This window comes from Callionymus lyra, chromosome 12, assembly GCF_982586985.1.
Source record: "Callionymus lyra chromosome 12, fCalLyr1.hap1.1, whole genome shotgun sequence".
Classification (NCBI taxonomy): Eukaryota; Metazoa; Chordata; class Actinopteri; order Syngnathiformes; family Callionymidae; genus Callionymus; species Callionymus lyra.
In genome coordinates, this window is record NC_141829.1 from 6,029,952 (window position 1) to 6,102,040 (window position 72,089).

The 72,089-nt window shown below is 37.4% G+C and overlaps 1 protein-coding gene across 4 annotated transcripts; it reads left to right on the plus strand.

Annotated features, from left to right (window-relative positions):
• The first annotated feature begins 2,643 nt into the window (after window positions 1-2,643).
• LOC148068079 (poly(rC)-binding protein 3) lies at window positions 2,644-58,077 on the plus strand. 4 transcript variants are annotated; one of them, XM_087803937.1, is made up of 17 exons: window positions 2,644-2,926; window positions 30,686-30,728; window positions 30,813-30,859; window positions 31,099-31,196; window positions 31,277-31,405; window positions 40,374-40,518; window positions 41,041-41,064; window positions 41,138-41,170; window positions 41,400-41,516; window positions 42,324-42,455; window positions 44,137-44,265; window positions 46,961-47,035; window positions 49,541-49,582; window positions 50,274-50,349; window positions 52,669-52,721; window positions 53,787-53,956; window positions 57,032-58,077. In XM_087803937.1, the coding sequence occupies exons 6-17, from the start codon at window positions 40,444-40,446 to the stop codon at window positions 57,066-57,068; spliced, it is 963 nt and encodes a 320-aa protein (XP_087660063.1). In that variant the 5' UTR covers window positions 2,644-2,926; window positions 30,686-30,728; window positions 30,813-30,859; window positions 31,099-31,196; window positions 31,277-31,405; window positions 40,374-40,443; the 3' UTR covers window positions 57,069-58,077. The 4 variants fall into 4 exon arrangements, with proteins under 4 accessions (XP_087660063.1, XP_087660062.1, XP_087660060.1 ...); XM_087803936.1 differs by having other exon boundaries at window positions 50,271-50,349; window positions 57,032-58,075; XM_087803934.1 differs by lacking the exon at window positions 57,032-58,077 and adding an exon at window positions 54,400-56,166 and having other exon boundaries at window positions 50,271-50,349.
• The last annotated feature ends 14,012 nt before the right edge of the window (window positions 58,078-72,089 follow it).

Genomic DNA, 72,089 nt, shown 5'->3' on the forward strand with positions numbered 1-72,089 from the left:
ACTTGTTACTATACTATCACAACACCAGAGTCAAGTACTGGACAATGCTTTACATATATCCTTGTTACTACACTATCACAACACCAGAGTCAAGTACTGGACAATACTACACATATATACTTGTTACTATACTATCACAACACCAGAGTCAAGTTCTCGACAATACTACACATATATACTTGTTACTACACTATCACAACACCAGAGTCAAGTACTGGACAATACTACACATATATACTTGTTACTACACTATCACAACACCAGAGTCAAGTACTGGACAATACTACACATATATACTTGTTACTACACTATCACAACACCAGAGTCAAGTACTGGACAATACTACACATATATCCTTGTTACTATACTATCACAACACCAGAGTCAAGTACTGGACAATACTACACATATATACTTGTTACTACACTATCACAACACCAGAGTCAAGTACTGGACAATACTACATATATATACTTGTTACTACACTATCACTATATTGAAATATATCGTATTGTTGACAATGTATCATGAGGTGTCTGTGACTTTGCTTCTCTTGTTGCCATTTTCACAACCGTCTCAAGATTTGGTGACACAAAAACACGTCAGATGTTCAGGATCATTCATTTATGTTTTCAACACTAATTTCACAACATGGCCAAGAGAACTCTCTTTCCAGAAGTTCCCTTCTGGAGCATGTACCAGCTACACCTTCATTGTTGCTCCATCAACTGAAAATGATAATAAAGTAATGAAAAGCGTATCATTCCTAATGTAATACGATCAATTAACCTTTTTTCTGACCGTAACAACACACAGACTTTTTGATTCACATCCCTTGCATTTTACTGTCTATTTATCTTTTAAATAAAATGCAGATTAACGGAAAATGACCTGTGTAGCTACATAATTACGACAAGACGATACAAAAATTCAGGGAGTTTATCCTCCAAAATACTTTTTTTTTTCCACTTGGTTGCTACAAGCTTGCTATATAATTTGGAAATAAAATGGCGTAAAAAAGTTATGAACCCTATAATTTCTTTCAAAAATATCTATGGTCTTATAAGTAGTATGAGCCGACCATTATTTGTTATGAGTTGTTTTTGAAGGTAAGGTAAGGTAAGGTAAGGTAAAACTTTATTGATCCCTCAGGAGGTCTCCTTCGGGAAATTGTTTTTCACCAATAGCCAGCAATTTTTCATAAACAATCATAAACAATAAAAATAATACATAAAAATTTAAATAAGAAGAAGAACATAAAGAGGAAGAACAAGATGACACAATCCAAGTCTAAAGATAAAGATAAAGAACATAGATCAAAGAAAAACAACAAAGATACAAAGACTAACATAGAACAGAACATCCAGATACTTTCACTCCACTCCTGCCCCCGAACTCAGAATTGTACAATTTAATAGCCCGAGGGATGAATGAGTCCCTGAGTCTATTTGTTTTGCACCTGGGTAGGAGCATTCGTGCACTCATTCTAGACTCATTGAAGTCTTGAAGCAAAAAATATCGCAAATTCTTCAGTTATATTTAAAAAACACTATTTTTAAATACCCTACCCTGCAAATCGACATTTTCTGTTTTTGTTTTTATTATTTATGTTTGTGTTTTCACCTTTTAGGATCATTATAAGTGACACCTTCTACAATGACCCACATTCTGAAAGCATCCCGTGGTGTGTGTTTCTTCTGGATGCCAAACATATCGAGTCGGGGGTGAATTGAAAAGCTACGTCTGGTGTTTTTAACGAAGAGCTCTCGGCCTCTCAGAGCTCACGGGCGCGTCCTCTTCTACCGCGAGGTCTTGAACTAAAGATGATCCTGAACTACATCTGAAGGAGTTCGACTTCAAAACCTCCTCGTCATCTGCCTTCACGTCTCATCTGCTGACGGACCCACCGAGCTCTCCTCGGTCCGGGTCGTAACGATACCTTCCGGTGTTTTGGTCCACTCGCCTGTGGAGACTTCGGGGGGCGGGGGGGGGGGTTCCTGATGTGCTTCTCGTTTCTCAAACCTGACAGCTTCTCATCGATCAGTCATCAAGCTGGGTGCCTCGCCACAGCCATCGATCCAGTGGGTGGAAATAAAATCCGACTCCTGGAGGCAGAAGGTGGTAAACGGGGAGCTTTTTGTAAAACGTACAGATGGTCGGACGTCACTACGTACGCCGACGATGTGACGATGTCGGCCTTTGGCTTCCGGTTCCTACACGAGTAACTGTCGAAATCCAGCTTGTCTGTAGCTTCCATGCAGAGGGAAAAAAGCTGCCAGGTCTGCAGGAAGAAGAAGCCGGACGGAATCTAATCACTCTAATGTCTGATGTCGCCCTAAATCACCGGGGCCTGGACTCCTCAGCCCGTCCTTTCAGGAGGCGAGAGGGTTGGGGGGACGGTGGGGAGGAGGGGAGAGGCTTCTCATGACTCCTTCCATATTGTCATTATTCCAACTGGATATGAGCTATTGCACTTACCGGCTCCGGCCACAGCGCCGTCTGCTCCCGCCCGTCATTGGTTGCCGGGACACCTCCTGCGCCGGCTCCCATTGGACGCCCCGGAGGTGGGTGGGCGGGGGAAACTCTCCCCATCCTCCCTCTGGCGGAGCGAGTAAATGTAAAGTCTCTTTTTCTCGGCTTATTATCCCAGCGACTCCGGGTTTTGGCGTCTGCCTGCGAGAGCGAGTGTGTGTGTGTATGTGGACATTTGTTGGAGGATAAAAAAGAGAGGGAGGAGAGAAGAGAAGCATTTCTTCTTCCCCCCCATATCCCTGCTCCTCGCCACTCCATCCTTCCTCCCCTTTTTTTCTCGGAGCCCGGACGGACCCCCCCCCCCATCGTCCCCCTTTACCCCCCTCAAGCCACCTGGACCATCCCCGGGACCCTTAAACTCTCCTCACTTCTGTCCCACTATCATCCAAAGAAGGTAAGACTTCTTTTTTTTTTTTTGCCACGTGTTTTCTCCCAAGAACTTGTACCTCCGTTCTCTCGCCTGGACTTTCCTCCGCCTCGGGCTCAGAAGTGAATCAAAGAGAACCATCCCCTTCTGCGAGGTCAACCCCATCATCTACTTCCTGTGATTGCTCTGATAACTTATCTCTCCATCCGTGCATCTGGTGTTTTTCTATCTCTGGAGCCGCCGGGCGTTAGTTGACAAAAGAGCTGTTGTTCCTCCTTCGCGACCAGAACCGTTTCTAAAATTGATCTTATCCACTGTTTACGTTTTTTTTTTTTCTTAGCCTCCTTTTCTATTTATAGACGCCGTCGGAGCCGGAGGCACGTGCTCTCGCTGTAGGCCACTGATAAACGCCGGACCCGGTCGGAGAGAACACATGACGGTGCACAAAAGTCTAATGGCTTTTTACAAGGCATTGACTCGCTTGATTGAATCACGCCACTTTTACCTATTTAGCTCGTGAAGCATTTACTGGCAACGGGGCGAGAGGAGAGAGAAAGAAAAACTGCTTAGTCCTCCGGTCGACATCCTGTACGAGCACCAGGAAGGGGAGTGTTGTGTTGTGCGATATTCCTGAGAGAGTTTGGACTTAAGTGCTCAAGACGTCAATACTGTTCAACAACCCTTTTTTTTTTTTTTTTTTTAAAGCTCTCCACAAACACCGGTTTTATACGTCACTAAAGAACTTTCAAACGTCAGGTAAAAACACTATTGAGAACAAGGAAATTGGAGAGATTTTTGAAGCCGTTATCCTGATATAATTTTTTGAAAATCTGCCTTACTCAGTATGGATTACATTTCATCGAAATTTTGTCATTTTTTTTAATCTTCATTGGGGACGCAATTCACTTATTGATCGTTTTTTTGGAGGTTTTTCAGCTCGTCGTGTGGCTTCTAACGGCCGATGCATCCAAAAATAGCGAATAAACAAACACAAAAGACTACAAATCATTTAAAAGCAATACATTCAATGTGACTTTGGTGTAAAAATTTTAGATTAAACTTGATTTTTAAGAGTTACTGAAAAAGATTTCTTAGCCATGACGACACAAGGAATGTGTTGGTTCGACACGACAGCTGATTTCAAAACTTTTACCGAAGAAAAGTTGTTTAAACATGAGGTTATGAGGTCGATCAATACTTTTTATTTTCATTCAAAAGTTTATATGATACGGTAATGTTGCCGCACAAGCAGAAAGTCCTTTGGTTTCTTAATTCTGATTCTATATAAAAACCTTTAGGTGCAATACTGGATTACATTTTTGTTTTTTTAATACATGAAATATAAAAATAAAAGGAATATCTAAAAATGAAATGATGATAATTGTCTGTACTTTATTAAAATAAGTATTCCATGAAATAAAATAAAAAATTTAAACAAGGAAAAAACAAACAATTATGTATATTAATTTAAAAAAATCATAGGATAATGAAATTTATACATTTTATGAGCATAAGTAATAAGAATGTTCAATTTAAGTTGTAGTTTAAAACATCGTATACGTGCATATCCTGAAAAAGACAGATATTTTTAAAGTTTTATACATGTAATTTTCAAGCTACCACTAGGGGCCAGTATAGTCACTAGTCAAGTTGTGATTGGTGCAGTCAGTTATCACAACAAAATGGATAACAAAATAAAATGTCAAAACTCTAAAAATTAAATTGAACCCAAAATTATTCTATAACATTCTGCTGAAACACGAAGTGCTACGAACAGGCTTTAGCATTACATTTACCTCAACAACTTATAACGTTTCTAAAAATGTAAACAAACATCCACGCATGCACGCAAGTCACACAAAGAGCAAATTATAATTTAATGAAAACAGCCACATGCTTTTAACGCACATTACATTTTTTGCATCAGTGCTCTGTGGAATATATATATGTTAAAAGCTACCATGAGTTATTCATGAGCTTTGCTTGCAGAGACTTGAAGCATAAACATGTTGAAATGATGGCAAAAATAACATTATATTTGTACTTTTTTCAGACACAATTTCCTTTTAAAATGTTTAGTACAATGAGTCACATACGTTCTTTAAAATGGTCTGGATATAATCACCAGTTAATGATAACGAGTATCTAAATTTAAACCTAAACTTATATCTTTATTCAATTTTTCATCAGGGTATTTACATACATTATCTCTTGGCATTTGTTTACTGTCAACAGCTCTGAAAAAAAGAAATGTATTATAAAAATTGATCATCTAATGGGGCAGAAAGTAGCAAATAAAAAAAACAAGTGCTTGAGCCAAAAGCAATAGCTCTTAGCCAGTCTGGCTACATGGAAACCATGTGACCCAAATAAAGAAAGAAGAAAAAAAGTTCACCGATTAAAATGTATGAGATACTTCTGTTGGAACCAAATCTATCTTCTTGTTTGGAATTAAAATAGTACAGAATCTGATTAATTTCAGGACACAATTTTTAGTTTCACTAAAAATGAACCCACAAACTATAGCTATATATATATATATATATATATATATATATATATATATGTCACAGTACAGATTGAAATCCAGTAGGATCTGCAATCCTTACTGGAAACTGAACTGAACTACTAGTACTGAACTGTCCTGCTACTGAACTGGGATCTTAATATTTATATGGGTTAGGGTTTGATGTTTTCCGAATTCTCTCCGATTAGAATTGGAGATTGTCTTGTTTGTTCCCATTTGCCCTAGTAGAGATTGGAATTCCAATATTCGGATCCCAATACCATAGTAGGATTCCTCATCTCTCCTAGTAGAGATTGGAATTCACTAGTATAATATGGAATCCTCCTAGAACAGATTGGAATTCCAATATTCAGATCCCAGTTCAGTAGTAGAATTCCAATCTGTACTAGTAGGATTCCGGATCCTACTGGATTCCAATCTGTGCTTTGACATATATATTACAAGACACTGAGTATTTTATCTTTACCTTTAATTATCAGACGCTTGGTAAGAAATTATTCCGACCATTTCTACGTCTCGCCAAATCGTTTTCTTTTTCTTTTTTTTTACTGAAATTCTCCGATTAGTCTCATATTTCCGACATGTTCACGGAGCCGGTACCTCGAGCCAACTCTCCACAAGCAGCTGGCCTTTTGTGCCTTGAGTCCTTTCTAGCAGATCCGGATCTCACGCTGGTCTGGCGCAGCCTGCAGAGAATGCTGGGAGTTTCCCGGGTAGAGACTGGCGCAGTGTGGAAAAGGCCACTGGCTTGTCATCTTCAGTCGCCGTTGCAGAGGGATGGAGTGGAGGTGGATTGGATGGGGGGTTGACCGTGTCGGGAGGTTGGACCGAAAGCATCCCTTACAATTGACTTCTATTTCCCCCTTTAATGGTATCGGTCATAAATAATACAAATATGTTTTAATAAGTGGTTTTGTGAATCTGTATTATGAACAGGGGCTTTTACCAGGTAGTCCGTTCGGGCCCTATCAGGGGGAGTGTTAAATCAATTGTGATCATTGTGTAATCTGTATCGTTGCCAAACTAAGTCTAGAAAGAAAGAAAACCTCTGTGAGAGAATAAAAAAACGTTTATGGAAAACAACTTCGTAAAGAGATCAAGACAATATTTTCAGATCACGGAGCCGCATTCGTGGGCTAATAATAACCCGGTAACCTTTAGAGAAGGTCATAAAACACATCATTCCGTTTGATTAATATGCATTAATATGCTAAATGCCCCCAAAATATTGGTGTCTTAAGTGTTCTATCGCTGCATATTTTGTCAGAAATAGGTCAAAAGCTTTCATTTGAACCCTGAGACCAGGGTTCTTAGTTGGAAAACTAGTTGGAGAAGATTTGGCGATATTTGAGGGCGAGGGAAAGATTGTTCCTCAATCCTGGACTCCCTATATCGTTTGTCATGGTGACAAAAAAGAGCTGAGCCAAAAGGGCAAGGCTCTCAATTTACGAGGCGATATTTCTTGCTTCTTTCATCAACTTTGGGTAGTGACCGAAGAAACATGATCACAGATAAGAACGTGCAAATAAGCTTTCTCTGGACTGGACTCTCGCTTTGTGTATAAGGTGAGGATCTCAGTGAGAGACTCAGAGTAGAACCTCGGCTCCACCACAATGAGAGAGTTCAGTTGAGTTGACTCTAGGACCATCGAGAATGCCTACTGTTCGCCAGATCTTCGGAGCATGTCCAACTGGCATGAGACCATTGAAGGAAGGATGTCTTCCACTTGGCCTGAGGACACCTTGGTGTTCTCTCAGAAGACCTAGAGATTGCTAGGAATGTCTGAGATTTTTTGGTTCTACTGATACTCCATTTAGCTTAAGGAAAGGGTAACTGGATGGAACTATCGGTGTTTCTAGACGTATCTAACATGGTTTCCAATGAATGCCAGAAAAGTCAACCCCATTCCAGCCATCGTATTATGGCTGGACAGTTGTGAGGCCTTATGAAGAATCTTGTGTAATATCTCACACCGCATGTCTGACTGAAGTATCCCATGGGTGGATGAAGCTTCATGAAACAGTGTCCTAACTTTAAGAGCTCCATAGGTGGCGCCCTCATTGACGTTTCATCAAAGTACTTCAATAGATTCTAGGGGAGAGTATTAAGAGGTCAGAGAAGAATCTCATTGACAATGTGACGTTTCATCAGAATACTTCAATAGATTCTAGGGTAGAGGGGACAGTGCTAAATGGTCGGTGACGAAGCTATGATTGAAATAGTGATTGGCCAATGAAGCATCATGAAGCTTCATGAAACAGTGTCTTCAATTAAAGAGCGTCATAGGTGGTGCTCTCAGTGATGATGTGACGTTTCATCAGAATACTTCAATAGATTCTAGGGTAGAGGGGAAAGTGTTAAGAGGTCAGAGAAGAAGCTATGATTGAATGTAATGATGGGCCAATGAAGCATCTTGAAGCTTCGTGAAGCAGTGTCCTCAATTAAAGAGCGTCATAGGTAAGTAAGTAAGTAAGTCATTTTTATTTATATAGCGCTTTTCCAGACCAGGGTCACAAAGCGCTTAAACAATCAAAACAATATTCAATAAAGTACATACTTTAAAGATCAAGATAATACTGAGAACAACACAGGAGTTCCAGAAAATCAAGGAAAAGCCTGAACAAATAAAAATGTTTTAAGATGTTTCTTGAAAGAGTCAGTGGTGTTCTCGGTGATGATGTGTTGTTTCTTTCGAATACCCATTCAAAGAAAAAGTACTCCAGAGAACAAAGTGCTATACCGAGGGCTCTGAAAATAGGGATGATGTTTCATGAAGCTTTATGAACGCATTACTAGTGTCTAGTCTAAATAGTTGCTGCTACAAAAACACAACAATTACTACATGAAAAAAAATCATTTTGATAATGACTTACTGTTTCATACTACTTAAAGACCCCCCCCTTGATCCTCAAAATATGAATTTCAAGTCATTATCTGGGAAACGATACGAAAAAAGCCGGAGGAGCATAAATTACCGTGGACGGCTCAACTACACGCCTCATCTGAAGCGAAGGCCAACGACTAGTTTGTCCAGCGGGTGATGGATGGAGACGCACTCAAGGCGGGATCTTGACCGTGAGACCTGGAGGTCAACGTTAGCCCCTTTTTATTCTGAAGTGATGCTAATGTAGCAACCGAGGCGCTGACAATCCGGACGCGGACATTTTTCAGCCGAGAGCCCCGAAATGCACTTAAGGAAAATGGCACGGACTGTAACGTGCGCACCACTGGACGCTTCAACACCAACACACACTTGATTTGTAAGCAGTTCTCTGTCACCGCGCCGGGCAGTAAACTTAAAAGACAATCCACTCCGCCTCGTAATTCATAATGAAAGATGTCGGGGGGCGAAAGGGAAAGAAGGGGGGGATTGAGGAGGAGGGTGGCGTTGGGTCGCTGGAACTGAACACATTTCGAACCATTGCAGAGAATTATGATCAGCCCTTTTTTCTCTTCCCCGCAAAGCGCCTGAGCCTCTGTAATTTAAGACGGCGAAGGCGGGTCAGATCAATCAGAGAGGGCGGGTTTGGGGGCGCAAATGCCGCGGGGGCAGAAAAAAAAGGTGTAGCAGGGAACACAACGTCAACTTCCCGATGGGTGGTCACGAATAGGCAGATCCCCTCCCCGTGCTAACGCGGCTATTTTTATCCAGCGCTAATACGAGGGGGAGAGGAAAGAGCTCAAGTGGTGAGTTGATAAGAAAATGTTATTGTTGGCCCGGAGTGAAGAGCGCCGGGGCGACACCGCTCCGCATGCACGGAACATTGAAGTAGGATTTGTGGCTTTTTATCTGACAGATTAAAGTGTGAGGTGGTTATTTACGAGCACGGGGTGGAATTTCACATTCAACACGTGTCGGAACATTTTTTTTAACTACGAGTCTGTTCCAGCAACTCAAAGAGTGTCACTTGTCAATCCCCTACTGTACTACCTCGTGGTCAATATTTTCAAGAGGTTCAAAAGAGAGACATCTCAGAAGCTTCTTAGGTGGAAGGTGGAACTTTATTGAAATTGTTTTTCCAATTAGACACAGCAATACAGAACAAAGAGAAATAAAAAGAAAGAACAAGATGACACAATCTAAGTCTAAAGATAAGGAACATAAATCAAAGACAAATAAAAAAGACAAAGGATACAAAGATTGAAATAGAATAGAATTTCAAGATACCTCGCTCCACTCCTGCCCCCAAACTCAGAATTGTACAATCTAATATCCCTAGGACTGAATGAGTCCCTGAGTCTATTAGTTTTGCATGAATGAGTCCCTAAATCTATTCGTTTTTCTGTTCCATATAGAGCTCTTTACTCGATTTCACCAAAAAAGTAAATATTTTCAAGCTTCAAACTTGCTTATTTCCTGCATAAATTGATTATCTTGCTATCATATAAAAGGGGACCCCAACCTTTTTGCAATGTGCACCGGAAAATTTATTTTCACGGACCTGCGTTTAAAGCGTTAAAATGTGAAAATTAAAATTAAAACGTCAGATCTGCCAAAAAAAAAAGGTTGAGTTCATTAAGACTATATTTCAGCATAATAGTTTTTCCTGCATCAAGATTTAAGAGTTAAAGTTTTACAAAATGTTTGCTCGTTTTTCCTTTTCTTCCATCCATCCATCAATCTGTTTATCCAACATCTATCCACGCTTCCATCTATCTGTCTTTTCATCCATCCATCTGTATGTCTGTCCATCCATCTGTCAATAATTTTGATCCACCCATTCTTTTCAACCATCTAGGATCCATCCTTCCTCTTTACAGGACGTTTTTTGGTTGTTTTTTTAAAGTAAAATTTATTAAATTAAAAAAAAAATGTATGTTGTTACACACCATTTACACTTTTTCAAACCCCGATCCTTCGTTTTTTCTAACATATTAATAATGCAAGATCTCCACCCACCACTGGAAGCAAAGAGTTTTAAATAAAAAAAAAGAAAAATGAAAATAAACAAAACAAACACACTGGTTGCAAATCTCTTGAATTCAAAGTCAAAATGTAGTTTAGACTGTTTGAATATTATTTAAAATGTGAAACAACAGTGAGGTGAAATAATCGTTAGAAGTTCTTGTTATTGTTGTTTCTATAATTTAAATTAATAATAATTTAATACTTCAAATATCGTTTGATCTCCTGAAATGTATTTCGTTAATTTCTGCCTGCAAAAGCCATGGTCTCAAGTTAAGGCTAACAGGCTAACAGCTAACTCCTAGAGTTTGACGTGTAATTACAATAAACCTTAACAGCCCATAACGTATAAAAAAAAATTAAAATTGTAAATTAATTTGAAAAAAATCCTCTGACTTTCTTTGCTAGTCGATAGCAGTGCTAACTATCGTATTATTAAATGTATTAAATTACCTAAAAAGGTTCATTTTAATGGGAGTTTTTGTTGAGGGAGTGAAATCTTCTCTCATGTGTCTTTAACATAATGTCATTTAATCATAAGTGAGCAAATGTGGTATTTTCAAAAAGCCTCTTGAACCCACGATGATGAGGTGAAACGAAGGACGTCTGATCGAGGCTGAATTTTGATCTTTGCTAAGACCTCGGTGCTCTTGTATGATTTACGACCGCTTATGCAAAAGGGGGAGGGTGAGGCTTGTCGCCCCCGACCTTTACCATCACCTACATTACAGCATTTATAATTCATTTATTTACGTTCCTGCTCTCGGGTTACAATCGACGTTTATTTGAATGGTGTCGAATTTATTGTTTCTTTCACTGTGTTTTTTGAGATTAAGACGTTTGTCTTTTAATTCAAATTCATCTGCAAAACTTTTGTAGAAAGTGACAGAATTTTATATTAATTTACTTTATATTAATTTCGGAATTGATGTTGTACTGAAGCAGTCGTCAATATGTGCCTTTAGTTCAGAATAAATACGCACATATTTATTTAATTTAGTTTTAAAATAAATATAAAAGTAAAAATATTTTGGGTTTTTTCTGTTGATACTGTTTTTTAAACTAAAACATTTTGCTGACCAAGTTGAACGCTTTAAAACCTTTTCTTTAGCTGCAGTTATTCCTTTGTACAATAATAATATCAATAATAATAATAACAATAAGGCAGGAATTAGGATGTTAACAGATGCCATAGGTTTGGTAACGTACGTCAAGTGTAATTTGTTTTTAAAATATTTGTGTCCAAGACTAGTTGTAGGTTGGAATTCCACCATATTTTCTTTCCCACTAATCCCTCAAATTCTTCTTCAAACACATACAATGAACTGTTTTGTTATTTTAAAAGCAGTTTATTTCTCTGCCTTTAAACACATTTAAAACAGCCTCATGTTTGCTCATTTCTAATCTCGAAAACACATTTTCTTCAGTCTCTTATTTATTTATTTAGTCCTTTTTAAGAAGTTGCTTCACTTTGAATCCTTAGCTTTATTAAAGATGGCCTGACATGTTATCTGGTGAATAAAAAAAGGAACAACAATAAAATTACTTATACAATATATACAGTAATTCTACCAACAATTAACACAGCATACAAAATACCAGTTTTTTGGCATTAAATTAAGTGTATGTAATGTATTCAAATGAACACAAACTGTCAATTATTTGATGTCTTACTTTAGATTTTTTATGTTTTTAATTCAGGTAATATTAGACTTAGTAAATCACCCTCAATCTGTTGTGTTATCAGTTTTATCTTGACCTTTAAAGTAGATACTTTATTGAATATTGTTTTGATTGTTTAAGCGCTTTGTGACCCTGGTCTGGAAAAGCGCTATACAAATAAAAAAAATTACTTAGTCCAGCCCTCTGTGTACACTTAAAGCTAGTTAGCACATGCTAGTTAGCGAACATAAATCCGTCTTATCTCGTTGTAAAAGCTTTTTTTTCTTTTTTTTTAATATTTGCATCGAACCGAACTAAAAGTGTCTCTTGCACGACTTCCCTGGCGAGTCTAAAAGCGTGAGCGAAAGATTGGAGTCGCGCGTGGAAGTGGGTGGTATCGGCGGCGGCTCGTGTGGGCTAACAGAGCGGCGGTGTCAGGAATGTAACGGATATTCCAAAAGCTGGCACTTGCCGTTGCTTCTCGGGCGTTTGCCTCGATTAAAAAGCACACGGGAGTTTGTAAGCACGTGGTAGGTGTGAGCGAACGCCCTGACAGCTTAACATACTGATTATTCAAGCCTCTTAAGTCTAAGCCGCCGCACTCCAGTGACGAACGTCAACCGCCTCACTTTCTTTCTCTGCCTTTTTATTCCTCGTTTCCCAGAGAGGAAGGCATGTGGCAGTTAGCAGACCTGTTGTCTGGTTGCAGAGGGGGATCAGCGACACTGGCACTCAAACATTTCGGTGCCTTTATTTAGACTTAATCCGGCCAGCTGTGCTTGCAAGTTCTGACGCGGAGCCCGGCCAACGGTAGCCGCTCAGGGCCGGACTAAACCCCCAGCGACGGGGGGACCCGCCCACCTGGAGGGTCATAAGAGCAGAAATGCAAAACATTGGTTTAACAAGTTATGTCAGAAATGCAAGATAAGTTGAGTTATTTTCCGTAGACATTCCAGGGAAGACAGGAGCCGATATCAACTCGTACGCAGACGATATACTAGTGTTCCTAGCAGGACTCTTTGGGCTTGAAATGCCCGGATAAACACACTGCTCTTGAGCAAGACGATGGAAGATGCTATTTAAACTGACGCTATATAACTGCGTAAAGTCATTTTCTTGACAAACTATCTATTTTTTTTCCAAAAAAAGAATGAACGCATTGTTACCCAAATAATATTTTTAAGCTTAGTTTATAGTTCCAAAAAAACATGTTAATTAATAATTCCTTATTAAAAACAAAAGTAAAATAAATAAATCACATAAAACATAATTTATAATTTGAAAAATATCTGTAATTTGATTCCCAAAACGAAAATATATCGGTGTTTAATAATGATTCTGGTTTTGGGCAGTTAAAAATGCCCAACCCTTAATAACCCTTGCGTTATATCAGGGTCAGGGTGACCAGAAAGTCCAAAAACAAATTTTTCAGTGGTATTCCTTGTTATCTCAGGGTCAAGGTGACCCGAAGGCCCCAAAACAAATGTATTTTAGGTATCCCTTGTGTTGTCTCTGGGTCAAGGTGAACGACATCCATGGTTTTAATGAATACATATGCAGTGGTTGAGGTTTTTGACCTTAACCCAGAGATAACACAAGGGTTTAATGACATGTCATATCTTATGTCTCTTTTTTAAGTTCTTAATAATAAAATGCATAATGTATTAGAATGATCAATTATCAAATCAGTATATTAATGAAAATGTTTTTTTTAAAGGCAAAAGTTCAAGACAAAACAATGTAATTTAATATCGTTTTTTTTTGTTAATATTGTTTTTGCTTACATGCTCAAAATATGTCTTTAATTGCACTATTTTAAGAAAATAAACCCTAGAGTTTTGATGTAAAAATATAATTTCACTTTGAATATTCAGATTATGCTTGAGCCCTAAATATAGAAACATTTGCATCATTTATAAAGTGAATATTCTCGCTCTACAAAACAAAAACATATCAGGAATTCAGCCTTGAGTTTTATTTCCTCAAGCTAAAATTACAAATTAAAATTACTTCGATAAATTTCAGTTTGTGTAAATAAACTAATTTGTTTGAACTGCTGACAGTTTCACTTTTATTGAAGGAATCCAATTTAATTTCACATTATTTAGTAAAGAGTTCATTTGATTTCTAACCACGTGGAGGTCATAAATGAAACATTCAGTGAATCGATACATTCCGTCTGAAAACCTTCGTCTGGTTTCATCGTAGATCATCGGGTCATGTTTTTCCGACTCCCCTCGTCCAGCTCAGGCTGAGGTGCAGCTGAACCGACAGACTGGCCTCAGCTGGAGGCCACTTATGGAGCCCACACCATAGTATAATACACACCTAATACTGGCTAATAATATGACTGCTCGAGAGCAAACACTGGTGTCACTTGGATTTTCTAGCTCAATAAATCGGAAAAATGTTAATTTATATAGTTTTTCTTTTTAAAGATTTAGTGATTTCATAATTAAGTATTTTATTTATTTTTGTATTTTTTGTTTCAAAACAGATTTAGACAAACAACCTCAAATATTTTTATGCAGCTAAAAAACCAACATAATGTTAAATTAAGTATAGTTTAAAACAGTCTGATGATATAAATCAAATAATACCAGGATTGAAATGAACAAATTACTTCAGTCAAGGGTTGCAGACACATGAGTGAGTGTCCACTAGAGGGCGCCTTTGAGAGCAGAATAGTTTAGGGATGTAAAATTGGAGATTTTTTGTGTGAAAGTGACTATTGAAACTGCAACATCTGATTCAAGAGTTTGCAAGACCCAGGGAACGAACGAGTGCCACTTATTGTTGACTCTGTGTTTGATTGAATCTGACTCATTAAACTTCTGGTTTTTAAGTAGTTTTAATTTCACAAGTCGACCTCGAAAACCTGACCTCGGATGAGCTGCCAAAGACTGATAATGATTAATGAAGAAAAGAAAGGATGGATGGATGGATAAAATGATGCATGGAAGATGGTTGGATGGTTGAAAGCATGAGGATCGATAATGGATGGATGAATGGATGGTAGGACAGATGGATGGATTGTTTTATTGATGGATGGAAGAGCAGGCAGCTGAATATATATATATGAATGGATGGATGGATAGATGGATGAACAGATGGACAAAGGAATAGGTGGATTAATGAATAGGTGGATGGATGGACAGACCAAGAACTGCATGGATGCATAAATAGATGAATGAACGGAGGTACAGATGAATAGACTGGACAGATAAATGACAGATGGATGGGTGGATTCTTGATGGATGAAAGAATGGGTGGATCAATAAATGGACAGATGGATGGATTAAGTGTGAACAGGCAGATGGATAGATAGATGAGTGGACGGAGGGATAGATGGATGCATAGATGGACGAAGGGAAAAGGTGGATTAATGAATAGACGGATGGATGGACAGACGGATGAATGGACCGAAAACTGAATGGATGAATAGACAGATGAATGGAGACAGAGATGAAAGGAAGAATGAAAAAGTAAGATGGATGGATGGATGGATGGATGGATGGATGGATGGATGGATGGATGGATGGATGGATGGATGGATGGATGGATGGATGGATGGATGGATGGATGGATGGATGGATGGATGGATGGATGGATGGATGGTTTGATGGATGGATGGATGGATGGATGGATGGATGGATGGATGGATGGATGGATGGATGGATGGATGGATGGATGGATGGATGGATGGATGGATGGATGGATGGATGGATGGATGGATGGATGGATGGATGGATGGATGAATGGACCGAAAACTGAATGGATGAATAGACAGATGAATGGAGACAGAGATGAAAGGAAGAATGAAAAAGTAAGATGGATGGATGGATGGATGGATGGATGGATGGATGGATGGATGGATGGATGGATGGATGGATGGATGGATGGATGGATGGATGGATGGATGGATGGATGGATGGATGGATGGATGGTTTGATGGATGGATGGATGGATGGATGGATGGATGGATGGATGGATGGATGGATGGATGGATGGATGGATGGATGGATGGATGGATGGATGGATGGATGGATGGATGGATGAATGGACTGAAAACTGAATGGATGAATAGACAGATGAATGGAGACAGAGATGAAAGGAAGAATGAAAAAGTAAGATGGATGGATGGATGGTTGGATGGATGGATGGATGGATGGATGGATGGATGGATGGATGGATGGATGGATGGATGGATGGATGGATGGATGGATGGATGGATGGATGGATGGATGGATGGATGGATGGATGGATGGACTGAAAACTGAATGGATGAATAGACAGATGAATGGAGACAGAGATGAAAGGAAGAATGAAAAAGTAAGATGGATGGATGGATGGATGGATGGATGGATGGATGGATGATGGATGGATGGATGGATGGATGGATGGATGGATGGATGGATGGATGGATGGTTGGATGGATGGATGGATGGATGGATGGATGGATGGATGGATGGATGGATGGATGGATGAATGGACTGAAAACTGAATGGATGAATAGACAGATGAATGGAGACAGAGATGAAAGGAAGAATGAAAAACTAAGATGGATGGATGGATGGATGGATGGATGGATGGATGGATGGATGGATGGATGGATGGATGGATGGATGGATGGATGGATGGATGGATGGATGGATGGATGGACATTTTTCAAGTAATTTAAGTGTTTTTTAATCCTACCTTGTTTTGATGATGAAAAAACCCTGAGATAAGGTCAGATCTAACATCTTGGTCCACAGACTATGATGTTTGCTGATGACACATGGACGTGTCTTGTAGTAGCTTGAAGATGACGTCATCATTTCATCCGTAACAACCGTCTCTCTGCGACACAAATAATAAGAAGCTTTTTCCAAAAGAAAAATCATATTTGCTGACTCAGCGTTTTTCGAGTTCGTGGTCCAAACCATAAATCCAAATCAGAACCGACGTCCACGGCTCGTGTTCCAGGTGTTCTCGCAGGTGAACATGAAGCATCTGCTGCTTCTCCTCCCTCCTCCTTTTTTTTTTTAAAAACACACCTTTATTTATTTCACGGAACAAACTGCCGACTCAGCGGGAACTCTTAAGCAGATGTAGCGACAGGACTCTGACGAACCCCCGGCTCCTCTGCTGCAGGTCTAAGTAAAGACGGGCTTTAAAATCCCATCAGCCTGCACCGTGAGCGTCGTCGTCTCCCACCGTCTTCACTAATCGCTCAAGTTTCCAGAGACCCCCCCCCCACACCCCCACACACCCCCTGCTGGGACACGTTTAAGGATTCCGTCATCGGTTTCCTGGATGAGCTGGACCTGGAGTCGTTCCAAAAAAATGTCACCTCCGTGAAACAAGATACTTTCTTTCTCTCTCCACCATGTCATGAATCTTTTAGAGGGTTCATGAAAGTGAGTCAGAGTTATTGTTCCGGACGTCATGTTGTGAAACCTTCCGACTCATGCTGTCCCTCCCATCGAGCAAGCTAAGCAGCTTCTATCTGCTTCAACCCCGGTGCTGCGTCTCAAATTGCGCACTTCTTTAAGTCACTGCTTTACACTTTTACTTATGCAGTGCTCAAATGTCAACAGTGTAGTACTGTCTCAAATCAAACTACTACACACTTAAAGTGTAATACTGTCTCAAATCAAACTACTACACACTTAAAGTGTATAACTGTCTCAAATCAAACTACTACACACTTAAAGTGTATAACTGTCTCAAATCAAACTACTACACACTTAAAGTGTAATACTGTCTCAAATCAAACTACTACACACTTACAGTGTAGTACTGTCTCAAATCAAACTACTACACACTTACAGTGTAATACTGTCTCAAATCAAACGACTACACACATAAAGTGTAATACTGTCTCAAATCAAACTACTATACACTTAAAGTGTAGTTCTGTCTCAAATCAAACTACTACACACTTACAGTGTAATACTGTCTCAAATCAAACTACTACACACTTACAGTGTAATACTGTCTCAAATCAAACTACTACATACTTACAGTGTAATACTGTCTCAAATCCAACTACTACACACTTACAGTGTAGTACTGTCTCAAATCAAACTACTACACACTTAAAGTGTAATACTGTCTCAAATCAAACTACTACACACTTACAGTGTAATACTGTCTCAAATCAAACTACTACACACTTAAAGTGTAGTTCTGTCTCAAATCAAACTACTACACACTTAAAGTGTAGTTCTGTCTCAAATCAAACTACTACACACTTACAGTGTAATACTGTCTCAAATCAAACTACTACACACTTACAGTGTAATACTGTCTCAAATCTAACTACTACACACTTACAGTGTAATACTGTCTCAGATCAAACTACTACACACTTACAGTGTAGTACTGTCTCAAATCAAACTACTACACACTTAAAGTGTAATACTGTCTCAAATCAAACTACTACACACTTACAGTGTAATACTGTCCCAAATCAAACTACTACACACTTACAGTGTAGTACTGTCTCAAATCAAACTACTACACACTTACAGTGTAATACTGTCTCAAATCAAACTACTACACACTTAAAGTGTAATACTGTCTTAAATCAAACTACTACACACTTACAATGTAGTACTGTCTCAAATCAAACTTCTACACACTTAAAGTGTAATACTGTCTCAAATCAAACTACTACACACTTACAGTGTAGTACTGTCTCAAATCAAACTACTACACACTTAAAGTGTAATACTGTCTCAAATCAAACTACTACACACTTAAAGTGTAATACTGTCTCAAATCAAACTACTACACACTTACAGTGTAATACTGTCTCAAATCAAACTACTACACACTTACAGTGTAATACTGTCTCAAATCAAACTACTACACACTTACAGTGTAATACTGTCTCAAATCAAACTACTACACACTTACAGTGTAGTACTGTCTCAAATCAAACTACTACACACTTACAGTGTAATACTGTCTCAAATCAAACTACTACACACTTACAGTGTAATACTGTCTAAAATCAAACTACTACACACTTACAGTGTAGTACTGTCTCAAATCAAACTACTACACACTTACAGTGTAATACTGTCTCAAATCAAACTACTACACACTTAAAGTGTAATACTGTCTCAAATCAAACTACTACACACTTACAGTGTAATACTGTCTCAAATCAAACTACTACACACTTACAGTGTAATACTGTCTCAAATCAAACTACTACACACTTACAGTGTAATACTGTCTCAAATCAAACTACTACACACTTACAGTGTAGTACTGTCTCAAATCAAACTACTACACACTTACAGTGTAGTACTGTCTCAAATCAAACTACTACACACTTACAGTGTAATACTGTCTCAAATCAAACTACTACACACTTACAGTGTAATACTGTCTCAAATCAAACTATTACACACTTACAGTGTAATACTGTCTCAAATCAAACTATTACACACTTACAGTGTAATACTGTCTCAAATCAAACTACTACACACTTACAATGTAGTACTGTCTCAAATCAAATATCTACACACTTAAAGTGTAATACTGTCTCAAATCAAACTACTACACACTTACAGTGTAGTACTGTCTCAAATCAAACTACTACACACTTACAGTGTAATACTGTCTCAAATCAAACTACTACACACTTACAGTGTAATACTGTCTCAAATCAAACTACTACACACTTAAAGTGTAATACTGTCTCAAATCAAACTACTACACACTTACAGTGTAATACTGTCTCAAATCAAACTACTACACACTTACAGTGTAGTACTGTCTCAAATCAAACTACTACACACTTAAAGTGTAATACTGTCTCAAATCAAACTACTACACACTTACAGTGTAATACTGTCTCAAATCAAACTACTACACACTTACAGTGTAGTACTGTCTCAAATCAAACTACTACACACTTACAGTGTAATACTGTCTCAAATCAAACTATTACATACTTACAGTGTAATACTGTCTCAAATCAAACTACTACACACTTACAGTGTAATACTGTCTCAAATCAAACTACTACACACTTACAGGGTAGTACTGTCTCAAATCAAACTACTACACACTTACAGTGTAGTACTGTCTCAAATCAAACTACTTCACACTTACAGTGTAGTACTGTCTCAAATCAAACTACTACACACTTACAGTGTAGTACTGTCTCAAATCAAACTACTACACACTTAAAGTGTAATACTGTCTCAAATCAAACTACTACACACTTACAGTGTAATACTGTCTCAAATCAAACTATTACATACTTACAGTGTAATACTGTCTCAAATCAAACTACTACACACTTACAGTGTAATACCGTCTCAAATCAAACTACTACACACTTACAGGGTAGTACTGTCTCAAATCAAACTACTACACACTTACAGTGTAGTACTGTCTCAAATCAAACTACTTCACACTTACAGTGTAGTACTGTCTCAAATCAAACTACTACACACTTACAGTGTAGTACTGTCTCAAATCAAACTACTACACACTTAAAGTGTAATACTGTCTCAAATCAAACTACTACACACTTACAGTGTAATACTGTCTCAAATCAAACTACTACACACTTACAGTGTAATACTGTCTAAAATCAAACTACTACACACTTACAGTGTAGTACTGTCTCAAATCAAACTACTACACACTTACAGTGTAGTACTGTCTCAAATCAAACTACTACACACTTACAGTGTAATACTGTCTCAAATCCAACTACTACACACTTACAGTGTAGTACTGTCTCAAATCAAAATTACTACACACTTAAAGTGTAATACTGTCTCAAATCAAACTACTACACACTTAAAGTGTAATACTGTCTCAAATCAAACTACTACACACTTACAGTGTAATACTGTCTCAAATCAAACTACTACACACTTAAAGTGTAATACTGTCTCAAATCAAACTACTACACACTTAAAGTGTAGTTCTGTCTCAAATCAAACTACTACACACTTACAGTGTAGTACTGTCTCAAATCAAACTACTACACACTTACAGTGTAATACTGTCTCAAATCAAACTACTACACACTTACAGTGTAATACTGTCTCAAATCAAACTACTACACACTTACAGTGTAATACTGTCTCAAATCAAACTACTACACACTTACAGTGTAGTACTCAAACTACTACACACTTAAAGTGTAATACTGTCTCAAATCAAACTACTACACACTTACAGTGTAATACTGTCTCAAATCAAACTACTACACACTTACAGTGTAATACTGTCTCAAATCAAACTACTACACACTTACAGTGTAGTACTGTCTCAAATCAAACTACTACACACTTACAGTGTAGTACTGTCTCAAATCAAACTACTACACACTTAAAGTGTAGTTCTGTCTCAAATCAAACTACTACACACTTACAGTGTAATACTGTCTCAAATGAAACTACTACACACTTACAGTGTAGTACTGTCTCAAATCAAACTACTACACACTTACGGTGTAATACTGTCTCAAATCAAACTACTACACACTTACAGTGTAGTACTGTCTCAAATCAAACTACTACACACTTACAGTGTAGTACTGTCTCAAATCAAACTACTACACACTTAAAGTGTAGTTCTGTCTCAAATCAAACTCTGCTGCTACACACTTACAGGAAATGACTCGACAAATTCTTCTTCTACTACTTTTTAACGTTTATTGCAACCAGTCGTTGAAACACTATCACCGACACTTTACAACACTTTACTCCAATTGAAAGAAGTTATTAAGTTGTGTTTCATTGTGTTATTATTATTGTTGTTGTGTTGTTTTGTAGTAAAACAAGTGTTTTCTTGAGACATTTACGTCGGTATCTGCTCCGAAGACACGTCGTCGGTGACGTAGCTTCAGTTTAGCTTCAGTTTAGCTTCAGTTTAGCTTCAGTTTAGCTTCATCTACGTTATTAAGATGGAAGACGTTGAGGGTGGAAAGTGTCCATCGATCCACACTCAATTTTATGGCTGTCCAAGTGCACCAATTAAATGCTCATTTCGCACTACATGTTCGCACACTGCTCATCAGATCGCACAAAATATTAAGTGTAAGTGCAGAAGTGTGTGATTTGGGACATACCCCTATATTCACGTAACACCCCGTAGCCCATGTGTTTACAACTTTTTTTTGCACCATGGTCTGGTTAGTGTAAAAAAAAATAGTTTGCGAATGTGTTTTTTTTTGTGTTTTTTTGGTCAAAATAAAACTCCTCTAAGACAATAATAATATATTTATAATGAACAACAATTTAATACTCTGAAGCAAATCATGACATTTTTATGTTTTTTAAAATAAAACATTATTTTAAGAAAAGTAAAAACCATGTATTATAACGAGATCATACTGTATTACTTACATGATAGTGGATAATATTATGTTATTATTATAGTTATTATTTATGTTTGTATTTCTCATACATGTTAACGTTAAGGCTGATATTTCATGAGCCATCTTTGTAACTCTTACATGTTGTACCTATGCTTCATTCGGTTGATTGAAGTTGTTAAAGGCCCAATCAGTTGAAATTTAATTAGGGTTTCTGTCACCCCCTAGCGTCGGAATAGTGTAACTACAATCCTGTATAGTCTCAGTTTTGCCGTTGGTCATTTTTCCATGTGTTCTTTGTATCAGATATTACATATTGTTGCTTTAATATAACGAGTCTGAATGAACATTAGAAGGTCATAATGAGGCTAAACATTCAACAAAAAGATGATTTTTACTTTATTTTTACTAAAGCTACAAACCACCAGGTCTTAACACAGGAAGGAACGATAAAGTTACAACACAAGCTGCACACGAGCATCTGCCGTCAAGGGCACGAGAAAGCTGACTAAGTTACACAAAGTAAAAAAAGGTGATGCATGACACCTGCAAAAAAAAAGAAAATCCTAACATAAATAAAATGTCAGACACTGGGGCAGGAAAAAGGTTGACGGTTTAAAATATTTTGCAGCTGCAAGATAAAACCGTTTTATCAAGGAAACTTCACGTTATAAAGTTTTTATCTTGGACTCAGCAGACACTTAAGGACATCTGGTATTTCTACTTCACAAGCCAGCTCGATGACGTCCTCTTTAAATGGAAAAAAAAAAGGTTTTATCTTATATTATTGTTCTAAACGGTTAAAAGACAAATTGGAAAAATTTCCCTGACAAACCTTTAAGGATTTAATTTTATCTTTTCATTTATTAACAACAATTTATTATTTATTGATTATTATTTATTCGACATCAAGTTAAGCTAAGCGATGGATGGATGGATGGATGGATGGATGGATGGATGGATGGATGGATGGATGGATGGATGGATGGATGGACGGATGGATTTATGGATGGATGGATGGATGGACGGACGGACGGACGGATGGATGGATGGATGGATGGATTTATGGATGGATGGATGGATAGATGGATGGATGGATGGATGGATGGATGGATGGATGGATGGATGGATGGACGGACGGATGGATTTAGGGATGGATGGATGGATGGACGGACGGACGGACGGACGGATGGACGGACGGACGGACGGACGGACGGACGGACGGACGGACGGACGGATGGATGGATTTATGGATGGATGGATGGATGGATGGATGGATGGATGGATGGATGGATGGATGGATGGATGGATGGATGGATGGATGGATGGACGGACGGACGGATGGATGGATTTATGGATGGATGGATGGATGGATGGATGGATGGATGGATGGATGGATGGATGGATGGATGGATGGATGGATGGATGGATGGATTTATGGATGGATGGATGGATTTATGGATGGATGGATGGATGGATGGATGGATGGATGGATGGATGGATGGATGGATGGATGGATGGATGGATGGATGGATGGATGGATGGATGGATGGATGGATGGATTTATGGATGGATGGATGGATGGATGGATGGATGGATGGATGGATGGATGGATGGATGGATGGATGGATGGATGGATGGATGGATGGATGGATGGATGGATGGATGGATGGATGGATGGATGGATGGATGGATGGATGGATGGACGGACGGACGGACGGACGGACGGACGGATGGATGGATGGACTATATAATCTCTCTGGAGATCTCCTTTGGTTAATTGAGTTTCCAGTTCATAACAAACGATAGTTTTATAAAAACAAGAACAAAGTTCAAATAAAAGAACATAGATCAAAGGAAACAATGCGAAGAAAAGTATTCAAAGATTAACGTATATTTACATCATCGTTTCACGCTGTTCTTGACATATTTATGGAGAAAACGCTTGAGGAAATTCAATCCATCATTACAATCGCATGGATTTTTAAAGCGTTATTTGTTTTCCTGCATCAAAAATGATTCATAAGTAAGTTGAGTTTAAAACATTTAGAGAAAAAATATTTTTCATAGTCATTTTTTGGTTCTAAACGGACTTCAACATGACTGAATAATTTTTTTGCATCCAAGCTATTAGCTTGTGTCTGTTGAGTGACACATTCTCGCTGCATCTTAAGTCTGATTTTTAAACCCACTCTGCCTCTCATCAAGCGTCTTTCATCAGAGGTCACATTTCCACCTGAGCCTATCACGTAGCATCGCGCTCGCCGAGCACAATGAGCAACGGCCGACAGCTGCCGTGATGAGCGGGCGGCGGGCGAGCCACGGCGCTCATAAATATGTCCAACAAACAAGACGTACAACCTGCAATCCCATCTGCAGCTCCGCCGATTGCCTGCATCCTGTGCCGACGAAGTCGTACACACCAAAACACTCGCTCAGAAGGGGTCAGAGGAAGGATATCGGGGCTCGACGGATCTTTGTGTTGCTTTTTTGTACGGTGCACCCACAAAATCTTTAGGATGTACAAGACTTGTTGGCACTTGAATCGACACACGTTTGTGCTGAGTCTCGAGTCTTTGCTTTTCAACCGAACATATTTACCGCACTATAAGCCTTTAAATTTCTCAAAAAACGACAGTGGGCCTTATAATCCGGAGCGTCACGTAATGGCGGACATCTATGGAGTAAGATTACTGCCACCGATTTGAGCGCGTCTAATAGTGCAGAAAATACGGTACTTGGATTTTGAGTCCAACTTTCACAGGAAAGATCGGTTTGTTATTAACTAGAGATGCGTCAATGAGGTATCATGAAACAGTTTCATAGTGAAGCCACTGTGTCATGAAACAGTGTCTTACCTTTAAAAGGCCACTAGATGTCAGTATAAGTTTGAAAATGGTGCAAAGTTTCATTGACTCAGTAGATCAGGGCCAAATATTTTGACGCAGAGAGTGACATCTAGTGGCCTTTTAACATTAAGACACTGTTTCATGACACAGTGGCTTCACCTCCAAACAGTTTCATGACACCTCATCAGCCCGTCACTAATATTAAACATGTTGGCGTCGACCAGGAGGCAACCTTTTGCAAAGAGTTTGATTGTTTTTTCGCTATACTGCATTAGTTAAAATAAGCTTCATGAAGCTTCGTCACTACAACAACAGAACTTTATATAAACTTTTGTATAAAATGGAGCAGGTTCAAATAATGAATGTATTTTTGGAAGAGAGCCAAACATTTTCCACAAGTTCTCAATCCTCTGTATGTTTTTGGACTGTGGGAGGAAACCGGAGTTCCTGGAGTAAACCCACGCGACAAGGGTAGAACATACAAACTCCACACAGAAAGGTCAAATCGCTGGACAATGTAGCCTGATAAAGAAAAGTCTGAAAAGAACACAGCGATTTTATTGTCAAAACTGAAGAAATATAACTTATATATAAACTAATAGTTCACCCAAAGTTACAAAAATCACTCATTTTCTACTCACCCACATGTCAACTAAGGTTTAGCATTATTTAATATTTTCCTTTTTTTTTTTATTTATAGGCAAAAATGTATGTCCATGCTAATGTAGCGACCGTAGCTAACTTATTTTCGTCCAAAAAGACACTTAAAAAACATCAAACAATAACTGTTCGGCTGTAACATTCTTTTTGTGTTGATGCCTTGACATGAGAAGAATTGTTACAGAAAAAAATGTTTAAAAATCTATTTTTTAAGATTGTTTGTAGCAGAAGCTAACAGGCTAGCACGCTACACAGATCGCAAACCCTGGGGTTAAATATCACGCAAGCTCCCAGTGTTTATTTACACTTGAGATTTACAGACCATCAGTATTGAGGATGTTTTTAGATGTTTTTTTCTTTGGGAGGAGGACGAAGAAAAGTGTCATTTTTGTCTATAACTCTAAAAAATAAATAGATTACTCGAAGGTAATCCCAACCATTAGTCGACATGAGTAGAAATGGGTGAATTATCAGTACCTTTTTGGACATATTTTGTGTTGAATTTTGATTATTCACAAGTTAGAACAATATACTGTAACCGTCTTGTTGTCGGTATAAGTGACAGGACAAATCTTTTAAAAGTGATTTCCTCCAGAATTGAAAAGCGTTGAGTCGCTAGTTTGCTCTTATGATCGACGTTTGTTAAGAACGTGATTGCGACTCAGGATGAGCTGCAAACATGCTTTAGTAAAGACTTCCAACTCTCGCCTGAAACACTCACTCGGAGGAATTATTGTGGTTCTTCTGCTTTGAAGCTCTTTTCAAAAAAAAAAAATACACCTCTGAAGCAATAATCCCGAGAAAGCGGCGCAGAAAAGCTTTTTGCACTCTCCACTAAATATCGCGTGACTAATTCCTCGTCATAAATGATGAGTCCAAGTCATGGCGCTCACAATATCCCGGCCTCTCCCTCTCTGTAGTCTGGAGAGCTTCAAAGTGAGGAGGTTCGCTTCATCTCAGGGAGTCCGTTGATAGAATTTCACCCCCAACCTGAGAGTGAACAGACGAGCGTTTCTTTTTTTTTTTCATGCAAAAAGCTTGAGAGACAGACGGAGCCGAGTCACTCCCGGGAAGAGTCTTCTTAAGTACTTCATAAGACAGTTTAGGCTGCCATTACGACCATAATCATTACCTTGATGTTTTTATTGAAGCTACTACCACTAAGACCGGACTACAGACTCTCAAACTGTCTCGTACTCGGAAATAAAAGTAGACGATAATGATTTGTTGGGGAAATTCCTTTGGGAAATTAGGATAAATAGGTAGTTAGTCCTATTATGACTGAAGAGCAAGTATTTGCAGTCCAAATATTCAAAGTAAATGGACACAATGTATGTATTCATCTTCTACCGACCATGATGTTTGCTGATGATATAGTGATTTGCAGTAGGTAAAGAAGAGGTGAACGATAAGCTGGAGAGAAGAAAGTTTCTACAGAAACTGATTGACAGAGATTCAGAAATGTGACGAGGAGAGTGTATAAATTACTCATTAACTTAATTTTAATCTAATGAAGATCTTTTTTAATACTTATTACTATTATATTTAATCAATCATTGTATTCTACGGTGGAGTACAAGGGCCACACACACAAAAAGAAAATGACTACGAGATTAAAGTTGTAGAAAATACTTTATTAGAAGATTAAAGTCGAAGGAAAATACTTTATTATGACATTAGAGTTGTAGGAAAATAATTTATTACAAGATTAGAGTTGTAGGAAAATACTTTATTACGAGATTAAAGTCGTACATAATACTTTATTACGAGATCAAAATTGAAGTAAAATATTTATTACAAGATTAAAGTTGAAGTAAAATATTTATTACCAGATTCAAGTCAAAGGAAAATACTTTATTACGAGATTAAAGTCGAAGGAAAATACTTCATTACGAAATCAAAGTCGTACAAAATACTTTATTAAGAGATGAAAATCGAAGTAAAATATTTATTACAAGATCAAAGTCGAAGGAAAATATTTATCACGAGATTAAAGTTGAAGAAAAATACTTTATTACGAGATTAGAGGCGTAGGAAAATATTTATTACAAGATCAAAGTCGTACAAAATACTTTATTACGAGATGAAAGTCAAAGGAAAATATTTTTTACGAGATGTTAGGAAATTAAAATGGGTTTTATTTTACTTTATAAAGTATTAAAGTAAAGTATTACAACCTTAATCTCATAATACATTATTTCCCTGTGATTTTTATCTCGTCGTAGTATTCTGTACTGTTATCACAACAAAAAACGTGTTTAAAACAAATGTTATTATTAATAGTATTTAAGTTACATAAACAACGTTTAAAAAAGGGATGTAAAAAAAAGAGGCCAGCAAAACATTATTAATTAATTAAATTAATTCATGAAATATATGGTAAGAAATAAGATGAAATACCTATAAACTCATAAACACAGACTTATTGTAACTGTTAGCACTTTTCATTCATAATCTACACTCTGTTTGTATTAAACAGTATTTTGATTTATGTTTAAGATTATTTATTTAATGTTGCAAATTTGCACCGAAGAACATTCTTAATTCCAATAATTGACTAATAAAGGTAAAAAAAGGAATTATAGATAGAGTATATATAGTATATATAGAGTCTGAGATATTTTAAGGAGGTAGAAGATCCAAAAAAAAAGACTTAAAAAGTTGAACCGTGCTCTCATGACTTCTTAAAGCTGAGACACTATATCTAAAGTATTTTAATCGCGGAGCAGATTCACATGATTGCTGAACAACAAAAGAGGTCAAAGCTATTATCCGACGCGATGATGTTGTCAAGACCTCTCATGTGCCGACGAGCGAAGAGGGCGAGGATCCGTTTTAGCTCTTAAATATCATCAAATATTGATGGTGGAAGTCACCGGGGATCAGGGACACGGGGGTCTTCTCTTTGTCTCGCTATTAGAGTTTCAGCCTCAGTGGGTCCCTCAGCAGACCCTCCTCCGGCACAGAGATCAGATTGCCGGAGAGGATGAGCTTAAAGCTCAAACTGCTTTACCGGAAGATTATCCACTTCCTCTGCTTCTGTCTTCTCTTCGAGGAACGATGGTGTCGGCGTATTTTCAACACCAGAGCGGAGTCCAGAGCGGCTTTTATCAAACTAATCCTGAGAGGCGGAACAATCGGCGCTAACGCTAACGCCAGACCAAACCCTTGAAGATAACGCCAACCCTTATTTTAACCATAACAACAACCTCAAAGCTAAACCTAACCATATTTTTTAATGGTCAAGCTAGCCCTAACTTGAACCCTTACCCAGACCCAAACCTTAAAGCTAACCTTAATGCTAACCTTAATGCTAAACCTAAACTTAATGTTAACCATTACATTAAAGCTAAACTCAACGCTAATTCATATGCTAACCCAAAACCTAATGCTAATATTAATGCAAATGTTAACCCAAAAGTTAATGCTAACCCTAACCTTAATGCAAATGCTAACAATGACATTGACACTAACCCTAAACTTAACCCTATAGCCAAATCAAATCTTAAAGCTAACATTAATGCTAAACCTAAACTTTAATGTTAACCCTTACATTAAAGCTAAACCCAACGCTAACCGCAACATTGATGCATATGCTTACCCAAAACTTAATGCTAAACCAAAACTTAATGCATATGCTAACCCAAAACTTAATGCTAACCCCAACATTAATGCATATGCTAACCCAAAACTTAATGCAAATCCCAACATTAATGCAAATACAAACCAAAAACGTAATGCTAACCCCAACATTAATGCATATGCTTACCCAAAACTTAATGCTAACCCTAACATTAATGCAAATTCTGACCCAAAACTTAATGCTAACCCCAACATTAATGCAAATGCTAACCCAAAACTTAATGCTAACCCTAACATTAATGCAAATGCTAACCCAAAACTCAATGCTAACCCCAACATTAATGCAAATGCTAACCCAAAACTTAATGCAAACCCTAACATTAACTGAAATGCTAACCCAAAACGTAATGCTAACCCTGACATTAATGCAAATTCTAACCCAAAACTTACTGCTAACCCTAACATTAACTGAAATGCTAACACTGACGTTGGCCTCAACGTTGACTCTAACTCTAAACTTAACCCTCTAGCCAACTTAAAGCTTAAACCTTATCCTTAACCTAACCATATTCTTAACAATAGCTCTTACTTAAACCATAACTGTCTTTTAAACTTTCTTTTCACCTTCCAGCCTCACTATTGTACTTACTTTACTTTACAAGTGTATTGACAAATTATTTACTATGAACTTAGTCAAGAGAGGATTTTATAGAAGTTAAGTCATTAAGTAGAATTACAAAGAGAAGTCGTTAGCTAAACATTTCACTGAATTAAAAGTCAAAAGATTAAAGTGTCAATCATTTGGAAACGTAATTGAAAATGTAGATTGTTTTGCTTTTGTTTTGTATTTGAGGAAAAGTAAAAGTAAAAGTAACTTATTATCACTGGATACAAAAGACAAACGACGTCCATCTCGTTTGTTAAAGGAAGACAAATAATTGCACGTGTCGCCCTCATGAGGTCAGTATCAGTATTACAAGATACTGTCCATTTGAACAATTAATAAAAAAACCTGATTCTTAGGAAATATATTCGTTTATAGATATTGAACATAAGATTTTGTGGTCATATTGTTCAGAAATTAATTAATTTAGGATCATAAATCTGATTGGGCTCCACTGTGATGCAGTTCGACCATCAGTCCAGTAGATGGCAGCAGCTATTCTCAAATGACTCATAGTGTTAGTTGATTTGTCTTTTCTGAGTCAGTGCGTCACTTATGTTGGAAAAATATCTAATATTATACTTTTCTCTTCCGCAGGAAGTGCTCTTTGCCTTGCGTGAACTTCTTCCTTGTCTTTAATGTAAGAAATTAAATGTTTTAAATACGTTTTAATGTAGATTAAAAAAACAAACATTTTTAATTAACCTTATTTTTCTCTTGGCAGATATTCTGTTTCTAATCGAACCTCCCGGATTATTTAATCAAGATAAAGTGAGTGACATTTAATTTAATAGAAACAATTGTTTTTGCCGCAATAAATATTTGCCTTTTCCCTGAAAAAAACATTTAAAAAATGTATTTTATTTGTTTATATATTTTAAAAGATATAGTTCAATGTATGAAATACATTTTAAGAATGACTACTTCACATATTAAAATGAACTTTTGAAACCTTGACGTAATAGTTATTTAATAATAATATTTTGTGTTTTTGTGTGTTTTTTTTCCAGTTGTAGCAAATATCCAACCTACCTGTTCTGCTCAAAGGTTTCCTGCTTCAGGTCACATGACCTGGAAGAAAGACCCTAGAAGACTTTTGGAATCTGTGGTAAAAAAAATACACCGTCATCACTTTACATCCGTGTAAAGCTAACGTATAACAAAACAAGTTGTTGTCTCGTCTCGCAGCATGGGTCGTCGATCAACCTCGAGGGAAGTCCCAAGGCTGATGAACTGAGTCGTGAAGTGAGACCACCTGCTGGGCTCCCGCCTCCATTTGGGGGGTGTCCTATATGACCTGACGAGTCAGCAAATCTGGTGAGTTAGTTCCAACCAAAATACATTTCAAGAATACTTGTTGTTGTCTGCAAATATGGATTGTTGAAATGGTTAATCGTAAACAATGTGTTGATGAAGCTTCATGAAGCATCGTCCTATTTTTTCGAGGTCAAAAGGTGGCGCCCCTTGGATTAAAAAAGGTTGGGTGAGGTTCTCACTGGAATATCTTTACAAAGCAATGGATTCTAGATCTGCTAGATTTCCTTATAGTGACGCTTCATGAAGCTTCATCAGTCCATCACTAGTTAACGCTATATTGACTTAGAAAGTAGTTACAGGATCGGGGTTTGTTTTCAAAGTCAAAGGGACCCTCAAGCAGAATTAAGTCTGATTGAAAAATTATTTCTGGCTCCCCCTAGTGACATCTTACCGCAGTTGCATTTTTTGCAAAACACTATAAAGGCTCTTGCTGTGTTGGATTTATATTGTTTCACCCTTGTTACTAAAAATAACAACCTTTCAGTACTTTTGAGAGAAGGTGGCGACCTTAGTTTAATAAGGATTGAATGAGTTTTAGAAGGAATATCTGTTGTAAACAAAATATTCTAGAGATGCTAGATGCCAGTGAAGCTTCATGAAGCTTCATCAGACCATGACTAATTAAAATGCTATAATTTCTGACACATACTAACAGGATCAGTTTAGTTTTTTAAAGTCTGAAACAGAAATGAGTCTGATTTCAAATTTTATTTCTGGCTCCCCCTAGTGACATCTTACCACAGGTGCATTTGTTTTGCAAAACATGATAAAGGCTCTCGCTGTGTTGGATTAATACTGTATCTCCCTTGAAACAAACAACAAAACAAAAAAACAACTACTTTTACTTTTAAGAGAAGGTCTTAGTTTAATAAGGATTGAGTGAAGTTTATCTGTTGAAAATAAAAGATTCTAGAGATGCTAGAGTTCAATCGAATGAAGCTTAATGAAGCTTCATCAGTCCATGACTAAGTTAAATGCTATATTTCTGACCCAAAATGAGTTCCAGGATCAGTTTAGTTTTTTTTTAAACTCATACAGTCTGAAGCAGAAATAAGTCTGATTGAACATATTGTTTCTGGCTCCCCCTGGTGCCAAAAAAGATAAAATATCTTTAATTTTATCATCCTTAAAAACAAAAGCTAACTTTTTTTTTTAATCATAACAGAAAATGTGTAATATATATATTTGAATGTGTTTTTTTTAAGTCAAAATGTGCCGTCGCTGCTTTAAGGTCAATAAGATTGACGATCCATCAACGACTGCAGGCACAAACCAGTTCCTGTGCCTCATTAAAACGTAGAATCTCAGCGAGGAAAACATATCTTTGACTGACAGACCAGGTCAAACCTTATCAGAGGAAGAAATAACTAATCAAACATGAAAGAGCACGAGCCAGATAAGGATGATATTTGCAGGTGTCATTATTTACACGACGGCCAGACACTGAAATGTGTTATCAGTTCAGAAAACACGACAAATGTCGTCTTCCCGGAGCATTTTTAATTATTTTTGACTGTTGCTACGTCGATAATGTCAGGATGTCGAGGAAACAAAACTTTAATTAGAGGAATCTAAAATCAATAATTTGACGCCTGGCAGCCTTATTTATTTAGCTGTGGCTAGAAAATTATAACAATTCACAAAAAAGTGTTCATAATATTTTCTGGGTAATTAATTTTAACCTTTTATCCGTAAAACAAAACAAAACTAGAAATAGAACCCGACCATAATTCTCTGTATATCTAAATGGATAAGAAAAAAGACAATTGGTTCAGTGTTAAAAACCATAGCAACATACTACCTGCTAATTAGCTAAGCGCTAATAAAGACAAAAATCGAATAAAACGTTCCTTGAGTCATTTTCAGCTGGTTCGACCAATCTGCAGACACTGTTAGTCATAGTAATGGTTGACTAGTATCTGCCTTGGAACCTTATTTAGATGCGAAATAATCGTCATGCTAACATTTGACGGACGTAAACAAACCCTCTAGATCTGATCGGTGAGACGTAAAAAAAGACCTGTCACTTGGAATACAGGGGCATGTGCTTCTGGACGCCCGGGGGGCAAATATATCTGGGGCGCCCGTCAATTCCGATGCCCTTAAGAGGCTCATGATCGAGAACGAGGGGTTGGCGCTCATCGCTACGAAGGCTAACGTCACGCGTTCTCCGCGTCACTTTACGCAACGGCTAATTTCGGTGCGAACGGACGGAGATTATATTCCATCTCTTAACTTTACGACCCAAAGATCTGCTACGAGGTAATTCTTTGTCATTTGCAGCTACTAGCTGCTAAGCTAATTAGCTGATGCTAACTGATGCTAACGAAGTGGCGGGTTTTTATCGTGGAATACAATCTTGAGGATCGTGGCCACAAAAGAACCGGGATTACTTGGGCTGGTATTGTTTCACTGACTACATTTTCTAGTGCTCATTGGATGCTGGATGGTTGGTCGGCGTGTGTGCGCTAATGCTAGGTGGCAGACGAACAATAGCGATGGGGATCGGCTCCGATAACCATCCAAGGCCGACTGATGGGAGATGACGGGTTTGCAGTCTGAGGGTGAACTTGAGCTCGGACGCTGGACAACAATAGGATCCTCGGGAGGATCTTTTCGCTGACCATGTTCTAGCTGATGACATTTTTTGTAACCATTGTTAAACCGTTTAATTTAAACAAGCGCCGCATCTCAAGGTCACTTCATCGAGTTGTTAAGAAGGTTCTAGTTTAACCGTACGAGGTTGATGTTGACATCTTGTGTTCTTGTTGTGAGTCGTTTCCACTTGATTGGACTTTTTTTAATCGAGATGTTTAAACGCCGGACGTGGAAATATGTCCAGGAGTTAATGTTTCTACAATTATATCAAGCCTTGTTTTTATCTCTGACACTTCATTCTTCAGTTTGTATACAATTAAATTTTTTTATTTTTTTATTATACATGACATTTTAACACAAAGGATGATGAAAATACCTTTTTATAAAGAAATAAAAGCGCTATATAAATAAAAATGACTTACCTACCTACTTACATAAATAGTTTGAATCAAAGATTCATTAAATATCCTTCTGATTTTTATTAAAAGTATCTTTGAAAAAATTTTTAATAGATAATTTAAGATAAGACACAAATAAGTTTTAATAAATATTTTTTCATTTCAATATTAACTAAAATCTCTTCACTTCGTTACATAGACCAGAGTTGATCAAGTTTGTGACCAGATGAAGAAAAATATGTAATTTTGTCAAATGCTTTAATGGTATAAATTAATAAAAAGTTGTATTTGTGTGTTTTTAAAATGATATTATACATTTTAAAACGAAGGACAATGAAAATACCTTTTTATAAAAAAAATTACTTCACATAAAAAGCACTTTAAATCAAAAATTCATTCAATATCCCCCTGATTATTATTTAAAAATATCTTTAAAAATATTATTGAAATATAATTTATGATTCATGGAAAACTATAAATAAATAATGGTTTCATTTCAATATTAACTAAAATCTCTTCACTTCGTTACATAGACCAGAGTTGATCAAGTTTGTGAACAGATGAAGAAAAATATGTAATTTTGTCAAATGTTTTAATGGTAAAATGAATAAAAAGTTGTATTTGTGTGTTTTTAAAATTATATAAGACATTATAACACGAAGGACAATGAAAATACCTTTTTGTAAGAAAATAAATTCACATAAAAAGCACTTTAAATCAAGAATTCATTAAAAATCCCCCTGATTTTTATTTAAAAATATCTTTAAAACATTTTTTTTTAAATAATGTATGATGCATGGATAACTATTGAACTATTGATGAATTAAATTACTCCAAAAACACATTCAACCTTTCAACATTCTGATAGCATTGATATACTTCCATAGGTAGGTAGAACTTTATTGAAATTGCTGGTTTTTTTTCCAATTAGCCACAGCAATACAGCAAATATTCATAAAAAAATAAATAAAATAAAATAAGAACAACAACAGAGAGAAATAAAGAGAAAGGACAAGATGATACAATCTAAGTCTAAAGATAAAGATAAAGAACATAGATCAAAGAGAGAGGATACAAAGATTAACAAAGATTAGTAGTCTTTTATTTAATAGTCCCTATAATGAAGCGAGTATATACAACTATTATAATATGTTAACAACATGATTTTATTGAGTCGTATCAGTAAAACACCAGCAGTAAAGTAACATGTTGCATTAAGTTCAATCAAAGTAGAAAAAAAACTTCAGAACTAACTCCTTTTCCCCCAAAAAAGCACTCAAGGATACAATTTGGAGTTTGTCATGTTGGCTATATTAAGCTACATCGCGGCTCTTTACACGCGGCAGTAATTGCTGAAATTAATCATTTCACCGCCGCCGCGTCAAACCTTCCTCGGAGAGACGGCGAGCACAATAGCGAGGTTGCGACCCACTAAAGTGAAGCCTTGGCTGGAGTTAATGTCATTAATTCCCTGCGATGATGAGAGGTTGTTTCCACGTCATCACTCCATTCATTCTCAAGACCATTCATTTCACTTCGTGTCATGATTACGACTTTTGATATCGAAATAGTTCCGTAGAAAAAAAAATATTTTGTTTTCCTCAAAACCAAATAGTATTATAAATATTTGTTGTCTTCCTTACATTTTATTTCGTACATGGTTGCTCAATACTGATCATAAAACTAGTTATTTCAGGATTTAAAGAATCAACTTAATTTAAAAACGTCTATATTTAAAGGTTGAATACATGTTTATTGAATAATTTAATACAATTTTTGGAAAACTTATTCTCCTCAAAAATAATAACATTTTATTTTACTGCACCAGAAAATAACACACAGGGAGATTTGTAAATATTGTTAATTAAGTATATCCTGTATATTTGTGTATTAATAAGTCTTTAAATTTAGAAGTATATTTGTAGTGTATTCTTAATTAAGTATGTTATTCCATTTTTGTTGTTAATGTTTTCCCCTTGTGGGACTAATAAAAAATCCATCCATCCATCCATCCATCCATCCATCCATCCATCCATCCATCCATCCATCCATCCATCCATCCATCCATCCATCCATTTATCCATCCATCCATCCATCCATCCATCCATCCATCCATCCATCCATCCATCCATCCATCCATCCATCCATCCATCCATCCATCCATCCATCCATCCATCCATCCATCCATCCATCCATCCATCCATCCACCCATCCACCCACACACCCACCTATCCATCCATCCATCAATCCATCCATCCATCCATCAATCCATCCATCCATCCATCCATCCATCCATCCATCCATCCATCCATCCATCCATCCATCCATCCATCCATCCATCCATCCATCCATCCATCCATCCATCCATCCATCCATCCATCAATCCATCATCCATCCACCCATCCATCCATCCATCCATCCATCCATCCATCCATCCATCCATCCATCCATCCATCCATCCATCCATCCATCCATCCATCCATCCATCCATCCACCCATCCATCCACCCATCCATCATCCATCCACCCATCCATCCATCCATTAATCCATCCATCCATCCATCCATCCACCCATCCATGCATCCATCCATCCATCCATCCATCCATCCATCCATCCATCCATCCATCCATCCATCCATCCATCCATCCATCCATCCATCCATCCATCCACCCATCCACCCACACACCCACCTATCCATCCATCCATCAATCCATCCATCAATCCATCCATCCATCCATCCATCCATCCATCCATCCATCCATCCATCCATCAATCCATCCATCCATCCATCCATCCATCCATCCATCCATCCATCCATCCATCCATCCATCAATCCATCATCCATCCACCCATCCATCCATCCATCCATCCATCCATCCATCCATCCATCCATCCATCCATCCATCCATCCATCCATCCATCCATCCATCCATCCATCCATCCATCCATCCATCCATCCATCCATCCACACACACTTTAACGTACTTTTAATGACAACACAAAACATTAGATTCACATTTGCTTCTGTATTGTCTCTTATTATCTGATCGGTAAACATTTCGTGCTCCTGTGACATTAACAATATTGAATTCCTAAATGAAAAATTAAAGCATCAGCAACGACCAAAAAACAAAAAGCGGGTAAAAGGAGAATCCATATTAAAAGGAGGTTTTTGTCCACACGCTGCTCTAAAGTGCGAGTCGATACAGACAAAAAGCTCTTTTATTAATTTTCTTTCCGCTGTTTCATTGATTTGAAGTTGACGGGGGAACATGGCTCGACGAGAGCGAAGCCGTCGTCTGGACTTTCACTGACATTCAAGGTTGTTTTTCAAATCGAGACGTGATATTATAAAACATTTAGTTCACAATTAAACTGCGACAGCTGTGACGGTTCTGTAAAAACATTTTTGGGTGTTTTTGTTTCCATGATTCAGGAAGTTGTGTCTTTTATCCGTTAAAAGGAAATAGTTTTGCATTTGATATGAAGGCGTAGAAGATAAATATTTCAAACAAAAACATTTGAATCAGTTAAATTGTTTAATATTTGTTCACAATCAAAAACAGCAGACCTTCCTGAAAGACTACCTCAAGACTTTAGGGGGCATTTTTATTTTGACTATCATGTGAGCTCCATCTAGTGGCCAATGTACTTTTTTATATTTATATACGAAATACAGTCCTCGTAATCCTTAAATTGACTTTACGAGAGTCCATACTATTACTCCGCATGGCGCCAGAGTATTACTCTGCAAGGCTCTGTAGTGTTACTACGTGAGGCGGCGTGGTATTACTTCACGAGAATCTGTAGTTTTACTCCGTAAGGCAGCATGGTATTACTTCGTGAGGCGGCATGGCATTCCTCTACAAGGTTCTGTAGTTTCACTCCGCGAGGAAGCATGGTATTACTACTTTGTGAGGCAGCATGGTATTAGTCTACAAGGTTCTGTCGTTTTACTCTGTGAAGAAACATGGTATTACTACTTTGTGAGGCAACATGGTATTACTCTACAAGGTTCTGTCGTTTTACTCTGTGAAGAAGCATGGTATTACTACTTTGTGAGGCAACATGGTATTACTCTACAAGGTTCTGTAGTTTTACTCTGTGAAGCTGCGTGGTATTACTCCGCAGGGCTCTGCAGTATTACTCCGTGAGGCAGCGTGGTACTACTTTGTGATGTGGCGTGGTATTACTCCGTGAGGCTTTGTAGTATTGCTCCAAGAGGCGCTGTAGTTGAACTTGCAACGCTTCGTAGTATAACTTAGGGAGGACCCGTAGTATGACTCCGCAAGGCGTATCGTTATATTCCACAGGGTGCCTTTCTATTACTCCGCAAGGCTCTGTAGTATTGCTCCGTGAGACACTGTAGTATTACTCAAAAAGGCTATTACTCCACAATTCGCCGTGGTACTACTCCATGAGGCAAAATAGTATTACTCCAGAAGGTGTCATAGTATTACTCAGCGAGACGCAGTGGTAGGACTCTGCAAGGCACGGTTGTATTACTCCGTGAGGAGTACTTACTAACTATTCTTACGTACTTACAACATATGTTTTAAATTAAGTTAACTTTGAACCAGGTTAACTCAACTGTGGCATCTTTAGACAAGATCTCCCGATTATTACTGTAGCACTGTAGTAGAACTCAAAGATTCGACTTCCTGGCATCTCTCGCTCAGATTCGTCATCGTAACGAGTGTCGACGTCGTGTTTGTCTTGATAAACCGAGTTGTCAAACCGACTCTTATTAAATTAGCAGCAGCTAGAGAAGCTGCTCCTCCAGCGTCAGATACAGGATAAATGATGGTGGCCGTGCACAGCAGAGCTGCCACTCAACTTAACTAATGGAGTTTCTGTCTCAAACTACTTTGTCACTTCAGGACGGATCTATCCTGAGCTTACTTTTGCACTTCGAAGACAAACGCTGGTGAAAAATGCTGCAGGCTTTAGTTTAAGAAACACGTGTTTCGTTCTAGTTTACAGAATCTTAACCATCTTAACCTAATCCTTGGAAAAAAGGATTAGTTAATGTTAGGCTTAGCATCACAGTCATGGTTATGTTTAGGTTTAGCATTAAGGTTAGGACTGTGGTTGAGATAAGGGTAAGCATTAGCTTCATTGTTAGCATTTGCGTTAATGTTAGGGTCAGCATTATGGTTGGGGGTTTCTGTCTTAAACTAATGTGATGATTGTAGTTTAAGTAAGGGTTAGCATTAGCTTCAAGGTTAGTGACAGTGTTAGCATTTGCATTAATGTTAGGGGGAGCATTATACTTCGGGGTCAGTTTTAGCTGCCACTCAAGTCAACTAATGGAGTTTCATTCTTAAACTAAGGTGATGATTCTAGTTAAAGTAAGGGTTAGCATTAGTTTTAGTTAATGCCAACATTAGTGTTTGCTTTAATATTGGGATAGGCTATGGTATAGGTAAGATTGAAGGTTAGCATTTGTTCTAGCATCACCGTTGAGATTTGCGTTAATGTAAGGATAAGCGATTGGGTTCGCTTTAGAGTAAGGGTTAACTTAAAGGCAGGGGTTATGGTTAGGGTAAGCAGTTTAGGATTGATGTATCCTGAACTAACTTTTTGCTAAGATAAATGGTGTTGGAAAATGATTCAAGCTTTAACTTAGGAAACACTTTTCGTTCCAGTTTGTGGATCATAACCTTGACAAAAAATGTCCAATTATATGCGTTTTTTGTTGAAAGGTTTATAAAATACAATAATTCATCATTTTTATTCTATTTAGCTTTAAATTTAAATTTCATTTTTTCATTTTCAATTTTCAATTATTCCATCATATTTAGTCTCTTCACCACTGATGGGGCCACAAAGGTCACAGTATATGATGTGGCCCCTGAGGAAGTTCAAATGCAGACCCTTGATCTAAACATATTGATGTCAATGAAACTAAACCAATACGTTTTTTTTCTGAGTAGAGTTTTCAAACAACCTCTGTGTGTATTTGTCAACAGGTGACTGCAGTACCATCGTTGATACACATCAATCTCAATCCTGGATCTGGAATTCTTCCCACCGAGCAGCATGGAGCCCCCGAAGGTTCAGTCTGAGGGAGGTCTTAATGTCACGCTGACCATCCGGCTGCTCATGCATGGAAAAGTAAGTCACTCACAAAAAAAATACACTTTTCATCAAAACCTTACTTGAAGACATATATATTTCTAACTGTATTTAATTGAATTCATTGATTTATTTATGAGGTGCACCCTTAACTCTGGGGCTTTATTTACCTGTTAAACTGGCTTGTTCCTGTCAATATAGTATCAAAATAAACTGAAAGAAAATGATGGAAAAATAATCAATTTAATTATCTACAGTGTTTAGAACCTTTAGTAGTATTTTTTTTTTGCCTAAAAACCGCATTTCCAAGTTCTAAATATCAACAATTACCAAAATATAAATATAATTTTAGTGTTATCTAGAAAAAACCCCCGGATATTTGTAATGAATCAAGTTTTTTTTCATTCAATTGAATAATTATGGTAGTTTAAAAGATTGACAAGATGTACATGTTAAATGTTTGTTTTTGTTACTATGTGACTTTTTAAATCTTTAAATACATTTTTTAGTAAATGCTTAATGAAGATGTAATTCTCATGCTCTCTATCTCTTCTTTCCTAGGAGGTCGGCAGTATAATCGGAAAGGTTGGTGATGAAAGGAGAAGAGAAGACAAATATTTGTACATTTTTTAAACGTATTTTTATGCTTGTGTTTTAGAAAGGTGAAACGGTAAAGAAAATGAGAGAAGAGGTGAGTTGGCAACAGATCGTTGACGCCCTGATCATACGTTATTGTATAGAATAAGGTGCATTAAATAATAGAAATGACCTTAAAATTCCTTGATCCAGATGAAAACTGTTGGATTTCAGTTCATAATTTGGTTAAATACCGTTTAACATGTTTGATTATAGTTAAAAATTCTAGGATTCTTCAAAAACTTTAGCCAAAATTGATGTAAGTGACGGACGTTTTTTCTCAGAGCGGCGCTCGCATCAACATCTCCGAGGGAAACTGCCCGGAGCGGATCGTGACCATCACTGGACCCACGGACACCATCTTCAAGGCCTTCGCCATGATCGCCTACAAATTTGAAGAGGTATCGTTGTTGAATGAAATGATCTCAAGGCCGTCGTCCACTAAAGAAGTTTTATTTCCAGAGATTACATGACCTGATTCGTCCCACAAGGATGAAAAAGGCTGAAAACTATGAAGGGTCATAAATAACTTATGTATAAATAAATGTTTGGATAAATATCAATATGTCAAAATAAATAAATGACTTCTAATTGAATTTTTGTCAAAGAACGGAGCTATTTTACGTATAAATAGACATTTTGTCATTTATACATTTTCACTTTTATTTGTACACATCTTAAGACGTTTTTCTTTGTTCAGGCTTTTCCTTGATTATCTGGAACTCCTGTGTTGTTATCAGTTTTATCTTGACCTTTAAAGTATATACTTTATTGAATATTGTTTTGATTGTTTAAGCGCTTTGTGACCCTGGTCTGGAAAAGCGCTATATAAATAAAAATGACTTACCTTACTTACTTACTTACATTTATACATTTTGTCTTCTATTTATTTAGGTATTTATACATTTTGACATTTTGTCGTCCGTATGTAAATTAAGTGGGCGGGTCATATTTCGGAAAATGTGAGTTCTCCTACTAGAGCCGGTCAGAATTTTCGCTGCAGATTTTTGTAATAACTGCAGGCGAGACACATCCTTCTTGTTTAGACACAAAAAAATAACTGTTACAATAGTCTAAACGACACAAACACACGGATTATAAGCTCCAGATCATCAAATCACCAAAGAAAGAAAACTTCCGAAAAGACCAACCAAGTCTTTTGTCGTGGCACGTTCCGACTCTTCATGAAGCATCTGTTCCTACTTCAGGACATCCTCAACTCCATGAGCAACAGTCCAGCGACCAGCAAACCTCCGGTCACGTTGAGGCTGGTGGTGCCGGCCAGCCAGTGTGGATCCCTCATCGGGAAAGGAGGATCCAAGATCAAAGAAATTCGTGAGGTAGGAAAAAATATTTAAAACCTCAGACTTGTCTTGATGGAATATTTGATGGTTTGAGTTTTGTAGATCATTTTGAATCTGCCTGACAGTCGCCATCTGTCAAGCAGGTTTCCCAGCATGCAGCACAGAGGCAGAACGTTCCATTTCCATTCCGCTCACGCTCTTCCTCCAAGTGTTCACTATCTACAAATAAAGTCCAAATACTGTCGACCGCTCAGGTTCGCTCGTGACATTCTGGCCGCGGACGTCATCCAGTGGTTCTGCTTCACACATACAAATAAATGTGGCGCAAAAAAAAAGGGACCAAGTTCGGTTAGTCAAAGATAAGAAATGTAATAAAGGTTTATGACAGGTGGGTTTTTTTAAAGGAACAACAAAGTGAAATTTAACACAATAATACAAAAACAATTTATTGTTATTATTATTAGGGCTGTAGCAATTAATTTATATTACGATTGCATGCAATATGATTTACAGAGTTTATGATATGATTCAAATTATTCACCTCATGATACAACTTGATACGTTATAGTCAGCTGATGCAAATATCGATATAATGATATATCAGGACATTTTTATTCTTGATACTGTATCGATATCCAATAGCACTGTTATTTTTTGGTTTATATTTCCATAGTGTGTGAATAATAGACAATCATTCGATGTTTTATTTTACAATCAACACTTAAATATTCATAGCGTTTATTCATTTCCGTGCTGCAATTAAACCTCCGGCCACTAGTTGGCAACATTCGTCGTTTCCTCTGTGCCAAAGTAACAACAAAACCGCCAAAAATAAGGGAAAAAGAAAGAATACACCAGAGTCAAGCAGCTTTTAAAGCTGGTGTTTGGACTCATTTTGACTTTAAAACAAAGTTTAAAACTATAAAAACTTCATTGTTCATTATTAATATACGTTTAAATTATTGTTAATATTTTGAGAAACACTTTGCTACAAGCACTTTCACGTTTGATTAGAGAAATATTTGCTCATTTCTTTGCTGTAAAAGCCAGAAAAAAATATTGTTTCTTTAAAACAAACAACATTTCGTTGTTACTACAGTATCGCATTATATTGTAATATGTCGTATCCTCACACATGTATCGTGATACGTATCGTATCGTCAGATTCTTCCCCCACAATATAATAGGACATATTCAGTCAATAATTCAGCTTGAGATAGGATATAATCACCTCACGATACAATTTGATACCATATATTCAGCAGATGATACGATATATTCAGCTCACAATACGATACCATATATTCACCTCACGATACAATTTGATACCATATATTCAGCCGATGACATGATAATGGTTCAGCTCACAATACGATTATGATATATTCACCTCACACTACAACAAGATATAACCACCTCACGATACAATTTGATACGATATGTTCAATTCAGGCATATGATACGATATGTTCAGCTCATGAAACAATACAATATATTTCTTGTTATTGTTCCACTTTTCTTTGGTTGAAGTAACAAAACCGAAAGCATACGAGAGGAAATACGATCCACAGTCATTGCCAGGATGTCGCAGGAAAAACTAAATAAATACAGTTACGTGAAAAAACTATATATATTCATGTATTTATTTATTATGCATCTCCATTGTTCAATTCTTTGTTGCACTTTTGTCGCCAGAGAGTCAAACCGTCTGCTTCAGTCCACAGGAGCTCAGGTTCAGGTCGCGGGTGACATGTTGCCCAACTCCACAGAGCGTGCCGTGACAATCTCTGGGACCCCAGAAGCCATCATCCAGTGTGTCAAACAGATCTGTGTGGTCATGCTGGAGGTGAATATCAAGTACACCAGTCTGTCAAAGATGATATCGACAGAACCTTCAATGTTTTCTTGTCCTCAATGTCAGGTTTAAATTGGGTTTTAAATTCCCTTCATGAAATGCTTTGAAGCTATAAAGCTGTACTGTGAGGCTCTAGTATTACTCATCGAGGCTACGTAGTATTAATCTAGTATTACTCATCGAGGCTTCGTAGTATTACTCTTGCATAACTCAGCGAGGCCCCATAGTATTACTCTAGTATTACTCAGCAAGGGTCCATTCTATTATTCATCGAGGCTCTGGAGTATTACTCTTGTATAACTCAGCGAGGTTTCGTAGTATTACTCTTGTTTTACTCAGTGAGGCCCCATAGTATTACTCTAGTATTACTCAGCAAGGCTCCATTCTATTATTCATCGAGGCTCTGTAGTATTACTCTTGTATAACTCAGCGAGGTTTCGTAGTATTACTCTTGTTTTACTCAGTGAGGCCCCATAGTATTACTCTAGTATTACTCAGCAAGGCTCCATTCTATTATTCATCGAGGCTCTGTAGTATTACTCTTGTATAACTCAGCGAGGTTTCGTAGTAGTACTCTTGTTTTACTCAGCGAGGCTCTGTAGTATTCCTCTAGTATTACTTAGCAAGGCTCCATAGTATTAATCTTTTATTACTCAGCGAGGCTCCGTAGTATTACTCTAGTATTACTCAGCGAGGCTCTGAGTGTTACTCTTGTGTTACTCAGCGAGGCTCCGTAGTATTACTCTTTTATTACTCAGCGAGGCTCCGCAGTATTACTCTTGTATTACTCAGCGAGGCTCCACAGTATTACTTAGTGAGGCTCCATAGTATTATTCTAGTATTACTCGGCAAGGCTCCGCAGTATTACTCTTGTATTACTCAGCTCGGCTCCACAGTATTACTCAGTGAGGCTCCATAGTATTATTCTAGTATTACTCGGCATTGTTCGTAGTATTAATGCACCTAATATTCTGAAAAAAGCATATTTGAAATTACTAATAAACATTTATGGTTTAGAAATCGGGTTTGTCTTTATACTTAAAGAACATCTTAGGGCACAGTTTAGGACCAGCCACATTTCAAAAGTATTGGTTTGGCATCAAAGTACATTTTGAATAAAACTCAATTAAACATGGATAAACAATTGCAATTTTGCAACTAATTTTCAAAAATGATGCTGATAAAAGTATTTATCTCTACAGGTTATTATTATTATTGTAGGTTTTTAGGACAAACTGTCTACAAGAGGGTTTGTTTAAATAATATCAAAGCCTAAAGAAATGTTTTTAGAAGTAAACGACCTTCACCTCTGCTCCACGGAATCATTTGTATCTTTAACCAGCTCTCTGTAAAAATACAATCAGTGTCTGTAAACAGGCTCAGATGCTATTAATAGCGTCTATTGGTGACACAAAAGAAACAGCGCTGTCGTTTTTCTTCATGTGGCGAGTGAAGCAGGTCGCGCCAAACATCGGCAGAAAAGCTCATTAAAGCTGTCACCGCTGTCTCAAGCTGCCATGTTTTTCTGGACTTAACATGAAACGATAACAGCACCAAACTCCCGCTGTCTGAAAGATGAAGGGGTCCACATGCTTCTGCTATTAATAGGCACGACTCCGAGTAGTATGTTACGGTTGGCGATAGGCTAATAAGAGAGTTGCGGGAAGCTGTCATGTTGACGTGTTCAACTTTTTGAGATCTAATATATCTTCAGATAAGTATTTCTTCCTTCTATGAAATAAACATCCTATTTTTGTCGATTTCTTTACCGAACCAAATCTTTATTTATTAGCAAAACAATGCTAAACCATTAGCTCTACTCCGACTTTCATGATGAATTAAATATTTTTTTGTTGAAACGGATATTTTCACGATTAGTGGGTCGATCAGGCAAATTTGTGCGACATTTAAAGAGTCGCCCGCTATCAGGAAGCAAGTGAAACGACCCATACAATGGACACGAGTGTATATCAGCAAGTTTCCACTTGCCCCCGTGTTCTTATTATGTCCAACAAACCCATCCAAAGTTCAGATAAATACTAATATGTGTGTAAGATACACCAATAATCATAATTTCATTAACATTTTTTGTACTTAAAGATAATTAGAGTAAACAAAGGAGACTTTTTCTGTTCTTTCTCGTATGTCATCAGGATGAGGAAAGCAGCCAAGCACCATAACAGCAGGGGATAAATTTTGGAGAAGTTTGAAAGCCTTGAGATTTGTGTTTGCAATCTGTGTATATGAGACACCAAAGAGGAATTTAATGATTTACAAATATGCCACAATCTATCCTTTTTGTCTTTTTAAATAGAAAAAATGCTATTTTGTTACATTGAGAAAAATGTGTCAAAGGATGTTGGATTTGCAAATAATATATCACTCTTTTTAGGAATGTTAAATTATTTAAAAATGTCAATTTTGTGTTTATAAATGTTTAGTAGTGATGGTCTGATGAAGCTTCATGAAGCAGTGTCATTATGTGCAAAATCCACTAGATGGCGTCTCTGTGCTATTTTCATTTGTTTTTAACAACTCTTCTAATCTCACATCATTTTTAAACTGATGGCGCCACCTACTGACCTCTAAACAACATGACACTGTTTCATGAGATCAGACCATCGCTGCTATTTACTCATCATGTATTTAAAAAAAGAAACTAATATTTCAACAATCTCCTCTTCAGTCTCCACCAAAAGGTGCCACGATTCCTTATCGTCCAAAGCCCGCCTCCACACCTGTCATTTTCTCAGGTGGCCAGGTAAGCACGACAGACTACATACTCTTCATAATACCTTTACTCTTAGGGAAAATCCTAAATCATAATGCAAGGTTTAATGGGCTGATGTTGGTTTTCATCACATAAAGTCGGATGTTTCTTTGGTATTTATTAGTGATAGTTGACCAGAATGTTCTATTAAGTCTCACCAAACAACCTTAAGGGTCTATGACATGATGTTCGAACTATTCATAAACATTTACTTTGTTAATTACAAATTATGTTAAATCATAAAAAAGAAATTGTTCCTTTGAACTTCAATGAAAACTTCTCAAAACGAATTTGGTATTTATTCACATGTTGCACTTCGCAACATCCTGAGTCGATCTAAACAGTTCAGCAAAGTGACGGCGATACTGGACGTAGTAGCTTCCAAATGCTCCCGTGAATGTATACGCCTGCTATCATTCACAAAAGATCACAACCTATTTCAATTCTGAGGCAAATTCAGAGAAAATAAGGGACAATCAAAACTATTGTCTGTACTCTGCAGCCATGATTTCACTTTGTGAATCTTTGGCTTGAAAGTTTGTGCCAAAAAGGTTCTGAAACTGTCCTTCGGTTTTCCAAAAGCTAAGCTATACTTCACTATAGAAGCAACAAAACTTGCCAGGAAAGGAGTAAGACCATTTGTTTTGTCATTATGATTTCTTTACCCTGTAAACCAACATATATTTAGTATATCTTTGTGTATCTCTGTGTTGTATTAACTCTATTGATGACACCAGAGGGTCCTTGGAACGTTTTCTTTATTCCTGCACATGGATATATAAACGTTCAGGACAGGAAGTAGTTCCTCTACACATAACTCTGGTACATCGCGTGTCGTCTGACACAGTAGTTTACACAGAAAATTCAATTCAATTCAATTTTATTTAAAGTGTGTTATCATAACAAAGTTATCTTAAGACACTTTACAGTTGAAGTAAGACTATAGTAGAGAAAGGAAAAACAGATCCCAGAAATTCAATAGATACATACATACATACAACGCAAAACACTTTAAGTAATATAAGTAATGAATTAAATACATAATAAACACAAGATGTCCCTGCACATGGAAATGTAAACGTTCAGGACAGGAAGTAGTTCCTCGGCAGCGCAACCTCTACACATTACTATAATACAATGAATAACATAATATAATGTCATAATGTATTTTAACTTATAGAACACATATTTTTAGTCCTTGCTCTGACGCCACACGACAACGTCTAAAAGGCCTCTCCATAGAGGGCGCTCTTGCGATATTTACTTCCTTCATTACATTTGTGTGCAAGTGGAATACTATACATCATTGTATCTGTTACATTTGTACTTATGGACCTCAGGCAGAGATGGTATCTTTTAGTGTTGTGGTGGCAACGAAAGTCCAACTTCACTCAGTATGTGAGTCATCGTCGCTACATCATATGATTCAAAGAAACCGAGCCGCAGACTTTCGTTAGTGTCTCTTCCTCGTCCCTTGATCTTGCTTCCTTAAAGTCCACAAATCACTCAAATTGGTACTAATATCAGCACTTCCTCTGCTTCACGGTATTATCGGTGCTTGTTTGTGGAAGCCCTTGTTAAATCACAAACTGGCGCCGGCGTTTGACCCACTTATGGCAACAAAACATCAGAACCGTCAACATCACGATGTTATTCATGGTTTGCATATGGAGACTAACTTTTATTGAATGTTGTGGTCACAACAGACAAAAAATTGGGATTTTTTTAAGAATGATTTATTCGGTTATAGTCCTTTCAAGTTGAAACAAAGATTATATACGATATAAAGATAATTTGTCATAAGACAATGGTGATGATGATGTGTTTTATTAAATATTAATCCTGGTCGTAGCATCAAACTTTAAATGGTGTTTAAGGAATAAACAAGTTTCATCTTGTGGTTTGTTTGTTTTTGTTTGGTAGACTGGTTGAAGTACTTTAAAAATACTTAAAACTTAAAGAACTTTGTGAAATAGTGATGAGTGAATGAGGTATCATGAAACATCTGATACAGTTTCATGATACAGCGTCGCTCAGAAGTCTTCCTACTTTAAATTACAACATATAGTTTCACTGAAATTGTGATTTAGAGCAAGATTATAGAGCGGATAGAGCGCCAACTAGCGACCTTTGAAAATAAGGACAGTGTATCATGAAACATCTGATACAGTTTCATGATACAGCGTCGCTCACAAGTCTTCGTACTTTAAATTACAACATATAGTTTCACTGAAATTGTGATTAAAAGCAAGATTAGAGCCTATATATATCGCCATCTAGTGACCTTTGAAAATAAGGAAAGTGTTTTTTTCGGGTGTTAAAAAAGGTGTAAATTATCGGCAACAGCATCATCACCTTTCCTTCTTCTTCACGTGTTACACGATATAATCTAATACAAACGTATTTGAAACATACATTTAAAAATGTTCTCACGTGCAAATATATATTTCAAATAAATCAATTTTCCTAATGATTTACTTCTATCTCTTATTCCAGGCTTACACAATTCAGGGACAATACGCCATCCCACATCCAGATGTAAGTTGAAAACTGTTTGCCTCTCCTTGTAAGCAATATCTGGAGGTTCCGAAAGTATGTGTCCGGGAAAATTGCTGATTTGGCAGTTGAAGACGGCATGAATGGTTTTAGACGTGCGTCGCTGATACCAAGACACGCTGCTGATCAAGGGAAATGTTTTCCATCTTGATGTCCATTTATAGTTGCCTTTAATAATCCGACCTTTCAATAAAAAAGCTTCCTGGGAGGGTTTCTTAAAAGTTAGTCAGTGACGGATGCGAGCGGTGAGCTGACGAAAAAAGGTAGGATCAAGCAGCAGGTTTTTTACACCTTCTGGTCTCGTTAAAAATAAAGCCTCTTTAGAGAAGAGCTTTATCCTATTATCCGTGAATGAAGCGATGCGCGGCGGGGGGTCGCACCTACGAGCGCCTCGCTGCTCACAGCGACCTATCAAGTTCTCATTCATGAGTCACCGGTTAAGTGGTACGAGGGACGGATGTTTTCGGCGGTTGAGTCATGCTATGACGTAAAAAAAAAAAGTGCAGAAAAGACAGACAGTCACCCTCCTTCATCAACCTTTCTTCATACATCTTTGTCCCTCACCACCCTGTGTTCCTCCTCACCATCTCTTCACTCTGGTTTTTATTTTTGGTTTCATTCTTGGTGTAACAGTAACCTCTTAGCTCTACTCTCCCTCCTAACCCTTCAGCAGTTGACCAAGCTCCACCAGTTGGCTATGCAGCAAACCCCCTTTACCCCTCTTGGACAGACCACCCCTGCTTTCCCTGGTACGTACCCAATGACCCCGTAGTCACGTCCTTCTCTTTCCACCCGGAGAACCGTTCTTCTCTATCCTGACCTTCCACCTTATTTCTGTTTTTGGGGCAGCATGTCTCGGCCCTCGCTCTTGCAGTTTTCTTTTCTTACGTATATATTTTCTCTCGTCTCTGTCTCAGTTTATGCCGCTCAAAGTTTAAATAGGTCGCTTGAATTCCGCTCAGTATCTGTTTTTTTCAAAGTAAACCGAAAGCAGTATAGGGATGAATCCCTAAACATTACTTTAGCAGAGTTAGACTCCGAATCCACAGAAAAACATATCTATTAAATGAATAAAATATCGTCTCCAGCCTTGACACCCTTTAAACTTGGTTTTTACAAGTCAAGTTTCAAGTCTACGAAACTTTCATGGCTGAACTAAAGCATAGTTTAACAAAAAGGAATTAACAAAGAGTGGGATGACATCACAAGCAATCTAAGTTAACTATCGTCTTGTTAAGTCTTGGACTGGAAGATGTTGAAGATATTCCTATCTTCATTAAAGTGGCACCTGGACTCTGTAGAGAAGGGGAAGACGTTTTATCCCTTATCCAAAAAGCTTTGAAGAGAGACTACAATGACATTATCAGTGGGCTGTGCTCTCTAATAACCTATAGCTCAGCTATAGAGGTGTCCATAGTGGGTTGTTATTGCTCACACCTCTTCTTATTGTTATTCATCCCCTTCCGTTTTTGACACTTTTCACGCCCTGAACCGTTGAGCGCATACAAACAAAGAATACATCAGAATTACAAAAGAATACAAAGTGAAAAAAGTCTGCGATGTTTTTCAAACATCTCCCGCTCTGGCATACGTTCACGTAGAAACACCATTCACACTTTAAAATGTAGATAAAAGTCGGAATAATCAACGTGGGATTGGAATTATTTGTAGCTTTCATAGTTTTTTCCATCACGGGGGGAAAACCGCACAGCCCACTCTCGCGATTTCCCGTTGAGGAATTGTCTAGTGTTATATACATACCTTTCAGGCTTATCTTAGAACCTCATGAGGATCTTCTGCGGAAACAAACATTACTGTTCCCTTCAAGCCTGGAAACACTTTAAGGTAGAATCTGGTCCATCTCAGGGATAAAACACCCAGGCAAACAAAAGTTCATTGCAGTGACGAATGCCAAGACCTGTTTATAGGGGAAAACTAAACAATCCCTCGGCGTATTTCTAAACACAGGAGAGCCACTACCTCTGGTCGGTTTTCTATCCAACACCACTTTAAGGACACTGGACACTCTTTCGAGTGGAGCAAGGGCTGGTTAGAAAGGAAAGATTGTTTAAAAGGGGAGTTAAAGAAGTCATCTTTTTCAACAGTGTCTCAGATACTTCAAATGCAGTGCGGAACTCTTTCAAAAATCCACAACTGGGATCATTTGACACAGGAAGCTAAAAGGTCTTCAAGATGTGAATCACCTTGTTGGGTTGGTACGACCTACATGTTAATCACAATGCATTATAGTTCTTTGTCTTTTCGCTAGTCAGATACACTGTATACTGACTAACCTAACTAGTTGTTTGGAACTGAAGAAGCTTCTTGGATGAGAGGTCAAACGTCTTCCCAAATTTCTACATAGTCCAGTTGCCTTGCTCAGCAGTCTTTAGAATAACCCTGACCTGGATGAAGGAGAATCTACATGGACTTGGCTTTTCTTAAGCAAATGTGAGATGCGAGGTGTTGTCAACGGTGGAAACAGGTGCCGCCTGTTGACTTCTGTGTTTTATCGGTCAGTCGTTCACACGTGGACGTCGACTCTTCTTATCATTAGATCAGTGTTGATTTTCAAAAATTCTCATATCAAGCCACCCTTAAGAAAATGACTTCAGGACCTGGACAGGGAGAAGTGGACCACCATCAATTCCCTTAACAATCAAGATACTTCAATAAGAGATCAGGAACCCTCAGGACAAAAGATCCAACGCCAGGGACTGCTTTATGTTGTGGACACAGGTGTATCAGAGATTCATATTTGATGATGTTTAACTTTTAACGTGTTTAACTTTTAACCTCTAGATACCATTCTATACGAAGTAGACAGGAGTAGAGAGGACTCCTTAAAAAAAGGTTTCTAAATACAAAGAATAAAAACATGTTGAACATTTTCACATTTCAACGTTCAAGTCGTTCAACCTCGTGTTCATTATATATGGGGTAAATATGACTTAAATGTGACTGTAACAAAGTGCTGATCTCATTGTGTATTTCAAATGTCGTTTGCAAAGGTCTCAGCTCACAAATTGTCCGATTTTGTGTCATCATTTCAATTCACTCCTCCCTAGGTTTGGATGCAAGTCCTCCCGCCAGCACTCACGAGCTTACCATCCCTAATGACGTGAGAACTTTTGTTCAATTCTATTTAGGCATTAGTGTGTTTAACATAAATTAAAACAAAAAAACAACAAAAACATCAGTTCCTGTCTGACAGAACCTTTTATTTAAGTTCTGTCGGACTTTGTGCTTGTTTGTTTCATGACAAAAACCTTTCAAATGTACCACCGTTATCAGATAAATCATACGATACACAATCCTTTATCATCTTGTACAAACTAAATTGGTGCCATAATTTGCCTTATTAACGCTGTGTCAATATTTGAATCAATAATCCATTGAAGATAAAGATTCCTTTTCTCATCGATGTTTTCAAAAACAAGAACACTGTAATGCTTATGGCTCTTTTCCACCGGCTCTTTTTGGCTCTACTCTACCCGGTTGTGTTTCCACCAGCATTGCACATCGAGGCTGATACTATATGTAGTACCTGCTCCTCTTAGATTACAATTGACTAGAGATGGTTCAAAGAGGCCTCATGAAACAGTTTCATAGTGAAGCCACTGTGTCAGGAAACAGTGTCTTACCTTTAAAAGGCCACTAGATGTCAGTCTAAGTTTGAAAATGATGCCAAGTTTCATTGACTTTGTAGATCAGAGCCAAAGATTTTAAAGCAGAGAGTGACATCTAGTGGCCTTTTAACGTTAAGACACTGTTTCATGACACAGTGGCTTCACCTTCAAACTGTTTCATGACACCTCATCAGCCCGTCACTACAATTTAGAGTTGCTGGCACTCAAAAGGCCACGTCGACACATCCCAACACAAGAAACAAACCCGCCATTAAATTAAACCAAAAACAAATTTAATGCGGTATGTCTGACTGACAAGTTGTTTGTGGACGGTCCAAACCTTTTTGACTCCAGATTTTTTCAGCGCAGTGTTATGACAGCCCAGCCAAGCGTAAGAAGGGTGGATCACACAAAATGACAGAATAGTGTTGGGAAGGACTGGAACCGTGTAGTGGCCATTAGATCGTTATTAGTGTTGGTTTCAGTACATCTGTTGAATTTGTAGTTTATTTGCTCTGATCTCGGCTTCAAGTCTAAAATCCTTCGTTTCTCCTCAGCTAATAGGATGCATTATCGGTCGTCAGGGAACCAAAATCAACGAGATCCGACAGATGTCAGGAGCGCAAATCAAAATCGCAAACGCCATGGAGGGCTCGTCGGAGCGCCAGATCACCATCACAGGAACTCCAGCCAACATCAGCTTGGCCCAGTATCTCATCAACGCCAGGTAACTGAAAGAGGGATTAAAAAGAGGGAAATAATCACGTTAATGAGCAAACCGGTCGGAATAAGATGGTGAAGCCATCGTCTGTGTCGTTAGATTCTTTTTTAAACAGCAATTGTAAATTAGTTATTAATCGTATATATTTCTTCCATGTTTGGCTAGAAACGAAAATAGTCCCACAAGAAACATCACCCAGAGGTGGAAAACATCCTCTGCTCTGAAATGGATATCGGTATCAACAAAGATGTGTTTTCTTTTGCAGCTGCTGCTCTATTTTTTTTTTTATAAAGATACCGCTATTGTCTTTTTAATATCAATGAATATTCAAATTAGCTTCCTCCGACACGCACCTCAAATGTTATCAGCGTGTCCAGGACGTCCTCACTGTCTTCAGGTCGCCATGAATACCAATGACTAATGCTACTTTTCCACGACTCCGATGGCAGGTTCAGGGACGTGGCTGCCATGTGGAATGACCCCTCAGCCATGACAACATCCTGAAGTCCCTACCCCCCCCCCCCAAAAAAAAAAAAAAATTGGCTCTAACTTCCAAACCACAATTGTTGATGAGTTTATTTGTGTTTGTTCAACACAGTTTAGTATTTTCTGTAGAAACACTGAGAATTGTTTGATAAAACCTGTTCTTCAAAAGGTTAAGTTTGGCATTTTGGGAAATACTTCTTGGGAGTTGTACTTTAATATAAACAATCAGAAGTATTCAAGTCAATCCATGATAGCATACTCAGTACTCACACAAACATCCAATTTGATTTTACGTTGGTTTCTTTTTACCACTTATTCCCTAATGTATCTAGTCGGGGCTGGAGCCTATCCCAGCTACATAGGGGGAAATGCTGGACAGAACATCAGTCTGTCACAGGTCATATGGATAAACAAAACCTAGGGAAGAAAAAAACGTAGTATCTAGTGTAAACCCAGGCAAGCCTAGGGAGATTGTAGGTTCAGACAGACTGGACGCAAGATTCCTTACGCTGACCAAGGAAATGCTAGCTAGTGATGTAGTGTCATTATCTTCAGAGCCCACTAGAGGGCACTCTCTGCTCTAAGTCATTTAGCTTTAAACAGATATTCAAATGAAACTGAAGGCGCCACGTACTGAACTTGAGGTAAGATGAGGAACCTACTTTACGAAGCGTCATAAGCCTGTTGCTAGCGCTAACCATTTTACCGCCGTGCAACCTTTTGGTAAAATCAATCCAAACGTATGCAGTGAACTTGAGTCTTGGACTCAAAATGACCCCAAAGAACTGCTCTGTGTCTGGAATAAGATTATTTTTAGATTTTGGCGTTATTTGACCGCAAAAGACAAAAATGCCAAAATGGCTGTACGCTAACCACTGCCTTAATATTAATGTGTTAGCGTGAAAAAGGATAATTTTCTTCTTATTACAACAAAGGTTTTAAACCAAATAAGAGCTCCAATATTAAGCAATTGTGGATTTTAAAAGTCATCTTTCAGGCCTTAGCAGCTTCCCTTTTTTCTGAATCTGTCACGTTTGGTCAAGGAATCCATAGAAGCAAGTTACAGGGACAATTAAATAAGTCTTCCTCTTCAAGATGCAGTAAGTTCCTCATCATGACCATGTTTTCAACTCATTACTATAAAGTTGCTCTGAAATCTGGACAAACGAGAGGTTACGAGAGTCCATAATGACGTAATAATGGCTTCACTCCTCCTCCAGCTGTAATCACACCCTTGTTTATACAACGAGTCGCTTGGAAGTGGAGACTTCCGGGATTGAGGACGTGTGGTGACAACCTCCATGTTGTAACCAATCACAGCAGAGTGGGTGTGGTTATGGTCAACAAGATTTAATCTCCAGAAGAACAAAGTGTTTTCAGTGGGCGGAGCTTAAGATCATTTTCTAATGTCAATATTTCAATGAAAAGAGAGTTTTGTACAAACACACACTTATAATACAATAGAGTCACACATCACAACAACACACACACTGATGATACAATAGAGTCACACATCACAACAACACACACACTGATGATACAATAGAGTCACACATCACAACAACACACACACACACTTATAATACAATAGAGTCACACATCACAACAACACACACACTGATGATACAATAGAGTCACACATCACAACAACACACACACACACTTATAATACAATAGAGTCACACATCATAACAATACACACGTACATACACACTTTAATTGAACTTAAATTTTTTTTTTTAAATAAATCCACACACACACACATCATCAAATACAGACATTCAAGTGTGATTTGAAAATATTGTATAAAATAATTTTAGGGGACATTATGACTTCAGAGCCGGACTTTTGATCTTGTTCTTAAGACTTTTCTTTAAAAAGAAAAAAGTCTTTTTTTACATCTTCAATTCTTCAACAGTTAATATGTGACCAGACGTCTCTCAATTCTTCCACTGAGCTGTAAGGTGACATTGCGAGTCTCTCTCCAGGCGTGAAAACATGCTGATCGAAGGCATTTTTCCTTCTAAAAAAAAGGCGACCGGGTCACTCATGCACCTGGTTCTGCTGAGCTCAGCTCTTAATACAATCCCGTCACGAGGCTCTTTACGTGTTATTGATCTTCCACGAAAGAATCTTTCCCAAAATGTTAAACTCTTCCTTGTTGACTCTGCATGTCTTGTTCTTTAATTGTTGTTCTTTTGTGTCACTGGTTAAATCATGAGGAATAAACATTTATTTATTTGAAGAAAGAGTATTTAAAAATAAGGTTTGAATTTACCTTTTTTTTTTCTCCTCCTAACTTTTGTGTGGTCACATGACTTAGAGATGCATGATATTAGGAAATATTAACATATCAATAACTAGGTTTAAAAAAATGTATTTGTTATACTTCTAATATTATTTTTATAAGTTTTTTTTAATTAAAGAATTCGATTTTTTAATATTGTACCGACAATTGATGGCAACACACTGTGTGTTTTTGTGTAATAAATGACCCACAAAAGCAGTTTTTGACCGAACATGCAGGCGTTCTTCTTACACACCTGCTTTTCTTTTGTCTCCTTTTCCAACCCTTTCCCAAAAACTGTCCTATAGGCTCACGTCTGAAGTCACCGGAATGGCCTCGCTCTAATCGTACCCCCCTCTGTGCGTCACATGACCTTAGAGCCAATGACATGTAGTTTTTCTTTTGTTTGCTGTTGTCTTCACGATCAATGGTCACGACATGTTTGCACACCGATGTTCGCTTCATCTTCCTTTCTCGCGCCTCCTTTGCTTTTTGGTTTTCTGAAATACTATCCGAGTTGATGTCAAGTTCTTATTATCTTATGAGATGGAAAAGTTTTTTTATGAAGTCAAATGTATCGATTGAATAAACACGAAACTGGAGTCAAATGTCTTACTTGTTTGCAGGGAAAGTAAGCTTTTACAAGAAAAATGATCAAAAACGTAATCCTAAAATCTTAACTACCGTATTTTCCGCACTATTAGGTGCACCGGGATTATAAAACGCATGGAATAAAATATACAGTCAAACGTTTGACTGGGGTTTCGTTGTGAGCAGACAAATGTTGAGCAAGCAGTAGTGAAGTTGAGCGCGTGTATGACGGCTAGAGCGCACGTGTATGACATGTTGGACGCACGTGTATGACTGGTTGAAAGCGCAGCAGAGTGATTTTGCGCAAAAAAAAGGTTTTGAGTGTACAACAACCAAGACACACTCACTCAAACCTGTGGCAGTAATCTTACTCCATGATGTGACATATGTCGTAAATCCGTGTCGGCTGAGTCGGCGCACAGTCATGAAAGTGTTTGTAAACAAGTCGTCAACCAGGTAATGTTCATATATAACGCGCTCCGGATTATAAAGCGCAATGTTGTTTTTTTTGGAAATTTAAAGGCTTTTAAGTGCGCCTTATAGGGCAGAAAATATGGTACCTTGTTTAACCACGAAATGTTCAATTTTTGACTTGGTTTTGGTGTAATTTTGTGTTGTAAACAGACAAATAAACTACTTTTATTATCTTCAATGGCACTCATTTGCTGCCTTTAACATTTCATTTCAACTACATAGTTGATAGTTATCAAGTTTCATGTTCATATACTTGAAAATAATCTTTGCTTACGGTTCAAAATAGGCTTTAAAAACTCCAAAATAATTAATTCATTAAATCATTAATCCTTTAAGATTTTGTTTATGTGGTATTTACATTAGGTTGACTTCAGTTATAGTAAGACAATCAAATATGTAACAGGAAGTTACTAATTTTGTGAGCATGTGTGTAAAGATATACATATATATATATATATATACAGTATATATTTAGACATATGTCAAAGTACACATTGGAATCCAGTAGGATCTGGAATATTAGTACAGATTAGTACTACTACTGAACTGGGATCTGAATATTGGAATTCCAATTTGTCCTAGGAGTATTCCAGATTCTACTAGTGAACTCTAGTGAACTTGAGTGATCTCTACTAGGAGAGATTGGAATCGTACTACTGTATTGGGATCTGAATATTGGAATATATGTCAATCTGTCCTAGTATTAATAGGATCTGGAATCCTATGCAACTGTACTAGTAGGATTCCAGATCCTACTGGATTCCATTCAGTACTATGACATGTATACATACATATTAACAAAAGTGTCAATTATATTCAAGATTCTACTATTTTATGTTTTAATGTCATAAAATGTCCTTAAAGAAATATTAGAAATGGTCAGGGTTTTCAATCATTTTGGAATTTAGATCAGTCCTTCATAATATAGAAAGATTAAAAAATGTAACAGAGTTTATATTTTTCAAGTGTGAACGACTTCACTGCTAGCTCAACATAGCAATTATACCTTTAATAAAGACTATTACGCTACATTTCAGTTGGAGTAAAAGACAAATGTAACGCTAACTGTTTCCATATCACAGGCATTTCTAAATACACATTTTTAAATGTAAAAATGAATCACGATCTACTAATGACAAGATCTTTTTAGTCAAATCAAAACACTTGAACTTCTGAATGAGAAAACTCTCAAGTCGCCGTTCACACTTGGCCACCATGCTATGCTAACCGTTACGGGGTTGGTAAAGTACATCTTCACAGCCTCTTAAACTATTCACCCTCTTCAAACTGCTTCGGACAAAAATAACCCAAATTTTAACCGAATGTACTTAGAATTGTTTTTTTATCATAGGTGCGGTTTTGAAGTTTGAGTTCATCATTTCAGGTCGGTAAGATCAAATATAAAATATACCTCGTAGCACAGGTCAACAGCTAAAAGAAGTTTCCATTTATTATCAGAAAACTTTATGTATAAGTTCCTTCAGCACAAAATATTTACAATACTGATGTTAATATGTTCCTCGCTCGACTGGAACATGCAGAAAAAAACTGCATTGCAAACAGCTAATACTGCTGCTAGCTGTGTGTATGCAAATGGCAGCTATGTAATGCTAACCCTCTAAACTCCCCAGGGAGGTTTTATTTCATTCATGTTGTGACTTTTCTATAAATAATAATGTAAAGAACCAAGAAAACCGCCAATTAGGCAACTGGGCGGGAGGGCCTTGCATTCATTCGTAGTACATGGTTACGTTAGGTAACCAGGGTTTACAGTAGTAAGCGTTATAGCAGGGGTGGGCAATTCAAATTCCTCAAGGGCCACATTAAATTTTGTGACTCTTGTAAAAATAAACCTTATTATAAATAATAATACATTCAAAAGGCATTTGTTAGCGACATGATCATACTTTTATATAAATACAATGAACGAACCGCACTTGGCCCAGATCTCAATATAGGGTGGACGGACATAAACCAATTTTATTATACGTTAAATTCAAGAACGAAAGAGTATAAATTTGATTCATATTTTATCCATATATATATTAGCCACATTAGCATAGCACCCCAGTACCTGAAAGACCAGGGGCCCGTCCTTCAAGCGCGGGATGTGGACCCGTAACAGCCACGAGACGTCGTCAGGCAGAAACAATAATCCCGCTTGGACTTCGCGAACCTTTCTACGCTTCCAATAAATTTTCCCTTAAAAGCCAAATAAATCCAGTTTCTATTCACCCACGCTGACATATAATCATCATCATGCAAACGTCGCTGTTGTCGTGGAGGGCAGCGAGGGCGAGCGAAAGATCAGAGAGGCTCATTTCCATTTCAAGTCATCGACGCCTCTTCCACGCTCGGTTATGCGTTCAATCCCTTCGAAGCAACAGCGGAAAAAACAAGCCGCTAATGCTCGGCGTAAACAGACACACGGTTACGCCGATTTCTTGATGCGTTTGATATGAACCGGGGGTCGTTTTGTCACACAGGGTTTAATCAAGAATCGGGATGCAAGGGTCTCGCCGGAGCATCTGAGAGGTTACGAGTTGTTGACGGTGGAGCTGAAAATATTTACTGCTCATCTTTTGATGTCTTTGCTGCTCCATATCTCTTTTGAATCAAGGATAGATTAATGAGTAGAAGGTTTTTAAATGTCATGTCATTTTAAAGTGCCCATCGATCCACACTCAATTTTTCTGGCCGTTTGAGTCCGCCACTTAAGTGCTCATTGCGCAGTAACATTTTTGCACACTGCTCATCGGGACTCACTCAAAATATTAAGTAAGTAAGCAAGTAATATTTATTTATATAGCGCTTTTCGAGACCAGGGTCACAAAGCGCTTAAACAATCAAAACAATACTCAAAAAGAGCAGAAGTACGTGATTTGAGACAGATCCCAAGATTTTCCCGAGTTTAATATTGGATCGAAAAACACTTCGGTAAACATACGTTTTTCAGAAAATAAAAAAAAGGGTTCTGCAAAAAGTATCTTAGCTAGCGATTCAGTTTATAGCCAGAATTGTTACAAGTTAAAAAGATAATAAAGCAGTAAAAAAAAACTTGTTTATTTTCGTGTTCCCATTTGCACTTTCTGCGCTCCAAATTTGATTCCTTTCACAACTTTTTTGTGCGTTAGTTTATGCTAACTGTTAGCAACTTATCCTGCTGTTGCCACTTTGTTTTTACTTTTCTCTGACACAACGTCAACAATCAAAAAGGTTTCAAGTTCTACAGTGAATTTCGTTTGTTCACATGCCTCCAATTCTATGATGTACAACTATCACAAACATTGACCTTTTAGTTAAAAAACAACAATAAAGTAGGAGAAAAATATGCTGCTTTAGCATTAAAGTGATAGTTCGTTAAAAAAAATAGATTTTCTACTCACTCTCATGTCGACTAAGGGTTAGGTTTTTTTCCAGAGTAATAGATATATGAATAGATACAACTTTATTGAATGTATGCGAATGTAGCAACTGGTGTTAACTTCTCTTCTTCCAAAAAGACACTATTTTTTTCCGTAAAAAAATGGAATAAGTCTGTATTTTAAGCTTTTTTTTAGCGAAAGATGCAAGTCCCATTTGGACGAAAACAAAGACGACACCAGTCGCTACATTAAAATGAACAAACATTTGTCTATAACTGTAAAAAAAAGAAAAGATTATTATTAAAATAATCCTTAGTCGACATGAGTAGAAATCACCTTAAGGAACACACAAGACTCGTTTTCACGGTTAATCAGTTCTTCAACAGAACCTTTACGGCAATTTTCTACTCGACTTTCCAGTCTCATAGCATCAGTAAGATTTGTTTTTGGTTGTTGTTTTTTTCCCCACTTGTGTTTGTTTGTTGTGTTACAATGTCAATTTGTGAAGCTACTTTATTGGGTTCACGCTGCAGAAATACCTTTGATCAACGATCTGTACCGAAGTCTTTTAATGATGGAAGTGGAATTTGACTTGTTTTTGTACGCAAGAGACAATAAAGTTTGTTCTTTGCTTTGTGACTTCTGCGGTGAAAACTTTGTTTTTGTGTCAAGAAACATCAACACTTTCGACCTCACGACGCCTACAACGACTTAAGAAGTCTTTCCTCGGGTAAGTGACTTAAACTTTCTGCTAGGTTTAATGTTGACCATTACATTTCCTAAAAGAGAAGATGTTTGAGTTTGTGAAAAACATTCAAATTATGAAAAAACCCAAAGACAAAATAATGTCAAAGGCCAAAAAAATGTACTGTTATTGTTGACCTACAAAATATCTGTCAATCTTATGGTAATCATTGGTATCTTTAAAGATATCATGTCATGATATTAACATGAACATTTATCTACTTTGATTTTGACACAATTTTCCTTTAAGTTGTTTTACTTTTTTTTTTTTACCAATAAAGATGACAGAAAATAGGATGGAATAAGGAACGGAGATGATTAATCTCAAGATATACTCAGAAAAAGTATGTATATACATGTTCACCAACAAAATATATACAGTTCATTAATGACAAAATATATACAGTACTTTAATAACATTTTATATACAGTACATAAGTAAAAAGTCCCATTTATTTATCTGGATATTCACGTTACATATATTTTTGATTTTTTTTTCACTTATCGTCAAATGAGGAAACTTCTAACCTGCATATATATTTGTATATTTACTTTATATCAGCGAGTGCATGTAAGTGTAATAACAAATTCAAGTATTTTAGCTGAAAAGATCCATGTCACCTTTGATGTTTAATATTCATGAACTTGTCTGGGATCAAAGGAAAGTGTTAACTTTTACCACAAAACCAGATGATTCTTGAATTAATTTCCACAAACATGCAACTAGTTAATATATTTAAATAACTATCACGCATCAGTTAACAACACACAAGATGTATCGACATTTCCTATAATTGTACTCGGTTAAGCTGCATTGTTCTTGTCAAGTGTGTGTGTGTGTGTGTGTGTGTGTGTGTGTGTGCGCTTGGGGAGTTGTTGTTCTACAGACATGTTGCAAATTAACTCGGCCCTCCTGAGCCACGAGGTCACCTTCTACTGCACTCTTTGTTCACGGGTTTTACTTACTAACGTCTGTCCTCAGTTCTAAGAATCAACTACAGAGTTGAAGACTTTTCTTTTTTTAAAGAATAACCTACAAAGTGTGTTCATAATTTCATCAAATATCAACCTAAAAAAAATAAAATGTGTCCTGAATTGAATCGAATCTGGATTTATTTGTCTTTAAGTACGTAGGTGTCAAACTAGGAAACTGAAAATATATACTGTTTATATAGTTATCTGGTCCCTTTCTATAATGGCTGGAAGAGAAGGGAGCTTCAAAATAATGAATAAAAAAAAAAAAATTTAAACAAAAAGATAACGAAAGAGAAAATGAGACTAGTATGATTATTATATTATTATTATTATATACATTTTTAAATATATTTTCAAATATTAATTAAAACTGACCAAAGAAAAAGGAAAAAAAAATGAAAAAGTACATGAAACTTCCTTTGAATGACACAAATAACTACAAACTCAACTAATTTGTTATGAGGAACATTTCTGACTGATCAATTTATTCGTGAGGTCCTCTCACCAGCAATCTGCCCAGTATAATGACACCATTACCTGACCGTGGAAAACCTCTCTTTGACTTTGAGAGGAGCAACAAGAAGGTACGTTTTTCTTTTTGGAAGATGTTTGATCATTCTACGTTCATACATAACATAAAAAGGTGTGTGTCCGTCTGACCTCTTCAAGCCAACTGTTCCAAAACTGTTGAAGGCGTCCTCTCCAAGATCCTGTGAGATAAGTTATGGTTTGTTAAACTGTAAAAAAGATATAAGCTCTGTACTTCAGAAAGAATTCAGACAGACATGTAAACGATGTTCTTCTCTCTCCTTGCAAGTAAAAGGTTTTAGTGAAACAGTAGAAGTGCAACTATTGTCATGAGTCTCACTCGTTTCCTCTCCAAGACGCAGTAAGTTCCTCATCATGACCATGTTTTTCACTTATTACTTTATAAAGTTGCTCTGAAATCTGGGCGAACGAAAGGTTACGAGAGTCCATTTTGATGTTATAATGGCTTCACTTCTTCTCCAACCAGCTGTAATCACGCCCCGCTTTGGTTATAAAACGAGTCCCTTGGAGGTGGAGATTTCCGGGATTGATGAAGTAAGGTGACAACTTCAGGTGCTTGACCAATCACAGCAGAGTGGGCGGGGTTATGGTCAACAAGATTTCATCTCAACTTTCGTCAACACATTAGTGCTAACTTTGAAGTCTGAAACTGCTCGACAAATATCCTAAGAACGATCATGTAGACTATACTAAATCCATAAAAATAAACCGTAATTTTAAGTTCCACAATCGACCTAATATTACTCTTAATTACTCCCTTTCCTCGTCAAGTATTTTATGGTTTTCTGCTTTTAAAATTATTTTTTATATCATTTTTTTTCATTTACATTTTCAGACCCTTCAAAACTACTTGACCTACTCAGAAAAACACTGCATTTTCCAGCTTGTGAATGTACAAGAGGCAAAAAACATCTTCGGAAACATGTTTTTGTACGGACGGTGGTTTGCTTTACTAAAGGGGACGACAACCTTGTACTGGCAGATATAATAGCTGATATTTACAATTTCAATGCACTGATAATGGGCGGCTGCTCTTTGGCAGTGAAGGACGGACGTGATGTACGAAGAGTACGACGATGTATGGCAATTATGACTTCCTGTCATCAGCGAGTGTCTGAAAGGATGATTAAATAATTGTCATAAATGGTCGATGAATAGATGAATGGGTTGACAGACATGAATGGAGGGAAGATTGACAGATGCATGGATGGATGTCATTTTAGACAAACAATATTTTGTATGAGATATGAAATTATTTTCCCCCCAGTTAACCAAGGGTAAGCCATGGTAACCATAAGGTTGTCATAATGGTCGTTATGCATCGGACGGTCTGTGACTCCCTCAATAACTCTTATTCGTACATCAACATCAACATCGTAGGACCTTCACAATGGTTCTGTCAGTATCTACGTTTTCTCTGGTAGATTCAGCTGTACCTACTTTTATTTCCCCAACTCCAGTGGGAAATAAGTTTGGCCGCGGAGCTCCTCAACCTTTGCTTGTTTACCTGTTATATTGTCTCCCAAGTCCCTCTGGAGTGAAACCAACCAGACTGGACTATGATCTTTAAGGTAGACAAACACTTGTGATCACCCATCATGCCACTGAAACGGCCGACTTAACGAAACCAAAAACGATCATCAATAAAAGATCGGAATGAATGTTGACTATCTAACGATTGCTCTTTTATATTGAAAAGAAAAGAAGAAAAGTTTAGTCAATTACTCATGTTTTTTTCTTGTCGGCGGTTGACAGAGTAATTACTTGACGTCAATACTAATGTGCGTCAGAGATTAGGTGACACTCGAGGGTCAGCGGCAGTGATTGCTTTCATGGAAGTCTCGGAGACACCTGGAGGACAGAAAACCTTGTGCCTTGAAGATTGTTTCTCATTTTCAATGACCATCTTTACGGTGGAGTCGGACCCGCCCACGAGCAGGAGCCCATATAGAGAGCAGTTAAAAGTACGACCAAAGGCATAAAAGCAAGTTGCATTAGAAATCAGTCCGACAACATCAGACCATTTAAAAACAGCAGGAAGCTTATAATTATCATGTACTTTTAAGCACCTTTTTTATTTTATTCAGCGGACCGGTTTAATGTAAGAAACAAGATCTTGATCTTGTAATCCATGCGTTTGTGTCTTCTCGTTCAGACTATTGTAACAGTTAATTTTTGTGTCTAAACAAGAAGGATCTGTCTCGCCTGCAGTTCATACGAAACTCTGCAGTGAGAATTATGAGCTGCTCTAGTAGAAGAACTCACATTTCCCCGATTCTTAAAACTCTTTACTGGCTTCCAGTTTTTTCAGGATCAACTTTAAAATTCTGCTTCAACACCAGAGTCAAGTACTCCACAATAATACACATATATATATACTTATTACTACAATATCACAACACCAGAGTCAAGTACTCCACAATAATACACATATATATATATACTTATTACTACAATATCACAACACCAGAGTCAAGTACTCCACAATAATACACATATATATATATATACTTATTACTACAATATCACAACACCAGAGTCAAGTACTCCACAATAATACACATATATATATACTTATTACTACAATATCACAACACCAGAGTCGAGTACTCGACATAACTACACATATATCCTTGTCACTACACTATCACAACACCAGAGTCAAGTACTCGACAAAAATACACATATATCCTTGTCACTACACTATCACAACACCAGAGTCAAGTACTCGACAATACTACAAATATATCCTTGTCACTACACTATCACAACACCAGAGTCAAATACTCGACAATACTACAAATATATACTTGTTACTACACTATCACAACACCAGAGTCGAGTACTCGACAAAACTACACATATATCCTTGTCACTACACTATCACAACACCAGAGTCAAGTACTCAACAAAAATACACATATATCCTTGTCACTACACTATCACAACACCAGAGTCAAGTACTCGACAATACTACAAATATATCCTTGTTACTACACTATCACAACACCAGAGTCAAATACTCGACAATACTATACATATATACTTGTCACTACACTATCACAACACCAGATTCAAGTACTCGACAAAACTACACATATATCCTTGTCACTACACTATCACAACACCAGATTCAAGTATTCGACAATACTACAAATATATCCTTGTTACTACACTATCACAACACCAGAGTCAAATACTTGACAATACTACAAATATATCCTTGTTACTACACTATCACAACACCAGAGTCAAGTACTGGACAATACTACACATATATAATTATTACTACACTAACACAACACCAGAGTCAAGTTCTCCACAATACTACATATATATATACTTGTTACTACACTATCACAATACCAGAGTCAAGTACTGGAAAATACTAAACATATATACTTGTTACTACACTAACACAACACCAGAATCAAGTACTCCACAATACTACACATATATCCTTCTAACTACAGTTTCACAATAAATTGTATCGTTGATACTGTATTGTATTGTCAGAATCTATGTTTTGTGAGTTGAGGAATACTTGTTATATTTTTAATCACCCTATTAATCAGAAACTAAAGTTTTATTTAATTATTTTTGCAGTGTAGTAGCTTCATAGATCCCTGTACAATATAGAAACTGTTTCACGGGACCATGATTTGGCAAAAGATAATCTAAGCGATCAATAAAGTCCTGTCTGTGAACATCAATGCTAGCTTGTGTAACAGAACTGACGCTCAACATCATCACCAGGTTTCGCTTCTAACAACGCGCTCTACATATCTGACCTTTTCCTTCTGATCATCCTTTGCTCTCTCCATCATCAAAAGCCTTCTTTCAACCGTTTAATGTCACGACATAACAGAGCCGTACGACGGTGACGCGTTGACCGAGTCATCAGCATACGGCTTCGAAGTCCTAATGAGTGTATTTTCTCCCCTGGTGCGCTCAGACGCACATCCACGGAAATCATGTCTTTTTTTAAATAAAATGGAAGTGATGATTATAGTCTCTTATGTAAAGTGATGACTGGACGTGGAGGGTCAGGTAACTGCAGGGAATCGGTCTCACAAGGTGTTCAAGTTTCATCGTGATGCACGATTACGTTCAAGGTCTCTCTGCCTGAAAGAGGTTTTTTTTTAGTTCTTTTTAAGACAGAAGTTGCTGATGTGGACAAAAAGCTCCACACGTGACGTGAAACAGCTGCGCTCCAGATACAAGGTTTGTGATTCAAATGCTCGTTTCCATGGCCTCGCAAAGAAGCCGCAACAACGTTGACCTCGTCTGGTTCCGAAGAAGGTACGACCACGAGCGATACGATCCTTTTTTTGTGCGTTATAATTGGAATCTATTCCAGTGCGAACGAGGGGAGACTTGTTGGAACAACACGAGTCAGAGCCAATAAACTGTGAACGCGAGGAGTTTAATTGCTCTTTCTTCGGCTCCCGGTGGTGATGAATCCAGTGCGCGACTGTCGGATGTTCGTTCTGGTTCGATCCGCAGCGCCGATGACTCGGTACCATTAACGGACTCTTCCTCGGCATCGAAGCAACGTTATCTGAACTGACTAAACTGCACAATCACAGACTCTCTTGTGAATTAAACGTGGTGATCACAGCTCTCTTCTATTTCTTCAGTCTGGAGTGATCGGAAAACACTGGTGCTGTGTCTCAAATCGCATACTTCTCTTAGTATACTAGAAGTTAGTATGCATCAGTTTAGTGTACATACTAACTAGTACGCAAATTCTCAACAGATAGTATGTCTCAAATCAAACTCTGCTGCTATGCACTAACTGGAAATAACGCAACAGCTTCTTCTTCTACTACTATTTAACGATGTTTCAACCAGCTGTTTGAACGCTATTGCCACCTGCTGGCAGCACGTTTTGCAAGTTTGGAAAAAGAAATAAAGAAAAAATATGAGAATCGAAATATTCGCGAGATATTTAAGCTGGTATCAGCACCAAAAACATGTCATCGTGTCATCCTTCTACTGCTGCTATAAATGCACCTGTAGGTATATGAATAAATATATATATATATATATATATATATATTTATATATATATTCATATATATGCATATATATGATGTAACTTCCGTTTACAACGTCACTAAGATGGAGCCGTGTAGATAGTGTCCATCGAACCATACTCAGTTTTGTGGGCGTTTAATGCCAATTTAGTGTGCATGGCGAACACTACATTTTTGCATACTAAGAATTGAGCCGCACTTACGCACTAAAAATACTAACTTTGAGTACGCAATTATGCGATTTGAGACACAGCACAGGTTTTTTGTCAACAGCATAACTAACAAAAAAAGTTTGTTTTGTAGTTCCACCTGGAATTAGAAAAAGTTTGTTTTGTAGTTCCATCTGGAATTAGAAAAAGTTTGTTTTGTAGTTCCACCTGGAATTAGAAAAAGGTTGTTTTGTAGTTCCACCTGGAATTAGAAAAAGGTTGTTTTGTAGTTCCACCTGGAATTAGAAAAAGGTTGTTTTGTAGTTCCACCTGGAATTAGAAAAAGGTTGTTTTGTAGTTCCACCTGGAATTAGAAAAAGGTTGTTTTGTAGTTCCACCTGGAATTAGAAAAAGTTTGTTTTGTAGTTCCATCTGGAATTCATAGTTCCCTTGTATGGCTTCTCAGCACTGATTTTGTTGAAGTGATAGTTCACCCAAAATGTATACTTCACTAATTTTCTACTCACCCTCATGTCGACTAATGTTGGGATTATTTTCAGAGTAATCTGTTCTTTTTTAGAGTTATTGAAAAAAACGTTTGTTCATTTTAATGTAGCGAATAAAGCTCAGTTGTCTTCATCTTCGTCCAAAACGACACTTAAAAACATCCAAATACCTCCATAACTGCTCGTCTGTAACGTCCATCTTGGATTGAAGCCTCGGCGAGAATAATTGTTCCATTGTAAATTAAATAAATAAATGAGGAGTACTTCCTGTTTAGATGGCTTGTTATTCTTTAAATGACTGCCACAGAAAAAGCAAGGGGTTGAAAATTAGTGAGGTTTGAATTTTGGGTGAACTATCACTTTAAGAACTACCGGGTTCCAGTCGACACACAGCAGTTGCCAGAAGAACAAAGTGTAAATGAAGTACCAAGTGCAAAGAACAAAGGTCTTATTTTATGATAACTTAAATGAAGTACCAAGTGCAAAGAACAAAGTTCTTATTTAATGATAACAATGAATACAAAAGTAGTCTAAATAAGTAATTCTTTACGTCCGTCGATGTCTGCCTGTCTAAAAGAGTAACAAACCGCTCGACAAAATGTCTTGAAGATTTGCAACTTGTGAGACAGAAGAACTCAAAGATCTCAAATGTTGAGGACATTTTATCCATATTAACTGCATACTAAGTAAGGTAGATTTCCAGAATTGTTTTTGTTAAATATAAGGGGCAACATTGGGGACAGAAGACCCCCGTAAATTTGAATAGTTGAATTTTAATAAAATTTAAGTCATATTAATACACATGATTTGAAAACTCAGGGCAGGAAACCCTGGAAACCACAATGGTGAAAAAACTACTTTATTAACAAAAAGAGGCACAAAAACACTGGCCTGAACTGAACAGAACTAATCCTATATTGAGCAAAACACGGACGTTTGACGTCAGAACTGAGACTGACAGACTAAAGAGGGTTTTTAAACACAACAATCAAGGGGAACAGATGAGATGAAGACACAGGTGACATGAATCAGGTCAATCAGATCAGGAGCACGAGAGGAAGTGAACAAGACAAGGATCAGGACTTCACAATAAAACCAGGAAGTGAGACGAAAATAACTGAATGACATTACGTACAATTTCAACCCCTTTTGGCAATTGTAAGACCTAAGAACCACCTGAATTTACTACCCCTGTCCCCCCCTTGGTTTTTTAGTTTAGTTTCCCTTAATGTGGCTTAGAGTTGATTTTATTTTTTTTAATTAAATGTCAATCGTTTATATAATATAGATTTCTAAATATTTTGTTTTTAAGTGGGGAATAAATAGTCAAATAAAAAGTAGAGGTTTCTTTGTCACCTTCGAAGAAAATCGTTATGAAAATGAGTAATTCTAAAACATATAATTTCGATTATTACTGTAATGATCATTTTATAACAATTTTCTCATAAGTGAATAGTTTTCTGAGAAGGATTCAAACGTGGCCAAAGAGTCGCTCTGTGGATTTGCTGTCGTAACAAATGGGCCGCGAACATAATGGACCTGAAAGTGGGCCACCTGAAGAATAAGAAAGAAACCTTGACATGAATTATTTTACATTCATCGTTCATCTTACGTGTCATTTTAGAAAAAAAAACAACAACATGTAGTTCCTACAACTTCACCGGTTTTGTGTAGCCTTGTGACTCTTTGTAGTTTTCCTGTTGTCAGCATTTTCTCCCTGGATTCTGAGGATTTCTCTCCACTGCAAAACTGTCAGGAATCTAGTTCTGGTTACGACTCCGTTGTCGGCACGAGTCGGGTCGTTATTCGCTCCAGGGTCAGACCGAGGCAATAATAGGACACGAGGCCGGACTCCTCGTGTCGTGTTTCAAAAACCATACATGTGTGAAACGTGAAGGTTATATTGACTTGAGGAACAACGAGGCAGCTTCAAACACCATCTATCTTCTAGATTTGGACGTCTGACTGATCTTACCAAGCATGTAACGTAAAGGTTTTTTTTATTAACCACAATATGTTTCCAACATAACTGGAAAAAGAAGTTACAACCAGGATACAAAAAGCAAGGGTGGGTGGGCGGATAGGTTAGGTTAGGTTAGGTTAGGTTAGGTTAGGTTAGGTTAGGTTAGGTTAGGTAGAGCTTTATCGATCCCTCAGAAGGTCTCCTTCGGGAAACTGTTTTTTTTCCTATTAGACACAGCAAAACAGCAATTATTCATGAAAATAAAAATAAAAATAAGAACAAGAACAAAGAGAAATAAAGATAAAGAACAAGATGCTACAATCTAAGTTTAAAGGTAAAGAGATAGGTAGTCAGATAGGTAGGTAGGTCAATTTGATACTTTTTTAATTTAAAATAAATAAAAACTAACCAGGAATCTGTTTCCTTGTCTATTATCTGGAGCCAAATCCAACCCCCCCAAGTCATTCAAGTCTCAAAGTGGATTCATGCTGATGTGTGTCAGGTTAGAAATCGGATTAAATGCTTTTACTTAAAGAACAGAAATCCGACTCATTTTACTTGTACACAATTGAGAAAAGAGAAGAGTTTACGTGTCTTGCTGAATATTTAAGCCCAGAGCTGTTAGTTCACTGGTGTAACTTTGTCACAGTTTTACAAGCCGTTGATTATATCACTCCAAAGGTTTCCACCAAACACAAACATTCATTCCTTCAGAGATGGTACCTGGCACGAAGTCATAGTTTTAGCTCAGCTCTTCCCCATCAACGTGTTGACCTATGAAGAAGTCAGTGTTTAAGATAAGATAAGGAACGTATATCATGAATTATTAAAATCAAACATACTTGTCATAACAGTAAAACTGATGTTGAAGGACATGCGTTTGATAATACCTGACCTGACCCGGCGTCAAATGTGTTAACTTTTCTTAATCCCTGTTTAGTTTTTCTGTCACTTCCTGTTTTATTTTGGTGAGGGTTCTCTTTCCTGTGTGTCTGCACCTGTATTGTTATT

Coding starts and splice junctions, on each gene's coding strand:
- LOC148068079 (XM_087803934.1), top strand. CDS start 40,444: ATGGAGCCCCCGAAGGTTCAGTCTGAGGGAGGTCTTAATGTCACGCTG. Junction 44,266..46,960: donor TCTGTGTGGTCATGCTGGAG/GTGAATATCAAG, acceptor TCTCCTCTTCAG/TCTCCACCAAAAGGTGCCAC. Junction 52,722..53,786: donor AGCTTACCATCCCTAATGAC/GTGAGAACTTTT, acceptor GTTTCTCCTCAG/CTAATAGGATGCATTATCGG.